Here is a 72,089-nt window from a genome sequence, read left to right as displayed (position 1 = left end):
ATCTATGCCTCTTTTAATGCATCCCATTATTCTATTTGCCTTTGCAGCAGCTGCCTGACACTGGTCACCAAACATGAGCTTGTCATCCACCAATACACCCAGGTCTTTTTCAGTTACAGTTTTGCCCAGTGTTTTACAATTAAGCATATAATTATGCATTTTATTTCCTCTGCCCAAGTGCATTACCTTACATTTATCCCCATTAAAGCTCATTTGCCATTTATCAGCCCAAGCTTCCAGTTTACATAGATCCTCCTGTAATATAAAATTGTCCTCCTCTGTATTGATTACCCTGCAGAGTTTAGTGTCATCTGCAAATATTGAAATACTACTCTGTATGCCCCCTACAAGGTCATTAATAAATATGTTAAAAAGAAGGGGGCCCAATACTGACCCCTGTGGTACCCCACTGTTAACTGTGACGCAGTCTGAGTGTTTTCCATTAATAACCACTAGTGTTGAGCCACCCCCGTAGTGTTCGAGTTCGGTTCGGTTCGTCGAACACCCGTGTGTTTGCCGAACTGTTCGTCGAACTGTTCGTCGAACACCTTCGAACACCGTTAAAACCAATGGCAGGCAAACAAAAACACATAGAAACACATAGAAAACACCTTCAAAGGTGTCCAAAAGCTGACAAACTGCTCAGAAGACATAACTAACACATGGAAAAGTGACAAGTACATATAGTCATGTGAAAATAAAAGAGGTGGAGGAGTAAAAGGAGGGGGAGACACAGATATAGGCATGTCATGCCCTTCTAAAATCCAAAAAGTGAGAAGCCGACACGGCCAGTCCGCTCCTGCCCGTGCCACCTCCGTATCGCCGGGTTTGTGCCAGAGCCGCGGTGAACCCTGATGGCCAGCCCCCCTCTCCCAATACTGGTGCCTGTCCGCTGGTGGGTCAAGCGAGCCCCCCTGTGGTGGAGGCAGCTCTAAGCTTTTTAATTTAAATTGTCTCTCTAATTTGAATGAATACACTTTAAATCCATTTACAAGGATCTATTGGAGGGCAAGTCTCATGCCAGCAGCCGCGTAATTCCAGCTCCAGTAGCGTCCACTAAAGCTGCTGCAGTTAAAAAGCTTTTATAAGGATCGAGCTCGGCTGTCCACCGCAAGGCATCCTACTGCCAGTCCCAGCCCCTATGCCTTGGGGTGCCTCCTGATGCTCTTCACTGAGTATCCCGTGGTCCCGAAGCATTTCCTTTGAAAAAATGAAGTGTCTAAACTACAGGTGGTGTAGCTTGCTTAACAGCCGGGATAATCCGCTGACTAGCAGACCCTGCTACTAGGCACAAAGTATTTCCTGGGCTAGATGCAGTTAAAAATTTGTAATTAGATACTCTCGTTGGATGCTGAGAAAGTATTCCATAGAGTCTTCTGGCACGCCATATATGATTCTCTTAAAAAGCTTGGGGTAGGGGTCTAGGGGACCCTTTTATAGCCAAAATCACGGCCCTGTATCGCAATACGTCACCTAGGCTGAAGATAAATGGAACTGTAGCACCCTGAGGGCTCGGTTGCTACAGAGGTATTGCACCTCACCCAGAGGTGTGATATCTCACTCTCAGGTAAGGATGTAGTGTGGATCAGGACCCGACACCTGCATGCATTACACCACATTGCCGTGGGGCAGGGCGACCAATATGCCCCTGAGATGGGCACGACAGTCCCTGTCCCTGGCTGGAGTGGGGGGAGGGAACACTGAGGAAGGGGAACCGTGTAGTGCAGGAGCAGAGAGGAAGCAGTTCCTGGGTGCATTGAGAAGTGAGTATAAAAGGTGGGCACCATCTTAGTTCAGTGCAGAGAAGTCTGAGCAGAAGTGGCAGGGAGCAGGGGCTCTGCATGAGCTCTGCTCCGGAGGCGGGCCTAGTAACAGAGGCCCAGGCCTGGAAGAGGGAGAAGGAAGGAAGAGGAGCGGAGAACGCTCCAGGAACGAGGAACGAAGGGATCTCAGGGGTGCGGACGGGCGAGTCGCCACCGCACGCCAGAATCCACCTGCGTGGAGGGGTCAGGCCAAAGGGGGAGACCGGTCCCCGAAACTAGTGGAGGCAGGAAACGACCCTCAGCTAGAAACAGGAGGCTGTGACATTTTATGTGGCGCAGCCCCTCGCTACACCCGCTAGGAAGGCACCACATAGGGTCAGGGAAACTGGCGCCAAGTTTACCAAGAGGAGGCCCGAGGCAGCCGGACAGAAGGGTTGGTAAGAAAGGCCAGACAAAGGACACACAAAGGGGGTCCTGTGAAGCACTCCAAAGTTATCTGGGAGTTGTCTGAGCCCCTCACCTGGTGAGCACAGTACGACGTGGGCAGCCGTTACCTGCAGGCGTGGTCTGGATAATAAGAACTGTGAGTAAAGGCCCTGGACTGCATCACTGACTCCGTGTCATTACTGCTGCTGCCCTGCACCATCACCCCCATCCTCCGCATACACTGCCCTGAGGCTATACTCCTCCCGTGGGGAGTTATGCTACGCTCTGCTGCACCCACAACACCAGCCTCAGCGGTCTGCCCTGGAGCGGCGGTTCACTCTGACCGCAATCCACGGGTGGCGTAGTCAGACATTTAAACATCAAAACCACATAAATAGTTCCGCCACTGGTTTGACCGCCCTGAGCCACGGAACCGGGTTGCCGCCACGGAGACTACAACCACCAGCATCCACCAAAAAGGGTCCGGCTCCGGGTGTCCCAAGGCCCAGGGGGCGCGTCAGAACATTTTCATCACCTTTCACAATCACCAATGGGACAAGGCAGGGATGTTCTCTGTCCCCTCTCTTATACATCCTAGTGACGGAGCACCTGCTCTCATCAATTCGCCATAACCCCAATATTAGGTGGATTGAGGTGGGAGGCACCGAGTACAAGTGCTCTCTATTTGCTGATGATGTCCTAGTATATATCACTCAATCACATATATCCATCCATGCTGTTATGGCTGAAATAGATCACTTTGTTACATGGTCAAATTTTAAAATCAATGCAGCGAAGTCTGAGGCCCTCGATGTCTCCCTCCCCAAATCCATATAGGATTCCATCCAGTCCAACTTTCCCTTTGCCTGGCCCTCACAGGGTATCAAATACTTAGGAATTCCTATTCATAGAGACCTCTCCCATCTATGTTATCTTAATTTTGGGCCCTTTATTGAACAACTCCATACAGACCACGGTTGGCAAGTTAGAACTGTAAGATTCACTACGTGAACCACTGGTGTTTTGTGGAAAAGCACATGTACACCGCGTTCCAAATTATTATGCAAAAAGTGTTTAGGAGTGATAAGGGAAGAATTTGTTTGTTTGTCAGTTAAACTCATTGATGGTGATGTGTGTCAGGGCTCTTTATATCACTGTAAGCAATTGCAGACACCAGTGCTAATTAGTTTGGCAGGTGTGTCCAATGAAAGGCAAGACTACTTAAGAAGGCTCTCTCACATTATTCAGCAGCCTACATTTTCTGCCAAAATGGGAAAGAAAAAGGATGTGTCGGCTGCTGAGAAGCAACAAATTGTGGAGTGTTTAGGTCAAGGCATGACTACAATCAACATTGTGCGATGATCAGGATGAAGTGTCTTGGCAATCAAGAAGTATGTAGCTGATTCACAGTACACACGTGTGCGTGCTGATAAGGGCAAATTGAGGACTCTTTCCTACAGGCAATTACGTCAGGTTGAAAGAGCAGCGGCAAAAAAGCCTTGTCATAGCAGCAGACAAGTTTTTGAAGCTGCTTTTGCCTCCAACGTCCCCCGAACAACAAGATGCAGGGTCCTTCAGAGGTTTGCAGCTGTGCATACGCCATCCTGTCGACCTCCTCTATCCACTTCACACAAGCAGAAACGACTCCAGTGGGTCAAACATTACATGAAGACTGATTTCAAAACTGTTTTATTCACGGATGAGTGCCGTGCAGCGCTCGATGGTCCAGATGGATGGAGTGGAGGATGGCTGGTTGATGGACACCCCACGCAAACACGGCTACAGCGCCAACAAGGAGGAGGTGGAGTAATGTTTTGGGCTGGAATCATGGGGAGAGAGATTGTCGGCCCCTTTAGGATCCCTGAAGGCGCTAAAGATGAACTCCATAATGTATGTGGATTTTCTCAAACAGCACTTCCTGCCATGGTTCAAGAAGAAGAACCGTGTATTTCACAGCAAGATCATTTTTCTGCATGATAATGCACCATCTCATGCTGCACATAAAACATCTGCATCTCTGGCTGATATGGGCATAAAAGGGGACAAACTTATGGTGTGACCCCCATGCTCCCCTGACCTCTACCCCATTCAGAACCTTTGGAGCATCATTAAAAGGAGTGTCTATGATGGCGGGAGGCAGTTCACATCTAAGCAACAGCTCTGGGAGGGTATTCTGTCCTCATGCAAAACAATTGAAGCAGAAACCATCCAAAACCTGACAAATTCAATGGACGAGAGAGTTCAGAAGCTCCTTTCGAGCAAGGGGTCCTATGTGAAAATGTAACATCACCTAGAATAAAGTTTTGAGTTGAAAACTGTTTGATTTCAGTTTCTAACAACCTGCTAATGCTTATAATTTCAAAAATGACCATTTTTTTGGTCTTTATTAAAATGAAAAGGTTGATCGAAAAGTTTGGGGGATCTAAGAGTGTGGCAACCCAGTAGTCATGATTACTTCGAATTCTGACAATATGAGGGTCATGCTGCAGGTAGTGCAGCAAGAAGGCACTTATGTGTCTTGCGCATCTCGGAGCCCCAAAATTATTTTCCGGGCTAGATGCAGCTAAAAATTATTTTAAATTTTAAATCTGGTGGAGCTTAGTATAGATGGCCTAATAGGATCAGTGCTGCACACTGCTACAAAGCTCAAATTATTTTCCAGTCAAGATACAGATAAACATGATTAGTAATTTGAAAGCTTAAAACGGTTGGTAGGGTGATTTTAAACAATCATCAAGCTTTTACTCTCCCCAGGATGACACAGGGGTAGAAAAGTCGTTTCGGATCCATGATTTGTTCATCTTTATGAACGTGAGTCTGTCTACATTATCAGTGGAGAGCAGCGTGCGCTTATCTGTCAGCACACCACCAGCAGCGCTGAACACACGTTCAGACAGAACGCTGGCTGCGGGGCATGACAAGATCTCCAAGGCGTAAGTGGCTAGCTCCGGCCATTTATCCAGATTGGAAGCCCAAAAAGAGCAAGGGTCCAGTGACACAGTCGTGGCTTCAATGTTTACTTGGAGATACTCCTGTACCATCGTCTCTAGGCGTTGACTATGTGTCAGACTTCTTGTCTCCTGTGGCCTTGCAAAGGATGGGCTAAAAAAGTGGTGAAATGATTCCGCAAAATTGATGTTACCAGCAGATACTGTGGTTCTGTTACGGTTTGAGTGCTGAACACTTGACGGTCCCACGGTTGGCAAGTTGGAACTGTGAGATTCACTACGTGCACCACTGGTATTTTGTGGAAAAGCACATGTAAGATTCTGCAACAGTCTCTGCTGATACTCCTGCATGCGTGCATCCCTTTCTATGGCAGGAATAATTTCTGCAAATTTACTTTTGTACCGGGGATCTAACAGTGTGGCAACCCAGTAGTCAGGATTATTTCTAATTCTCACAATTCGAGGGTCATGTTGCAGGTAGTGCAGCAAGAAGGCCCTCATGTGTGTTGCGCATCCAGGAGCACCAAGTCCCTGTTGTGTTGGTGGCGAGGTAACAATCATGCTTCCTTCCTCTGTCCTCTCCCCCCAACCTCGCACAACAGAAATGTGATCAAGGTCTCCCTCATCTGATGAGTCTTCCATCAGTTCGTCCTCCACTTCTTCCTGGGCTCCTGCACCTTCCTCACTAGTTTGGCTGCTACCATGCGCCCTGGTAAAACCATCTCCCCCACCCTCACATGCCTGCCGCCTTGGTGCTGCCGACCGTCTGGACCTTGCAGATGTTAGCCCTTCCGCATACAACTCCTCCTCCTCTACTTCCTCCACCTCCTCTTGTGCCACCACCTGACTCCGAATTCTGTTTAACATGTGCTCCAGCATGTAAATCACCGGAATAGTCATGCTGATAATGGCATCGTCAGCACTAAACATCTTCGTCGCCATTTCAAAACTGTGCAGAAGGGTGCATAGGTCCCTGATCTGAGACCACTCCTCCAGCGTGATTTGCCCCACCTCTGAATCTCGTTGGCCCAGGCTATACGTCAGAACGTATTGCACCAGGGCTTGTCGGTGCTGCCACAGTCGCTGCAACATGTGCAGAGTTGAATTCCACCGGGTAGGCACATCGCATTTTAGCCGGTGAAGTGGCAGGCCCAACAACTTCTGTAGAGATGTAAGTCGCTGAGCTGCGGGATGCGAACGGCGGAAGTGAGCACACAGCGACCGTGCCCTCTGCAGAAGGCCATCTAGTCTGGGATAGTGGGCTAAAAATTGCTGGACAACCAGGTTCAACACGTGAGCCATACAAGGCACGTGTGTGACATTGCCCCGGCGAAGGGCCGCACCCAGGTTTGCAGCATTGTCGCACACGGCCTTCCCTGGTTTCAGGTCCAGTGGAGACAACCATTCATGAAATTGGTTCTCCAGAGCTGACCACAACTCCTCAGCTGTGTGACTCACATTTCCCAGACATTTCAATGTAAAAACCGCCTGATGACGTTGAGCCCTACTGCCAGCATAGTAAGGAGGTGTGCAGGATCCCTTCTGCGCAGTTAGAAAGCTTGTGGCATGACCAGACAGGCTTTGGGTGCAGGTGGAAGACCGAGAGGAGGTTGAGGAGGCAGAAGCAGTGGAGGAACTTTGACATAAAGAGGATTGACGCACAACTCGTGGGGACGGCAAGACTTGGACAGCAGCCCCTTGTCCTGCTGTCACCATAGTTACCCAGTGCCCAGTCAGCGACATGTAACGCCCCTGTCCATGCCTACTCGTCCAAGTGTCTGTGGTGAAATGCACCCTGTCACACACAGAGTTTCTCAAAGAAGCGGTGATGTTGTGTGCGACATGCTGGTGGAGCGCAGGCACACCTTTCTTTGAGAAGTAGTGCCGACTGGCCATCTGGTACTGGGGCACTGCGACGGACATAAGGTCTCGAAAATCCTCTGTGTCCACCAGGCGGAAAGGCAGCATTTCTGTAGCCAAGAGCTTGCAGATGGTGAAATTCAACCTCTTAGCTTTCTCATGGCTAGGAGGAAATGGTCTTTTACTTGTCCACATCTGAGGGACCGAGGGCTGGCTATTGTGCTTAGACGGGGTTGATAAGGGTGTCCCCGGCAAACTGCCGGTCTGTGAGGAAGATGCAGGTGGACATGTTAGGTTGCCTTGATCCAAAGGTGGTGCTATCGATGTCGGACAGCGCTCAACACCAGCTGCTGTTACCACCTCCAAAGAAAATGATGACCTGCCAATCACGCTGGCTGTTGCGGGTAAAGAGGTGGCAGGTCTGCGCCCCAAAACAGGTGTGACTGCTGTCCCCCCAGTCACAGAGGATGAAGAGGCCGCGGATGCACAAGATATGGCAGACGGTGGTTGGCCCGGCCGGCTAGGCCGCATTGTAGCACACTGAGCTTCCCACTGCAACTTATGCTTCATGTCCATGTGCCGGTTCATGCATGAAGTACTCAAACTATGTATTTTTTGGCCTCTACTTAGCTTTTGCTGACAAATGTTACAGATAACACGAGTTGGGTCATCTTTATCGATCTGAAAAAATGCCCAGGCTATGCAAGGCTTAGCACCCATGCGACCTGAAGAGCCACCACGACTTGTGGTGAGAGGCAGAGTTGTGTTTGAGGATGCAGTTGTTGACGTGCTTCCAGTACTACGTCTCTGTCCAGGAAGGCGCAACCTGACCTCGTCGTCACTAGCATCTTCCTCCACCTCCTCTGCTGACCTCATCTCTTGGCTGACTGTGGGTTGACAGTAAGTGGGATCTCCAACCTCATCATCATCACCCTGTGTGTTATCACACCCGTCGTCCTCAGAGCCAACCTGTTCCTGCCCTGACAAAAAACTAAAGTTGTCGCTCCAATCAGGTATTTGAGTCTTATCATCGTCTTCCTCATTGTCTCCACCAACAGGAGTTACAGTTTGGGAATGAGGGTCTACATTATGGTCAGAACCTTCTGCGTCTGGTCCTGGATCCGACTCATAAAGATTCTGGGCATCAGTGCAGATCATTTCCTCGTCTGGATTCACAGAAGCGCTGGAGTCGACCTCTGATTCCCAGGCTATAGTATGAGTAAACAGCTCTGCAGACTCAACCATCTGTTCTACCTCATACTCAGACGGGCAGCTGGAGATTTGGGAGCTGTGAGGAAGCAAGTGCGATTTGGGTGACACCTTTGAGGACTGGAGTATTTGTGATGTTGAAGTTGATGTGGAGGAGAGCCCACTTAAAGGAGCACTTGATATCCGTTGAAGCACCTGCTGTTTTTGTGCCTCATCTGGAATTTGTAGCGATTGGCGTGGCCGTAAGAAAGGGATCTTATCACATTGTCCGCTAAAAGAAGTAGACATTTTAGTTTGGCTGGAAGATGGTCTTTCTTCTGCAGATGTTACTGTTGCTTTAACACCTACCCCACGGACACAACCTTTTTTCCCCTTCCCAACACGCCTATTCCCCTTTCCACCAGCAGCAGGCCTTTTTCCACTCATTTTGGTGGTTAACTAATTCACAACTCTGGAGTTGTTTGCACAAAAAAACAATGGATGGTAACCGAGCAGAGCTGAGTGGCCAAACTGTGGTATTAGGCCAAAACTATTGGCTGGGTTAGATGCAGAAAAAAATATATTCAGTTTGCAACCTGATGGAGGTCAGTATAGATGGACTAATACAACAAGTCCCACACACAGCTAGAAGCCCAAATATTTTTTTCAGAGGTACTGTAGATGCAGATAAAAATTAGTTTTAATTTGCAACCTGGTGGAGGTCAGTATAGATGGACTAATAGAATGATGCTATGCCCAAAAGATTTTACTTCACTAGGTGCAGTAAAAAAATTGGTATTCTATACACAGGTGGTGTATCTTGCAACACAGATAGGCTACTCCACTGACTAACACACTCTGCAATAGGCCAAAAAGGATTAGCTTTGCTAGATTCAGCCAAATGCTGTGAAAAAAACTTGCACAGCACTGGCACAGACCTGCCTGGCAAAAAGTGATAGGAACTGATGTAACCTAGTCCTGAAAAGGACTGCAATTACAATTAGTCTTTACTCCCACAAACTATCTATTTAAGAGCACAGACCTCCCTGATAAAAGTCGTAGGAAATGCTGTAACCTAGTCCTTAAAAGGACTGCAATCACAACTATTCCCTACTCCCAAGCTATCTGTATATTTGTGCGAAAATTGGCTTGAAATTAACAAGGTATAGTGCACACAGCAACAGCGGTGCCGTCTAACACGCAGCTGCAGCAGTGAGAAAATGGTGGCGACGGGGAAAATGGCTTGGTCTTATAGGGCAAGGACATGTGACATACACTGCCAATCACACATGCCCTTGCTTGTGTGAAAAAAAGCACTTCGCTCCGTGTGTGCGCTGCTGATAGGCTGACAGATTGCACCTCCCCACTGCAAATGCGGGAAAGAGAAAAAAAAATGGAGATCTTCATTGTTCCTGCAGAGATCCATCCCCTGCCCCTCCCCCCGCCCCGCTGTACACTCAAACTGCGCATTAACATTAATTTTCATCATTACTGAGAAAAAATCCAGTTATGATTTTGGTGCACGAACAGTTATCGAACATAACATCGAACAGCCGAATTTTTCTCAAATTGTTCGTGTTCGCCGAACGGCTCGAACACCGCCCAAAACAGCTCGAATTTGAGATTGGCGAACAGTTCGAGTAGAACAACGCTCATCTCTAATAACCACCCTTTGTTTCCTATCACTGAGCCAGTTCTTAACCCACATATATATATTTTCCCCTATCCCCATTGTTCTCATTTTATGTATCAACCTTTTGTGTGTAACCGTATCAAAAGCTTTTGGAAAGTCCATATACACAACATCCATTGCATTTCCTTGGTCCAGTCCAGAACTTAACTCTTCATAAAAGCTGATCAGATTAGTTTGACAGGAACGGTCCCTCGTAAACCCATGTTGATATTGGGTCATGAGGTTATTCTTCTTCAGATACTCTAGTATAGCATCTCTTAGGAAACCCTCCAGGATTTTACCCACAGTAGAGGTTAAGCTTACGGGCCTATAATTTCCGAGTTCAGTTTTTGTCCCCTTTATGAATATTGGCACCACATTTGCTATACGCCAGTCCTGTGGTACAGACCCTGTTATTATGGAATCTTTAAAGATTAAAAATAATGGTCTATCTATGACGTTACTTAATTCCTGCAGTACTCGCGGGTGTATCCCATCCGGGCCTGGGGATTTGTCAACTTTAGTGATTTTTAGGTGCTGCCGTACTTCCTGCTGGGTTAAGCAAGTGACATTTAATGAATAATTTGTAATCAGTCTCTCTGTCTCAATCTTTGCTGCCTTGATTTGGTTTTTACAGAATTTATTTAATTTTCTGTATTTGTTTAATGCCTCATCACTACCTACTAACTCTAGTTCTCTAAATGCTTTCTTTTTGTCACTTATTGCGCCCCTTACAGCTCTATTTAGCCATAGTGGTTTCCTCCTATTTCTAGCATGTTTATTCCAATAGGGTATATATTGTGCACAGGTCCTATTCAGGATGCTAATAAATGTCTCCCATTTGCTTTGTGTAGTTTTATGTCTCAGGATATCATCCCAGTTTCTTGCACTAAGATTATCTCTCAACCATTGGGAATTTGCCTTTCTGAAGTTTAGTGTCCTTGTAACCCCTCTACTACACATCTTATTAAAGGATACACTATCTTCACCACCTATAAAATGAATACCCCCCTCCAATCCCTAGTTTAAACACTCCTCCAACCTTCTAGCCATTTTCTCCCCCAGCACAGCTGCACCCTCCCCATTGAGGTGCAGCCCATCCCTAGCGTAGAACCTGTAGCTAACTGAGAAGTCGGCCCAGTTCTCCAGGAACCCAAACCCCTCCTTCCTACACCAATTCCTGAGCCACTTATTTATCTCCCTAATCGCCCGTTGCCTCTCTGGCTTGGCACGTGGTACAGGCATTATTTCAGAGAATACCACCTTGGAGGTCCTTGCTTTAAGCTTGCAGCCTAATTCCCTGAAATCATCTTTAAGGACCTTTCACCTACCTCTAACTTTGTCATTTGTGCCAATGTGCACCATGACCGCTGGGTCCTCCCCAGCCCCTCCCAGTAATCTGTCAACCCGATCAGCGATGTGCCGGACTCGAGCGCCAGGTAGGCAGCACACTTTAGGGACACATGCTTGTGTAATGCGGGGATGGCACACTGGGAGAAATAGTGGCGGCTTGGGACAACTGAACGCTGCGCTGGGACAAGGACATGGACGTGCTTCCTGATAGTGCTAGTTGAGAGTGTGCAATGACAGGTGCAGGGCAGGAGGCATCATCGCAGGCACCATGGACAGGGGATTGGCTTGCATGCACAACAGCAGAAGAAGCAGTGGTGTCACCCGCAGACACTGTTCCTGGACCCTGGAGTTCGCCCACAAAGTCAAGTGCTTTGCTGCCATGTGCCTTATCATGTTGGTGGTGGTCAGGCTGGTAGTTTTGCCACCCCTGCTGATGCAGGCCTGGCAGGTGGTGCAAATGGCCTTTTTGGGGTTATCAGCAGAGTCTTTAAGAAACAACCAGACTCGGGAAGACCTAACAGTTGTACTGGCAACTTCCTTCGTGTTGGTGTTATGGGAACGGTTGCCTGCCTTCTGTCTGCGGCCACCACACTGCTTCTTCCTGCCTTTTGGAGTGCTCTGCCTCCCTCCCCCTGTGTGCTGCTGTCCTCACTCTGCATGTCCTCCTGAAAGGTTGGTTCAGTTACTATATCATCCACCACCTCGTCTTCCACTTCCGCACCCTGGTCCTCCTCCTGACTTTCTGGCAATTGTGTCTCATCATCGTCCTCCTCTTGTGACACTTTCCCACCGTCGCCTTCGTGTGAACGTGGCTGCTCAAATATTTGGGCATCACTACATGCGATCTCCTCTTGCCCCGCTTCAAGTGGACAGGGCAAGAGGCCCGAATCTATAAATGGAAAAGTGAACAGCTCTTCAGAGTGTCCAAGTGTGGGATCAGTTGTCTCCGGGCACTCGGCATGGTGAGAGGAAAGAGGTTCAGGGTGAGGGATATGCGGTCCAGACTCACGGCTACTGAGACTTGACTGTGTGGAAGACAAGGTGGTGGTGGCTAAGTGACTGGAAGCATTATCTGCTATCCAACCAATAACCATTTCACACTGCTTTGTGTTCAATAGTGGTGTTCTGCGGTCCCCTAGGAATTGGGACAGCAAGGTCGAGCGAGAAGATGTGGGTGTTTGTTGTGGCACAATTTCAGCTTGCCCACAGCCTCGGCCTCTGCATGCACCATCACCATCACGTCCAGTTCCCCGTCCCTTGCCACGTGTCTTGCCCATTTTAAATGGAGGACAACATTTTGCACGCTCACTACAAATGGTTGAATTTGGAGACAACTTATATGTGATCCATGTGACGGAGAAAACACAGTTTTAAATACCTGGCCTGTAGGTAACTATTTTTAATAGCAAACTGGTGTGAATTGCTTCACTGACACACTGAAACAAATTTTTAATGGAGGCCAGAAATGGCAGTATTTTCAGCGCAATCATATGTGATCCGTGTGGCGGACAAACCACAGTTTTAAATAACTAGATTTTTAGCACTGTAATATGGAAAGGACCTGGCTGTATTCTGCAGTGCCAACAAGCAAATGGCGCAGAAAAATGGTGTTCTCTGGACTGCTTTTTAAGCAAATAATGAGGATTAAGATCCAAAAAAAAGTATTCCTGGCCCCTGAGACCTGGGCCTATGTCTAGAAATATCTAACAGCAGCAGAAGGCAGAACTGGAATGGAGCCTCTTGTGCTATATGCACTGCAGTCTGCTATATACCCTGCCTACCTATATACACCCTGCCAGCCTGATATCCATCTCAACAAATAGTCCTTCTGAGGACTAATGCATCTGCAGAGATATGTGTCTCTAATATAGTGTGGTACACCTACACTAACTAGAAACAAGCATATCTCTCCCTAGCTCAGCAGCACCTCTCCCTACAGGTCCGATATAGACCTGATGACGCTGTGCAGCCCGCCTATCACTGTAATGCAACAACCAACATGGCTACGGCATTACAGTGAGTGGCAGACAATCCCAGCATGTTCATTGGCTCTCTAAAAAGAGCCAAGCAACCCCGGAAATACTCGGCGAGTAGCGAGCATGCTCACTCATCACTAATGTTTATAGATCTCATAAGAGATTGCTGTCCCTCTGAACTGTAAGGGTAAATTGTATGTCTTGCTCCAATGCCTCAATTTTACATGTAGAAATATCATTCCACGACAAGATGGAAACAAACCACTCAATGCTAACACGTTAATGTTTCGTAAACTTCACACTTGTTTCAGAGAAAAATAAATATTAATTACTTCTTTACAATGTGTATATGAAATGTTGATGTTGATTACTCCAGTCTGAGATGGTTTTAGATTAGCGGCATCAAGAAGAGCTACAAGGTGCACCAGATCAATGTATTGCTAAAGTAATTGGGTTACTGGCACATTGAAGATTCCTATGTCTACAGGTTGAAATCAATATTCTCTGTACTCCAAGCATGGTTTTCTCCGGTATTAAGTGTCTCCTCTGATGGCATATGAACTGGCATTCGGAAAGGAAGTGACAAGTACCCTGAGCATATTTCTGGTCAATGGCTTCAGCTTTTGCCAGTCAAAATACAATAAATAACAATACTGCCCTCTAATGGACAGGATTTGAAGAAGCTATTGTTTCAAATTGACCTAGATGGTGTCTGGTAAGTCACAAGGTCATCAAACCCAAATTTTGCTGCAAAAATGACTTAAATAATCGATGTTATTTATGATGCTTGAGTGAAGGACATGCTAACGATGTTCTCCAAAACTTCTTGTGGTGGATGAATGACATCACACGCATAAGCTATGCTCATATCCAAACCATCAACAAACCCAACATCTAACCCATGAAAAATGTCCCGGAGGAGCAGATACTGGACATATCCATGGAAGTCACTGAACCGCTCCATGTCGATGTCCATGTCCCGGGCATTCTCCTCCTTGATGATCACTTTGGTCTTTGGGCTACGGATGAGGAGCCGCTCTACAGCCTTGCGGACATTGATGGCCGACCTGATGAAGACTCGTAACGGGAAAGGTCTAAAATGTTGACCTAAAGTGAGAACAATGATGGTGTTTTCTCCTCCACCGACCTGGTCGATCTGTCGCGCCATGTATGCATCCTCTTTGATGGAATAGAAGGTTTTGCTGACAAATGGAAAAGTATGTTTCTTCCATTGGATGTAGATAAACTTTTCCAGGTTTATTGCTAGAAGAGTCTTTTGCCAAGATTGCATCTCATCTTCTGTGTGGTTAAAATAGTCCACAACTGGAAACAAAAGAAACGAAAAACATAAGAAAAAATGAGATGAGATACATAGAGGAGTATAAAAAAATCCAAAAAGACGGAACTCGGATCAAAACAACCAGAGATGGGTGGTAAGACAGATAGATGAGACAGAAGAAATACTCACACTTAAGGTTCTCCGCGAAATGTCTTATATACTGTCGGACTGTGGAATCCCCCATAAGGAACAACTTTTTCCCCTTAAGGAATGCTTTCAGTTTGTCATTTTCGGTGAATTGCGTCATGCGGCAGTTTAGGGGATTCCATATATTGTGATGGAAATATCCACTTGGGATCCGATGATAAGAGCCCAGGCCACACTTCTCTGTCGGCTCCTTTATTTTTTCTATAAGAAACAGAAAAAAAAATTATTGAAAAAAAAGCCCTGTACCTGTTAGTTATGCCCCGACTTAAAGAACACCCCTGACGACAGTATATTCCCAGTTATGCATATGGACAAAAGGGCTAGAAAATAGTCTTAAAATGAGAAGGTGAAGCCCTTTAAAGGGGGAAACTACTGGGTGACTCAACATAACTCGAGCTGCATTACACCCCTAAAGTCTAACAGCGGTCTATTCCTATAAGAAGTACTTACGGCCACAGTTTTTTACAGTGACTGGCTTCAAATCCTTAGAAATTTCCAAGCCGATGTTTGACCTAAAGGCAGAAAGAACTTAATCAATATCTTACAGGTTAAAAATATTGTCTGTCTATACTTTTTGCAACTGCCTCATGACCGGGTGATTTTCCATTTTTTTTTTTTTTTTTTTGTAATTTTGCTTTTTCCTCCCCTTCTTCCCTTTCTTATTTTTCCACTTCCAGTCGAGGGATTGTTTTTGTGAGACAAGTTGTAGTTTTGAACAACACCATTCACTTTATCCTATAAAGTTCTGAGAAACGGGGGAAAAATTTCCGGTATTTGGCAGAATGGTGAAAAACGCAACTCCGCCATTGGTCATTTTGCGTTTGTTTTTACGATATTTATGGTGCAAAAAAAAAAATGACCCGGGAACAAGAGTCTGCATGTCAGTACGATTACGGCGATACCAGAATTTATGAGTTTTTATTTTTAGATTTTAATGGTTAAAAAATAATTCTCAACTTTGTAAAAATAAGAATTTTATTTATGTCCCCATTTTTGAAACCAGTTATTTTTTTGATTTTTCCACCGATGGAGCTTGCTTCTTTTGCATGGTGAGTTGTTGTTTTCCTTAACACCTTTTCGGGTACTAGTGACACTTTGATTGCTTTTTGTTGAATTTTGGCTGGAAAGTGTGCCGACTGAAAAATGACAATTATGGTGTTTAGATTTATTATTCTTTTTGATGTTTTATCAATTTTATAATTTCATAGATCGCACTTTTACAGACCTGGCGATACTGAATATGTGTATTTTTTTTTTTACTATTTTTTTTTTTACTATTTTTTCCCCATTTTTGAATTGGGAAAAGGGGAATGATTTAGACTTTGTTATTTTTTAACATTATTTTAAATTCTTTTTAATTCTTACGTAATTTCGTAGTCCATAAGCGACTTCATCTTTTGTTTCATAAACTGCAATTCCACAGAATTGTAGTATATAGGAATATTACTGTTCTCTTATGAAGCTGAGCCACAGGCTCGGCTTCATGGAAGGATCAACATTGTAGCCATGAAGGGGACCTTCAGCAGGCCTGCGCCTCCGATGGCAACCCATCTGTCCCTGGAAAGATTGTGCCATGCAAATGGGTCACTAAAATGAAGCTGTTATAGATTGACAACGGCATCTAACGGTTGCACACCAGTGATCGGAGCACCAGGTATGGTGTGGGTTCAGCTCCTGAGTGCGCTCCTTACCCACCACCCGACATAGGACGCACTGTCTGATTGCCCTAATAGAGTTCCACTAAACCTTTTCATTGTGCCCTAAATCTAAACCAGTAACACCCCCAACAACTATATGCTCTTTGTAAGAGGGGCATTTTAGCCTTCTCAAGAACCAGGGCCAAGGTGCAACTGCTTCCTCTGCACCCCATATACCTTACCTTGGTCTACCGAGTGTGAGATGAATCTCAGACATAATGAATCTCAGACGAAACTCCAATGGAGTCTTATCTAGAGTTCTCCTTTAATTTTGGCCCAAAAAATACCATCTTTGTTCTCTTTCAGAAGGGGTTTGTACATTTTTTGGAATCTATTACCAATTCATTGAGAACATTAGTTACCTGTTAATAAGTAGTTGCTCCACTTTGGTCAGGTAGGAGTGGTCCCGATTGACGGAATTCATGTGGGTCAAGGCCTCGCACGGGTAGTGTCTCGGTTTGATGCAGTAGAAGGCCTCTTGATCTCTCTTGTCCACGTAGCGGCAGAGTTCCTCATTCGTGTCCAACTCAAAGCCACATTCAGTGTTCACATACTCCGAGGCACTTGTGAAATTTCCTGTGTACTTGATATTGGAAAACCCCTCGTTCCTCCCCCGCCATAAGGCTGAGACAGCCTCGCTGGGGTGCATTAGTAATATAGATATGTGTACGGACCCCTCCCAGAATAGGGTGAATGTCACCAGGTAGGTCCCATCCTTCTTGTCCATGATGCTCCCGCTGGCACTACTGTTTGTAGTGGGGGAATATATTCTTGCCCTCAGGTAGTCTCCGCCGTAGGATTTCCTAGTTCCGGTAGAGTCGTAGGCAGTCACTTTAACATGGAGCTGATCCCCAGCACAATACTCAGACTTGGGGTTGATGATGATGGCCGTACTCTCTTCCGCACTCGTTGCCTCTTCGATATCATCGATTATCACCTGAGGCATTCGCTTGTCGATCTTGTTGAATAGGTCCTCGATTTCGTCATCCGTCTCCATCGGGCCGGGCCAATCAGGGGCAGTGTTGTGAGATTCACAGTTACACAACTGAAGCATGTTAATTTTGGGGATCTGAAATGGGAATGCAATAATTAACCAGCTTAAAGGGGAGCTGTGACCAGGTCAAAATTTGTCCAGTATTTGGACTTATCTTACTCCAGCTACTCCCCTGATTTGTTTGTTGTTTGTTTTTTTTAAATGAGCCATACAGTTCCCGAGAAATGAACCTTTTTATTTAGTGTAAGCCACGCCCCTTTGTAAAGGCCATAGAAATTGGCACTAAATAAAAAGGCTCATATCTCAGTATCCATACAGTGGATTTTGATAAAGAAAAAAACTGAATACTCAGGGGAACAGGGGGAATATAAGAAGAGCAAAATCTGGGAAATTTTGACCTGGGGACATGTCCCTTTAAAATTCCCAAATTTTCACTTTAGGGTAAATTTATATCAACTATGCTTTTTTCAAGTTAATTTTGCTAGAGATTCACCATAGAAAATGAGAAGTATTTTTATTAGTAGAAAAGTGGAGTTGTACCTTTAAAGAAATGACACAAACCACAATCAACATTTTTTTTTAAAGGGAACCTGTTAGCAGGACAATTCCTTTAAATGCATTTAATCTTCAAGAAGCCTTAATTAGATCAATATAAGGGGTTACATTATTATCTCTAAACTGTTGGCTCCTGAAGAGCCAATCAGGAGGCAAGAAAATAGATTGTCTTGAAAAAAAACCTCCTTTAATTAAGCCTTTCAGCCATTCAGTGAAGCTAACAGGGGTCACACGACCCTGATACTCTAAAACAGGAAGTACCCTGATCTTTGAGACACAGGGGCTCACTTCCGCCAGTCCCATGAGACTTTTAAAGTGATTATCCCCCCTTTCTCTAATATTGTGGCTTTTGACTTAGATAGGTCCAATATTCTATGTTTATTATAAAATCTCTTATTTAGAGCTCCATATATTAGATCTTTGTTTTACCTGCAGTCACCACCAGAGGGAGCTTAGTGAATGCTGTTCAATATTGAGTTCAATCAATAAACAGGGATCAATAGGCTCCCTCTAGTGGTGAATGCAAGTATCACAGCTTTATCATGTAATTCTAATTCTTAAGCTCTGCATCAAGGAAAAAAAAATGGAACTGATCCTTTTAAAAATCTATCAATCAGCACAGAATTTTGAAATTAAAAATTGGACATTCCCTTTAAGAGCCATTTAGATGATCTTATAATATGGAGCAAAAATGCCCTAATCTAAATAGAATTTTCAATGGTGACCCATTTTGATTTGGTCAGGTCTTTACCACGTGATGCCTTCATATCCAATTACAATACATTATTAATAAATTAGGAATAGTTTGTATTGGGTTCTGGCGGTACCTGCACTTTTTTCTGGTGAAAGAGAAGAAAAAGAACAAACGTTACGACCATCACCGCCATCACCGTTCTCGAGGAAATCTTCATTTTCCACCGTCCGAAAACCTCCTGGAGAACAAAAAGTTGATCCTCTCAGAGAAGTACAAGTTTCCGACTGGCGCCCACGGGTCCCTTATCCACCTGATTTCCAAACAAAGCCAAGTTGGGATGTGTTGGTGATTGTTATTACCTGCTCAATCGTTTGGGGCTTCACAGAAGAAGGGGTCATCATTAGTCCACGACGGCTACGGTCACATTTGAGATGGACTTCAAGAAAGAAGAAAAGTCAATAACGCACAGCTGCACAATCCTCTTTGATGATTTTTTCTGTTCCATTGTGTTTTGTTATGCCGTCTTGGCTGTTATGATACATTGTGAGAAGAGGCCCTTTATCATAAAGTGGCACCGGCCCTTTAAAGCCCTTCCTGCCATTGTTATAATTGGCACCCCTTTTAGGGTACATAGAATGTTTTAATTGCTTTTTATTGTATTTCTTGGGAGAATTGCAGAGACCTAAAAACAACAATTCTGATGTTAGTCTTTTGTTTTTTTGCTTTTTGGAGTTTACCATGAATTAATTCTATGCTTTGATAGATCAGTCCTTGAGATACCAAACAAGGTTTAAATATTTACATTTTTTTGTAATATTTGGAAATGATTTTCTTTTATTTTCTTTTACTTTTTACTTGTTTTTTATCGCCCTATTTTGACTTCAACCTGTGGTTTCTTGTACTATATTCTGCAATACTCTATTGTTTTCATCTTTCAGCAACTTTTTTCCCACTTTTCCTGACTTCATTCTCTTTCCTTTTTTCGCATTGACTTTTTATTCATCGTCAATGTATCTAGTAAAGTAGACGTGGTGGCGCATTTGCCACTTCGACCAAGACGTTTTATTCCAAAATATTAAAGGGGGAGGAGGGGTCCGGCTATTTTCTGGATCTTTACAGATATAAAATGGAGCCCCTGTTGAAATGACGCCACTTCCTGATGAAGACATAGCGAAACGCGCATCGGGGTTGACGTCATCCCACAAAGAAAACATCTGTTCATTTGGATAATTATACTAGACTTAGACTAGACATTTTATTCCAAAATATTAAAGTGGGGAGCCGGTTATTTTCTGAATCTTTACAAGTATACAATAGGGCTTCTGTAAAAATGATGCCACCTCCTGATGAAAGTGGAGATGAAACCTCATTGCCAGTAGTGAAAATTCAGTAGAAAAACCTTGAAAGTATAAATGCGGTTTATCCTGATGAAGAAGCAGATGTGCTTCGAAACGCATTGATAAATAAAAACCGCATTTATACTTTCAAGGTTTTTCTACTGCATTTTCACTACTGGCAGCGTAGTTTCATCTCCACTTTCTCCAGTTACACATGAAATCTCCTTTTGTGGATCTGCAGCAGCCAGTCTCTTCAGCATTCACATGGGTTGTGCCTTCACAACCTTTGAAGATGAGCATATTATTTGGCTTCATTTTTCCTTTTTAAACAGGATAAGACCCTATTGCGCTAATTATGTTTCCAGTTTTCATCAAAATTGCCACCTCCTGATGAAGACATAGCAAAACGTGCGTCGGGGTTGGCGCCATCCCAAAGAGAAAACAGCTGTTCATTTGCGTAAATTAAACTATACTTTGACTAGGCGTTTTATTTCAAAATATCAAAGTGGGAATCTGGCTATTTTCTGGATCTTTACAGATATACAATGGGGAAGACACTCCTGATGAAGACATAGCGAAACACTGTTCATTTGGGTGATTATACTATACTTGGACTATATATTTATATACTGTAGGTAGGTGCACAACATTTTACTGACAGTTGTACTATTACATTGATGTGCTATTCAATATTTTGGGTGATCGCCTAATATATATATATATATATATATATATATATATATATACACACACACATACATACACATGCACACATATGCATCAAGTTGCTGCTATAGCACATTACACCTTTGATGGTTTGCTGCTCTCCTGCGTCATGCCGAGATCCAGGCTACATATACAGTACAGACCAAAAGTTTGGACACACCTTCTCATTTTAAGATTTTTCTGTATTTTCATGACTATGAAAATTGTACATTCACACTGAAGGCATCAAAACTATGAATTAACACATGTGGAATTATATACTTAACAAAAAAGTGTGAATCAACTGAAAATATGTCTTATATTCTAGGTTCTTCAAAGTAGCCACCTTTTGCTTTGATGACTGCTTTGCACACTCTCGGCATTCTCTTGATGAGCTTCAAGAGGTAGTCACCGGAAATGGTCTTTCAACAATCTTGAAGGAGTTCCCAGAGATGCTTAGCACTTGTTGGCCCTTTTGCCTTCACTCTGCGGTCCAGCTCACCCTAAACCATCTCGATTGGGTTCAGGTCTGGTGACTGGAGGCCAGGTCATCTGGCGTAGCACCCCATCACTCTCCTTCTTGGTCAAATAGCCCTTGCACAGCCTGGAGGTGTGTTTGGGGTCATTGTACTGTTGAAAAATAAATGATGGTCCAACTAAACGCAAACCGAATGGAATAGCATGCCGCTGCAAGATGCTGTGGTAGCCATGCTGGTTCAGTATGCATTCAATTTTGAATAAATCCCCAACAGTGTCACCAGCAAAGCCCCCCCACACCATCACACCTCCTCCTCCATGCTTCATGGTGGGAACCAGGCATGTAGAGTCCATCCGTTCACCTTTTCTGCGTCGCACAAAGACACGGTGGTTGGAACCAAAGATCTCAAATTTGGACTCATCAGACCAAAGCACAGATTTCCACTGGTCTAATGTCCATTCCTTGTGTTCTTTAGCCCAAACAAGTCTCTTCTGCTTGTTGTCTGTCCTTAGCAGTGGTTTCCTAGCAGCTATTTTACCGTGAAGGCCTGCTGCACAAAGTCTCCTCTTAACAGTTGTTGTAGAGATGTGTCTGCTGCTAGAACTCTGTGTGGCATTGACCTGGTCTCTAATCTGAGCTGCTGTTAACCTGCGATTTCTGAGGCTGGTGACTCGGATAGACTTATCCTCAGAAGCAGAGGTGACTCTTGGTCTTCCTTTCCTGGGGCGGTCCTCATGTCAGCCAGTTTGTTTGTAGCGCTTGATGGTTTTTGCAACTGCACTTGGGGACACTTTCAAAGTTTTCCCAATTTTTCACACTGACTGACCTTCATTTCTTAAAGTAATGATGGCCACTCATTTTTCTTTACTTAGCTGCTTTTTTCTTGCCATAATACAAATTCTAACAGTCTATTCAGTGGGACTATCAGCTGTGTATCCACCTGACTTCTGCACAACACAACTGATGGTCCCAACCCCATTTATAAGGCAAGAAATCCCACTTATTAAACCTGGCAGGGCACACCTGTGAAGTGAAAACCATTTCTGGTGACTACCTCTTGAAGCTCATCAAGAGAATGCCAAGAGTGTGCAAAGCAGTCATCAAAGCAAAAGGTGGCTACTTTGAAGAACCTAGAATATAAGACATATTTTCAGTTGTTTCACACTTTTTTGTTAAGTATATAATTCCACATGTGTTAATTCATAGTTTTGATGCCTTCAGTGTGAATGTACAATTTTCATAGTCATGAAAATACAGAAAAATCTTTAAATGAGAAGGTGTGTCCAAACTTTTGGTCTGTACTGTATATACAATAATGTTACTTGCTTATATGTAAGGTTCCGTGTATTGCTCATTTGTACAGATATATATATATATCTGTACAAATCAGAGATGCATATACGGCATACATATACTGTATATATGACCTGGCATCATGTTTTATGTAGGTTCAAAATTCACTGCATTGACATGCAATCAGCTCCCATATACTTGGATAAAACATAACGATAATTTATTACTATTTCTCAGCTTTCTTTATGACTTTTATGTTGTAGCCACTTTTGGTATATTGCAGTATGTAGTAAAATTACCGATCTCCTGTCGCTTGGCTTCATATGAATTTCTCATGAGTGGTGAGTGGGCCTTCAGCAGGCACTCAACTGCCTTAGTCCCCCCGCCCCCCTTCAGTACCCCATGATCACGTAATGGACAATTGAAAAATGAGAAAAGCTAAATATTATTAGAATTGGGCCAGAGAAGGGATGGGGAGGTCTTTGAGTGAATTCCCGTTTGCTAAGTATTTCCACCCTCACTATAATGTATTCTAAACCAGAAATTACCACTGCGCCTATTGTAATGTGTAAGTGGAGACCGGTATCAGTTATAACTGCCGCGGAATCACTGCACAAGTTTGTATTCCAATTAAAAAACTGCGGATACAGTTTCATCACTTCCGCTGAGGCCCCGCGCAGGGCGGCTCCAGGCTCTTCCAGGCTTTTCTCCCAGTCGGCTCCCTTTCACTTTCCATTTTTCCTCCTCCAAAAGTTATACCTTTTTTTAACTTTTCGGTGAATAGAGCTGTATCAGGGCTTGTGTTCTGCAGCACAAGCTGTAGCTTTTATCACTACTGTCAGGACAACACGGGCGAGATCATACAATATTCCCACAGCTGCCACCAATTTGTCAGGGATTTGGCACACGCACTATCCCGATTACTCACTATGTAGTTATCGGCAAACGAGCCGTGAGCGTATGGCGTACACACCTCCAAATTCCAGCGCATGGAATATGTGTATATGCCCCCGTACGATCACTGCCAGCTTCACGATAACCTAATTAAGATTATTCGCTGTCACCACCAATCAGTTTTGAATATTCAATGCAGGCCTGATTGGACGCCGGCTTTCTGATCGATTGCAGAGCAAAGGGAGCAACGATTGCAGAGCAAAAGAAACAAGACTATTAAATTATATATTTAATCCAAAATGGAGGCAGTGTTCATGAAAAAATATACAAAAGATTTTACAAAGGGGGACAAGACAATACAGCGCATACAGTTACACAAAATATAAGGGATTAATAGAAGAACTTACTAGACCGATCGCAGAGACGATTCAGTTTAGCTGGAGGGAGGCGCTCCAATGGACCGTTATGAAACGGGACCCCTGCTTGCACAAACATGTATCCCCCGGCATGAGTATAGATCAATATTCAGCTGGATCTTTTATGCCGAAGGGGGGCCCTGCCCACACACTCCCCTGTGATGACCTCACGTGGTCTGGTCTCCGCCCTCCATGGTTTTATTAAATCTCTAATTTCTGCGATAACTTCTCACTGGTTGATCACAGAAGTTAGCAAGTGATGCCATATTTTTTATTGCTATTTTACCGTTCTTTCGAGACCACATGACATAACTGCTGTTGGTTATGTTTGCCCTCTTGTGTTACATCTCACCGGCAGGGCGTACAGATATGGAAAATCATGCATATTGTTCCTTAGCTAACCCCGCCGCTAAAAATGTGTCCCATCGCAATCGGAATTATAGAAACTGCGATATTCCATATTTCATATCGGTGCCTACGAGACTGCAGATTCCACACATGTGCAAATGGCAATGTCATGGCTATTGTGCGGGGTGATTTAGATTTCCTTTGAGTCTTAATGAGCAGTTTCCTATTTAGCCAGGTGTCTACTCATCACAGGTCTCTTTTACTAGGGGCTACATTCGTATGGTAATTAGCCTGGATAATTGAGTTTGCCACCTCTTGTGTGTATTGCTATTTGCATAGAGCCAGCTGTCTAGATTGCAAGCTCTTGCTCCTTTGATAAATGGTAGACAGAGGAGGGGGGGGGAGTGAGAGGGATTTCAGAGGGGGGGGGGAGATTCTTAATATTTTTTATGACATCTACCATTTTGGGTTCCATACGACATTCTGATCTCTTCTTCCATTAATTTTTTTTTTTGTGAGGCAGTTTTGACCCAATGGCAATTCTGTCATTTCAGAACTCTGCAGAACTCTAGTGTCACCTTTGGAGAAACATTACCCCTTAGACCCCCACTCCAGAGCCTCTCACTTAGCCAAATCAGATCTTATACTTTGCACTGATGAGGGGCAACACCCAGAGACACCTTGTCTGCAAATTGAGATTCTGATTTGGCTTTTATCCTAAGTCATATTGCAAGGCTCGTTAAAGAGTCGATATTGACTTTTAGGATCGTTGTTTCCAATAGGTGGCGCTAGAGTTTTAGTCCTCTTCCTTTCTGAAGAGGCAATTTGCATACTTCATTAATGGGTAAAGCTTCAAAGAGTTTGTAATAAAACAATCCCCTGAGACACCATGTCTGAAAATTGAGATTCTGGTTTGGCTTTTATCCTAAGTTATATTGCAAGGCTCGTTAAAGAGTCCACATTGACTTTTAGGATCGCTGCTTCCAATGACGTGTTGCCCATCATCAGTGCAAAGTATGAGATTTGATTTGGCTGGGTGAGAGGCTCTGGACTGAGGTCTAAGGGGTAACGTTTCTCCAAAGGTGGCGCTAGAGTTCTAGTCCTCTTTCTCTCTGAAGAGACCATTTGCATGTTTATTTTCGCAGAGGAGAATGCATGGCCTATAAGTCTCCTCACTCTGACATGCCAGGCTTGGCTTGTCACTCTCCACAAGGAGAAACTTTGCACCTTAGACCTCATTAATTAAGGTGAGACAAAACTTTAAGGTCCAGAATAAATCTAGGGGGAAGGGTTAAAACAACCAGCAGGGAAGGCAAACTACAGTTCTGCTTCCTCAGACTTCTTTTACTATTGTGCCAGCAGTGGAACATGACTTGGTGACTAAAGTGTGAAAGAAGAAGAATGAAGCCCAGTGATCCATATCAGCTACAAACAAAAAAGCTCAATACAATGCAGAAGAATTAAACGGATCACTAGGTAGCAATCTTGGTCATTCACACTTTATTCAGTACGGCAGGGTCCGCTGTGTTACCTAAGGCTAGATATCAGCTGGTGGCACGGGGTATAAGGGTATGTGCACACGATGCAGAAATGAAGCAGAAAATTTCGGCATCATTTCTGCATCTCCCTGGCAGAAAAAACGCATGCAGATAGTACATGCATTTTTCCTGCAGAATACATGCGGATCCACATGCGGGTTCACATGCGTTTCCGCATGCAGATTGACAAGCGCTTTCCAGGCGATTTGAGCATCACTTGGAAAGTGCTTGACAACTAGGTCACACTATATAAATCCATGCAACCGGCATATATAGTGTGACCCGAGAGAGTGTATATACTTACCTCCGATGGCCCGCGCTGTCCTGCTCACTCCGTTCTCCCGGCTGCCGGCAACTTTGAATTGAAAGACCTGCCGACGTCAGCGTCACGTGACCCGTCACATGACTCTGACGTCAGCGCAGGTCCTTCAACTCACAGCAAAGTGCCGGGAACCAAGCAGGAGCGGTGCGCGGGCCGACAGAAGGTAAGTATATATTTATTTTTTATTTTATTCTTTTTTTACAGCTTTTTATGGTACCTGGGTGTGGATGAGACTCTCCTCTCCTCCACACCCGGGTACCATCCGCACATTAGAACGTGCCAATAACGCAAGTACAGATGCAGTCTTGCGGAATTGGCGCGTTCTAATGCAAGTCAATGGCGGCGAAAACGCCGCGTTTACGCAAAATTAATTGACATGCTGCGGATTTTTGAGCGCAGCGTTTACGCTGCGGAAAAATCCGCATCATGGGCACAGCACATGCGGCTTTCAATTGGGGAACATTGCTTCCCTTCTACCATGCGTTTTTCATGCGTTTCTGCGGCATTTACGCAACTGCAAAAACGCCACGGAAATGCATTAAATACGCATCGTGTGAACTCAGCCTAAGGCTGTGTGCCCACAATGCGTTTTTGATGCGGATTTGCAGTGCGGAAACGCTCCAGAAACGCATTGCATACCTTATCCCATGACTTCCTATGACATTCTGCAAGTTCTGTGCACATGGTCAGGATTTTTTCTGTGCAGATTTTACTAGCAAAAAAATTAGGACATGACCAATTGTTGTGTGTTTCTGCATGCGTATCAAATGCGCATGTAAAAACCGCATGCGTTTTTCTGCCAAGTAGATGCAGAAATGCTCAGGAAAATTTCTGCTTCATTTCTGCATCGTGGGCACATAGCCTAAAGGTAAAAGATTGGTTAGATTCCACATATTTTCCAAATTGTTCCACAATCAAAGAAACAATGGAAATTTTGCCACAATTTTTTATAGGAACATACGTCTTTTTTTAGGCTAAAAAGTTGCAAAAAAGGTTAAAAGACATAAATAAAGATCCCAATTCATCATTTGTGGCTTTTTATAAGTTACTTTTTCTTTGCCTTGTGATATTCATTGACATTTTTTGCTCCAAATTCTTCAAATTGTAACCAATTTTGTAAGAAATTTTGCGCAAAATCAACAGCGCTCTTTAGCGATGCAGAGCTAAAGTGTCCCTAAAATTTACACCCTAAAATTTCAGACGGATATTAAATCATTCCTAAAAAGGGGAAGCTGGAGTACATTTGCTAAAAAAAAAAAAGTGCAACTTTTTAAAAAGTTTGGAAAACCCCAAAACTCACCTAAAATGACGAACAAAAAAAGAAGACAAACAGGAAAAAAATCTAAAAATGATTTTAAAAAAGGAGCAAATTAAAAGAAGGATAAGGCGCAAAGAACATTTTTTATTTTGTGCAAAATTCATGAATCGCCTGCAGCATTTTTGAAAAAAATTACGCAAAAAGCGTCAATGAAAAAAGAGGTTTAAAGAAAAATGCAAAAGATGAATCCGGGTCCAATATATCTGCAGCTTCACGTCAGGATTAAATATTTAGCAGAATATTATGTATGCACCATTGGGGACATTTTTATTTTTTACCTAAATGCATGTATTTGAGGCTAAAAATCATTTTTGTAATTCAATTTCATTAAAAATGTTGCAATTTTTGGCTCTTAAAGGCACATTCAACTATAATGTGGTCTGTAGTCATAAATCAGCTGATAAAAATACAGATGAAAGAGTTAAAAAAACCTCTCCCATTGGACCGACAGAACGAGCTCAATGGCGGCTTCTCAGTTAACTCATTCTGCAGCCAGTAGTAGACAGCACAGCACAGTGGTTATAGAAGGCAAATGGGGCAAAACATTTAATGAAACATTTGAATATTTTAGCCCAAAATACATGCACTTAAGTCAGGAAAAAAGGATGAGTATTGTATGGAATTATGGTTAACCAATAGGAGTAAAACATAACCGCATCATCATGTGAACTTTTCAGGATGCAATATTAGCAGATTTTTTTTTTCCCTTTTTTTTTTTACTTTATACCCCCGACAAAAATGAAATCAGGTACCGGGCATATAATACATTTTATTTTTAATTAATCCTCAAAAATAATAAAAATTCTAGATAAAATTGTGATCCAACTAAAAGGGCAGCAATTTATGGAAATGTCATGATAATTATACACAATTAATACCTAAAAAAAGAAAGAAAAAGAAACACCCTTATTCATAGCAACACCACGAGCGGCATTCACATTACTTTATTTATCCGTCCCCCTTTTGGAATAGATTGATGTTATTTTTGAACTTTGCCATGTGTCACTGTTTATTATTGCACTTTATTCTTTGTACTTGCATTATACTATTTCGATAACTCTGGCAAGCATTGAATTAAATTATTATCTACTTATCTTGTATCCCTTGGACTCTGACTCTTGTAAGAGAATTTTATGCAGCGATTAATGGTGACTAATTGATTGTAAGAGCAAGTTGACATTTCTTGCTGGTAGAAGTTCTCAACTAATCGTTCTCATTGTAAAAGTTTTATAGAAAAAAAAATAAATCTTGCAAGCTATTTATTGAGTACAACTAACATGATTTGGATTTAAAGGGGATCTGTCATCAGGTGAAAAGGGTTCAGTTTTTGTTCTGATTTTATTCCCATTGCTCTCCTGGTTATTTTGCTTTTTTTTTTTTTTTTTTTTAGAATATTCCATACGGTTCCGGAGATACGGACCCTTTTTCATTTGGTGCTAATTTTTAAGGTCCTATCAAGGGGGGACGGGGACGTGGCTCATAGGATTCGCTCAGTGGGTGTGTCTTTGCATAATTACCTGAGAGCCACGCCCCCTTATAAAGACCATCAAAATCAGCACAAAATAAAAACGCTCATATCTCTAGATCAGGGGGACTAATAAAAAAATATAAAGAAAATCTAAAACAAAGAGATGATCCTATTTGGTACCGACCGTCCAAAGTAATAAAATATCCTATTATTTATCCTGTACGTAGCGGATAATAACCAGTGCAACCGGTTATTCCACTGGGCCTAAATGGTTCTGTGGCACCCCAGAGGGTCTGGTTGCCACTGTGGCATTGCTTCCCTTAAAAGAGCTAATGCCATGTCTGGAGGCAAGCAGGGGTTTCCTGGTCAGGAACACAATACATGCAACACTTTCCTGTCTCCAGGCCAACAAGGGGAGGCACCTCTGTGTGACCCACTACTCAGGTAGCGTCAGCCCTCCCTGGGAAAGGTGTACTCGGACGGCGGGCCGGTGGAAAAAGGAATGGGATGCAGTCGCGGCCTTGGCCCGGTCCGTGCCCAGGGCGCACACACCAAAAATATGGGCTTCGGGATGGATGAGTGGTTATTAACGACTATGCCACCTGTGGTTTCTGGTGATCCTCCACCAGCGCTGCGTTCAGTCCTCTGAGGCAGGATGTAGTGGCAGCAGAAGATGGTACTACTCCCCACAGGCGGAGCAGGGCCTCAGGGCAGAGGAAACAGGAGGAGGATGGGAGATGAGGTGCGGTGTAGTGCAGTGCCGCGCTTCAATAAAGGACCGGAGGCCATAGGGGTAGTCTTCCAAGCTTTACTCACGGTAGTATGCACAGCTGCAAGGCTTCTCCCTGCTCCTCACGGTGCGCTGCGGCCACCAGGAAAGGGGGTCAGCACGCTCCAGGTAATTCAGGTGCACTAATCAGGACCCCAAGCACCCAGGTGTTCCTAGAATGTCCGACTAGGTCCTCACCTGTTCGTGCGTGATGCGTGTACTAAGGCCGGGTCTCGCTCTGGACTATGCACAGAACAAGGGTACGGGTGGCGACTCCGCTTCGTCCGTTACCCGTTGGGATCCACTGAGCCTCCGAGCTTCTCCGACTAAGACTTGAAATGACAGAGTCAGATATCGGGGGCCGGTACCCCTTTTGCAGCAGGAGTCCCTCTGGGTAGGCCAGAATAGTGAGGACAGGTGGCGTATGCCGATCCGTCTGTATTCTCCTGGAATCCTTTTGCCTGTGGAGCTTTTCTCCTCTACTCCCCTCCAGGCCTTCTTAGGTAGGGACCTTGACCGGGTAGAGACAACCGTTAACTCCCGCCCGCTCCTCGCCTCAAGGCCAGAGCACGAGGACCGTGTCCTCATCAACTGCAGGTTCACACAGAAAGCCACGTTCAGTGATGAAGATCACAATCAAAGACCATAAGCCCAAGATGGCCGTTTATTAAATATGAATTAGTAAGTGTAACCTCTAAGTGTGTCCTCCACCCTCACCCACTACTAGGTTCCCCCTGTCTTTGGTTCCCCCATCTCCTCTTATTTCGTCTGGGGCAGCACCCTGGTGCCTTTAAGCCCCCCTCAGGTGGGAGAGATGTAGTGTTGAATGCAGAGGTGGGGTCCTGAAAGGCATTCCATCCTTATGACTCGCCCCCTGGGCCGTAGGGCACGCGGATCCGGGCGATAGGGGAACGATGGGGGTAGTAGTGGCGGCCCGGTCCCGCGGCTCAGGGTGGTCAGACCAATGGTAGTCTGCTACGTGCTTCAGATAATGTCCGACTACGCCACCCGTGGATTGCGGTTATTAGGAACCGCCGCTGCAAGGCAGTCCGCTGGGGCTGATGGTGAATGCAGCTGGGATGGTGTGACTCCCCACGGGAAGAGTGCAGCCCCAGGGCAGTGTAGTGGATGATGGGAGTGATGGTGGTGAAGGTCCCAGTACCGGTAGTGCCGGAGGAGCGAAGAAGCACACGGACAACAAGTTACAGTCCAGGGTCTTTACTCACAGTTCGTTTGTCCCGGGTCACTTCCGTCGGCAGTGACAGCCCAAGCCGTGCTGCGTCCACCAGGTGTGGGGCTCGGTCAACTCCCAAGCAGTCAAGAGCATGGCACAGGACCCCCTTTAATCCTTTCTCTGGCCTGCCTCACCAGTGACCCACTTTTGTCCGGCTGCCGCGGACTTGTGCGGTTAAACGTGGGCCCCGTCCTCCGCTGTCCTATATGGTGCCTTCCTAGCAGGTTTGATGAGGTGTCGCACCAATAGATGATCACGACGACCGGTCTTTGGCTGAGGGTTGTTTCTCCTCCACCAACTTGGGATCCGGTACCCTTAATCTGCCTGACCCTGCACCCTGGATTCTCGTGGGTTCTTAGGGTCCCTTCCACCTTCTTGTTCCTGAGCCCTTCTGTTTCTCTGTCTCTCCTTCTCTTTCTCTGTTCCTTTCTGTTCCTTTCTCTTGGAGCTGAGATGAGCCAGAATCTCAGCTCCCCTTCACCTCCTCCTCGGCCTCTCACTAGGCCCTCTTGGAGTAGAGCTCCTACAGAGCCTCTACTCCCTGTCTTCTCCTCTGGCTGAACTGACCGAACGAACCTAGATCTAAGATGGTGCCCACCTTTTATACCTCCCTCTGACCATGAGCCCAGGTGACCAGCAACCAATGGGCTCCTACCTACGCTCAAGAACCAACCCCTATCTGCCCCTACAGCACTGGGTGTTCCACCCCCCTCCCCACTCCAGGCAGGGACATAGTCGGTCGTGCCTGCACTTATGTCTAGTGGGAGCACCGTTGAGCTGTCCCTCGGAAATGGGGTGTGTGTGCTGTATGCAGCTAACTGAGCCCTGGTCCATACTCCATCCTTACCCGGGAGTGGAATATCACACCTCTGGTTTGAGGTGCAATACCCCTGTAGCGGCCGAACCCTCGGGGCGCTACACTTACCTCTGAGAGGAGATACCACACCTCATTGAAGAGATGCAGTACCCCTCTGGGGCGCCACACCTCCCCTTGGCAACTGGTATCTGAGGGCAGGGTTAGTCAGTCTCAGTGTCAGGGAGTTGAGTTTAGGACATCGAGGAGTGAGGAGCTAGGGACTGGAGCTGGAGATAGCTCATCCTAGCTGGACTACACAGAGAACCGGACACCGGAGTCCGAGGCTGTGGGGCATTCCAGACCCAGCAGCAGATACCGCAGGGCACGAGATTGCAGGTCTCCTGGCCCCATCAGACGCCCGGAGGCTCAGCAGCACAGAAGGACCAGTACCGCCAAGGAGGAGCGAGGCATCCACAAGTCCCGAGCTGCCAGCCATACGGGTGAGCACAGCACGTTACACTCAGGGACGTGGGCTACAACACAGCTACAAGCAGAATAGCCAAAGAGTATAGTAAGAACGGCAGGCCTACAACTCCACCTGTCCAGGAGGACTCTATGCTTGCTCCCAGACTGACCAGGCTCTTATCACTAGTCAGTACTCCAGTCCAGGCCTGTCTAATTGCTACCAGTAAAGACCCTGGGACTGCACTATACGGACTCTGTGGTTATTTCTGCACCGCGATACCCTGCACAACCACCATCATCCACACACACTGCCCTGAAGCTAACTCTTCCTTTGGGGAGTTATACTACCCTTGCTGCCAAACCATCAGCTTCAGAGGACTGTTCCGCAGCGGCGGTCCCTATTAACCGCACTCCACAGGTGGCGTAGTCTGACATTAAATAACCTACACATAAATACGCCTTGGATTGACCACCTGGGTCACGTACCGGGACACCGTCACGGTGACTACAACCCCCAGCATCTACAGGCCCGGCTCTGGGTATCCCATGGCCCTGGGGGCGCGTCAACTTCGGCGTAGTCGGCAGGATTACGTGCCCGTTACCACCGGGTACCGTGCGCCTTTAAGAACTGTGTCACATACTGTGGAGAAGTTTTCCTGCCATTGCCGCTGTTTTCCCGCCATTGTCTGCCATTTTCGGGTAGCCGCGCGGGAAGAAGAGGGGCGGAACCACTGGAAGCGCGCGAAGCCCAAGCCCCGCCTCACGCAGTGACGCAGCGCCAGGTCCTGGAAGGAGCCCCAGCGAGCGCTGACGTCACACGAGTGCGACGCCAGGTCCTGAAAGGAGACCATCGCCTGCGGAACTGCGGCCTACGGAGACAAAGTGAAAGAAGGTAGGCCACGGTTCACTAGAGGGGGAAGAAGACGCCCGATATGGAGGGAACTTTAGCCGCAGGCGCGGCCGCTGCCGAGGTAATGCCATTCTCCATGCCATATATACCGGGAGCGGCGTGGTTGCCCCAGTACTAAGGAGAGTCGCACACCCTGAGTGACTTTAAAGAAAGACTGAGCAGCTTGTTTAAAGTATACCCCCTGTCCGAGGAGCAGAAAGTGATTGGTGCAGCCCAGAGAGAAGTGAAGTCCTGGTCAGCCAGAGACAAAGGGACTGTGAAAGAGATACTGGCCCGCCTAAAGGACACTTTTGACACCCGTACTACAGCAGAAATAAAGATGAAGTTTTATGGGTGCAAACAACGGGCGCAGGACAGCGTACGGGACTATGCTTTAAACCTGCAGGAGGCGCTGAGGGCCATCAAACAGGTAGACCCTGACAGTGTGCGAGATGAGAACAGACTGTTAACTGAGCAGTTTATTGAGGGTCTACTGTCCAGCGCTCACCGGACACAGCTGCGCATAATGGCTCTGCAAAACCCTGATCTGGACTTTGCACAATTTAAAGACAGAGCCATCCGGGTGCTGCGAGAATGAACACCAGGTGGCGCCACATCCCATCGGCGCCCAGCCATCACCTATCACCAGGAGGTGGCCCCCTTTACCCCAGAACCTGTAGGAGCTGATGCACAGACTCTGGACAATGCCCCGTCTACAGACCTGCACCTTCAGGTCCAAGAGCTGACTAAAAGTGTAGCTGCACTAGCCAAAACGGTGCAGTCCATGCAAGTGTCCCCCAAGGAAAAGATCCAGCTGGCTTCCAGTCCGGAGGACGTCCCATGGCGACGACAGAGGAGGATTCCACCAACCAGAGGGAGGAACTGCGACCGCTACGACCAGGACGGACAACCCATCTGCCGCCGCTGCCACAAGCCAGGACATTATGCAAGGTACTGTAATTTAAACGAGCAAAACCTGGGGCAGAGGGCCAACCCCCTGGCGTAAGACCACCAGGCCCACAAAGCTGGTGGGATAAATACGTGGGAGGACGGCCGGTCCTACCTGTCGTGCTTGATGGCATCCCAATGAGCGCGTTGCTGGACACTGGATCCCAGGTAACCACCATCCCCTACATCCTTTACAAGCGATACTGGACTGATTCGGACATCACCCGCCGTCCAGATGAACATTTAAGCATCTATGCCAGCAATAGTCAGCCCGTACCTCAGGTGGGGTTTAAAGAAGTGACCATAAAGGTTGGCAAAGTAGAGTTGCCATCCCAAGGACTGATAATTGTTGACATTGATCGCCAAGAAAATCATCCCATGATAACCTTAGGCACTAATGTCATTGAAAATTGTCTTTCAGAAATTATTGTCTTGTTACAGCAGGTTGCGGAGACCGCCAGTTCCAGCAAACAGCGGGTTCTGCAGAGAGAGATCAGAGCCCTGATGAGAAGACAACAGGTAGAACTGTCTGGTGGTGAAATTGGCAGTGTCAGGATGAGTGACCCATTCCCCATTGCCATGCCCACAAGAAGTGAAATGATGGTATGGTGTCAGGCGGCAATCGGTCTCAGGGGTAGAGATTACTAGGCCCTGGTAGAGCCCGTATACTCCGACAGTAGGCCCACCATCTTGACGGCCAGGGGGCTGGTTGATGTCCGCCATGGCAGAGTGCCAGTCCGCATCCTGAATATTGGGGAGAAAGAAGTCCATTTGCCCCGGTATGCTACCCTTGCCAAATTATACACCGTCAGCAACAATTCTATAAAAACAGTGGAACCCTTGCCTCCATCCAAACCGGCGGAGGATAATGGCTCCAAGGGACATATGGAGGACTGGTGTCAGAAGCTACATGTGGGCAGTGACTCCACTCCTCAACAACAAAAACATGGAGTATACCGGGTGGTCCAGGAGTATGAGCGGGTCTTCAGCAAACACCCACTCGACTTCGGGCAGGTGAAAGGGGTACAACACCATATCCCCATGGGAGACCATCCACCCATTAAAGAAAGGTACCGGCCTGTACCACCAGCACACTACCAAAATGCCAAAGGGATGTTACGAGAGATGAAGGAGGCTGGGGTGATAAGAGATAGTTGTAGCCCCTGGGCAGCTCCATTAGTTCTCGTAAGGAAAAAGGATGGTACAATGAGAATGTGTGTGGACTACAGGCAAATTAACCGCATTACACATAAGGATGCATACCCGCTACCCAGAATTGAGGAGTCTCTAGCTGCATTAAGATCTGCTAATTATTTCTCTACTTTGGATCTCACCAGTGGGTACTGGCAGGTTCCTGTAGCAGAGGCGGATAAAGAAAAGACCGCATTCACAACCCCGATCGGCCTCAGCGAGTTCAACTGCATGCCATTCTGGCTCTGCAACGCCCCAGGAACCTTCCAGCGGTTGATGGAGTGCTGTCTAGGACATAAGAACTTCGAGACAGTCCTGCTGTACCTGGATGACGTCATAGTATTCTCCAAGTCCTATGAAGATCACCTGAAGCACCTGGCAGAGGTGTTTGAAGCCCTAGCTGGTTTTGGCCTAACGGTGAAGCTGTCAAAATGCCACCTGTTGAAGCCCAAGGTACAGTTCCTAGGTCATGTGGTAAGCGCTGAAGGTGTAGCACCAGACCCTGACAAGGTCACAGTAATCAAGGACTGGCCAAGACCTTCCACTATCAAGGAAGTGCGGCAGTTCCTCGGGTTGGTGGGCTACTACCGAAGATTTATCCAAGGCTTCACCAAGATGGCGGCACCCATGCAGGACCTCCTAGTAGGCCAGTCCAGGAAGGCCAAAAACCCGAAGCCCCCATTCAAATGGGATAAGCTAGAAGACGAATCCTTCAGCAGGCTGAAGATGGCTCTCACGGGAGACGAGATCCTGGCCTACCCTGACTATGGCCAACCATTCATACTCCATACAGACGCGAGTAACGTGGGATTGGGAGCGGTGCTGTCCCAGATACAGCAGGGCAGAGAAAGAGTGATTGCCTAAGCCAGCAGGAAGCTCCGGCCCACAGAAAGGAACCCTGATAACTACAGCTCCTTCAAGTTGGAGTTCCTCGCCGTAGTCTGGGCCGTGACAGAGCGCTTCAAGCACTATCTCGCCTCCTCCAAATTCACCGTCTTCACCGACAACAACCCGCTGACGCACCTGGACACTGCGAAACTTGGTGCCCTGGAACAAAGATGGATGGCCCGACTGTCTAATTGTGAGTTCACCATCAAGTACTGGGCTGGGCGCAAGAATGCAAACGCTGATGCGCTGTCCAGGATGCCTAACTTGCCAGATGGAGGAGAAGACCCGGAGGAACTGGAGGAGATAGAGATCCCCGCTTTCCACCGTCATGGGGTAACCCAGTGCTCCCACTGTGTGAAGAACAGGTGCTCTGCCACCAGAGAGGCCACGTTCAATCCACTGCCCCACCATAGATGGGCAGAAATGCAAGATAGTGACCCGGCTGTCCGCCTAGTCAAGGAGTTGCTGACACAAGCTGACTCACACCCTGATCCAGATGCTCCGGAGGAGACCAAACAGTTGTGGAAGGAGAAGGGCAAGTTATTCATCTACGAAGGGAAGCTGTGTCGAAGAGCCATCAACTCCCGGACAGATTAACTGGTCTGGCAGGTGGTAGTCCCGAGGCGTGATGCGTCAATGGTCTTAGAAACGTACCACGATGGAGCGGAACACTTCGGCTGGAAGAAGTTGGAAGTCCTGCTGCGTGAGCGATTCTACTGGGCTGGCATGAGAAAAGCAATAGAGAGATGGTGTCGAGAATGCGGACCATGCAACCTGAGAAGAAAAGACCGTGACAGCCAGAGGGCTCCCCTGCAGCCCATCATCACCAAACAGCCACTCGAACTGGTAGCCTTAGGGTCAGGCTATGTCTACGCTCTTACCATCGTAGACCACTACTCCCGGTTTCTGGTAGTAGTGCCAGTAAAAGACCAGACAGCTCAGACACTTCTGTCGTCCGCACGGTTACCCAGAACGTGTGCTTACTGACCAGGGTCCAGCCTTCGAAGCGGAAGTGTTCCAGGAATTCTGCAACCTCTACAGCTGCAAGAAAATCAGGACGACGCCTTATCACCCTCAAACCAGCGGGTTGTGTGAGAAGTAGAACCAGGTGGTGATAGACCTGTTGAAGAAGTTGCCCCTGGAAGAACGCAGTCTGTGGCCAGAGAAGTTGCCAGATCTGGTGGACCTCTACAACCACATCCCAGTGAACTCTACCAACTGCACACCTGCTTACCTGATGAGAGCAAGACCTGGTAAGCTGCCCATCGACCTGGACATGGGAGTCCTAACACCAGATGCAGATTGGGACACTGAGCAGCAGCAACAATACCGGAAAGTGCAAGAGTGTGTTGAAAGGAGTTTATCTCAAGCAAGACAAAAGCAAGAGAAAACCTACAATCAACATGCACCTGCTGTTCCCCTGTCACCTGGAGAGCAAGTCCTAAAGAGGAAGAGGCGACTCCACAAATTGGATGACCAGTGGGAGGAAGAGCCGTACACCATCCTACCCTCGAGTCATGATAACACCAAAGTGTGCCTCATTAGTAAGGATGGAGGAGAAACATCAGCAACAGTTTCCAGAGACCACTTGAAGAAATGTCCCGAGCAACTGCAACACCCTAAAGAAGACCAAGATAGCCCTCAACCTGGAGAGGAAGTGGAAGAAATGGTCAAAACAATACTCGGAGAATTTCCCTGGTCATGGACACAGGTGAACAATGCATTTGTTGTGCCAGTCCTTACCTTTCTCCAACCTGCCCCTCAAGAAACTGTAGACGTCCCAGAAGAATTGGAAGAACAGTTGGCCCCGGAGGCAGAAGTTCCATCAACAGCAGATCAGGAGAATCTACCTTCTGCTAACAGTGAACCTGTCATACCCACGGTAAGCCAAAGAGTCCGTAGGCGATTCCCCAGCCTACCAGTGTCACCTCAAAATACCTCTAATGTGTAGCATCGGCGTCTCTGCCCCGTACTAGGCAGAGACGCCGTCCCTCTCACCTCCCCGCTCCTGGCTCGGCGTCCTCCAGCGCTTCTCTCCCCGCTGCTTCCGGCATGCGCTCCTTCCCCGGCAGTGTGCTTAGGGCGCGCGCTCCCCCTCTCTTAAAGGGACCGCGCGCGTCGTCCTAAGGAGTCCCCGGCCAATTGCCGGAGGACCTCCCATATTTAAGGCACCTCCTCCAAAATGGAGGTGCCCGAGCAATGTTGTTGCAAAGCCTTCACTCTGCTTTAGCCCTCAGGTCCCGTTACCAGTTACCTGCCAGTCACCTGCATGTTACCTGCCAGTCACCTGCCGGTTTCCTGCCTGTTACCTGCCAGTTACCTGCCAGATTCCTGCTTGATACCTGCCTGATATCCGTTTACCTGCTTGCAAGCCTGCGGTCCGACGGGCTGCTTTCCGACACCTGTCAGTCTGTCTATGGACCAGCCTGCCCGCTCACCTGGGAGCGCTCATCTGCTACCTGTCTGCTAGCCTACCTGGAGGCTCTGCCGTCACTTGCCGTGACCACCTGCCCGTCCAGAGACTCTCTCCCGCTCACCTGGGAGCGCTCACCTGCTACCTGTCTGCTAGCCTACCTGGAGGCTCTGCCGTCACTTGCCGTGACCACCTGCCCGTCCAGAGACTCTCGCCCGCTCACCTGGGAGCGCTCACCAGCCACCTGCCTGCTGTCCTTCTACCCAGAGACTGTCCCTGTCACTTGCCGTGAGTACCCGTCCTTTTACCCAGAGACTGTCCCTGTCACTTGCCGTGACTACCTGCCCCTCTACCCAGAGACTGTACCTGTCACTTGCCGTGGCTACCTGCCCCTCTACCCAGAGACTGCCCCTGTCACTTGCCGTGGCTACCTGCCCCTCTACCCAGAGACTGTCCCTGTCACTTGCCGTGACTACCTGCCCGTCTTCCCTGGGAGCCACCCGCTTCCTTACAAGGACTGCCCCCTTGTATAGTTGCACAGAGGTTCCACCTCCCAGACCCGTTACATAGTGCAGTTCACACCAAACCCACCACACCAGGGGTAGACACAAGCGACCAGGAAAGAGCAGTCACAGATAGTGTACTACATAGATCTACCAGAAGTACAAAAGGTCAGCTCCCTGCCTGTTGGAGAATTTAAAATGCAAAATATGCTGTATATAGTTACCTGTAATGTGTAACGGGTCTGGGAGGCGGAACCTCTGAGCTACTATACAAGGGGGCGGTCCTTGTAAGGGAGCGGGTGGCGACCAGGCAGGCAGTCACAGCAGGTGACCGGGACAGTCTCTAGAAGAACGGGCAGGAGGTCACGGCAAGTGACCGGGGCAGTCTCTGGGTGAACGGGCAGATGGTCACGGCAAGTGACCGGGGCAGTCTCTGGGTGAACGGGCAGATGGTCACGGCAAGTGACCGGGGCAGTTTCTGGGTGAACGGGCAGATGGTCACGGCAAGTGACCGGGGCAGTCTCTGGGTGAACGGGCAGATGGTCACGGCAAGTGACCGGGGCAGTCTCTGGGTGAACGGGCAGATGGTCACGGCAAGTGACCGGGGCAGTCTCTGGGTAAAGGGTTGGTACGACCTGTGGCGGCTGATGGTAGACGTGAGCTCCCAGGTGAGCAGGCGAGAGTCTCTGGATAAACGGGTGGTCACAGCATGTGACGTCGGAGCTCCCAGGAAGACCAACAGACAGGCGGTAGATGAGCGCTCCCAGGTGAGCGGGCAGAAGTCTCTGGACAGGCGGGTGGTCACAGCACGTGACGGCAGAGCCTCCAGGTAGGCTAGCAGACTGGCAACAGATGAGCGCTCCCAGGTGAGCGGGCAGGAGTCACTGGACAGGCGGGTGGTCACAGCACGTGACGGCAGAGCCTCCAGGTAGGCTAGCAGACTGGCAACAGATGAGCGCTCCCAGGTGAGCGGGCAGGAGTCACTGGACAGGCAGGTGGACACAGCACGTGACGACAGAGCCTCCAGGTAGGCTAGCAGGCAGGTAGCAGATGTGCGCTCCCAGGTGAGCGGGCAAGCTGGTCCATAGACAGACTGACAAGAGTTGGAAGGCAGACCGTCGGATCTCAGGCAAGCAGGCAGGTAGTTGATGTGCGCTCCCAGGTGAGCGGGCAAGCTGGTCCTTAGACAGACTGACAGGAGTAGTAAGGCAGACCGTCGGACCTCAGGCTAGCAGGCAGGTAGTTGAATATCAGGCTGGCAGGAATCTGGCAGGAATCTGGCAAGTATCTGGCAAGTATCTGGCAGGTAACTGGCAACGGGACCTGAGGGCTGAAGCAGAGTAGTGAACAGTGCAACAACATTGCTCGGGCACCTCCATTTTGGAGGAGGTGCCTTATATATGGTAAAGTCCTCCGGCCATTGGCCGGGGACTCCTTAGGACGGCGCGCGCGGCCCCTTTAAGAGGGAGGAAGCGCGCGCGTGCCCCAAGCACAGTGGCCGGGAAGGAGCGCGCGCTGCCAGCAGAGCGGGAGGAGGACGCCAGGCTCGGAGCAGAGAGGTGAGGGGAACAGCGTCCCTGCCTAGCAGAGGGCAGGGACGCCGACGCTACAGTACCCCCCCCCCTTAGGCCCCCCTTTTTTAGGCCAGACAGAAATTTAGCTAGGATGAGAGGGGCATGGATGTTCTCCCGGGGCTCCCACGTTCTCTCCTCAGGACCAAACCCCTTCCAATCTACTAGAAAAAAGGTCTTTCCTCTTACCCTTTTGGTGGCAAGAATGTTCTCTACCTCAAACTCGTCCTCAGCAGAAACCGGAGCAGGAGGCGTACCTGTAGACTTGGAAAAAGAGTTAAGTACCACAGGTTTGAGGAGAGATACATGGAAGGTGTTAGGGATCCGTAAGTTGGCCGGGAGTTTCAATTTATAGGCCACCGGGTTGATCCGACTGATGACCTCCAGAGGACCGATGAACCGAGGCCCTAACTTATAGGAAGGAATCTTGAGCCGGACATACTTGGACGAGAGCCAGACCTTATCCCCTGGACGGAATTGAGGAGGATCCAGACGTTTTTTGTCGGCATGTCTTTTCATACGCTCGGATGACAGAAGGAGTGCGGACCGGGTACTTTCCCATGTGGAGGAAAATTTGTTAACAAGAGATTCCGCAGCCGGATTGTCCACCGAGGTGGAGACGGGAAACGGGATCCGAGGATGCTGACCGAAGACTACAAAAAACGGGGATTTGGAGGAAGATTCGCTCTCGTGATTGTTGTACGAGAATTCGGCCCATGGCAGGAGATCCACCCAGTCAGAATGGTGGGCATTAACGAAGTGCCGGAGGTAACTGGTCAGGATCTGATTGATCCGCTCCACTTGACCATTAGATTGTGGGTGGTAAGCGGAGGAGAAGTCCAGGGTGACGTCTAGCAATTTACAAGTGGCTCTCCAGAAACGAGAAGTGAACTGTACCCCACGATCCGACACGATGTGACGGGGCAGGCCATGAAGACGGAAGATGTGGCGGATAAAGTCTTTAGCCAGCTCGGGTGCAGACGGGAGGCCTGGCAGGGGAATGAAGTGAGCCATCTTGGAAAAGCGGTCAGCGACCACCCAAATGACCGTACAACCGGCAGAGACGGGAAGATCAGTTATGAAGTCCATCGCTATATGCTGCCAGGGGGCAGCAGGTACTGGCAGAGGAAGAAGGCGACCGGCTGGCAGGTGTCTCGGAACTTTGTTGCGGGCACAGGACACACAGGCAGAAACAAAGTCTATTACATCCTTGCGCAGGTTAGGCCACCAGTAGTGCCGGGAAATAAGCTGGAGGGTCTTTTTCTGACCGGCGTGGCCAGCTAGTTTAGACGAATGACCCCAGTGTAGGATCTTCTCCCGATCAGGTACCGATACGAACATCTTACCGGGAGGGAGACGATTTAGACTCACGGGAGCCACCTTCATTACTCTGGCGGGATCGATGATATGTTTAGGTTCTTCTTCGAGATCAGATACCAGAAAGGATCGGGACAAGGCATCTGCTTTGATGTTCTTGTCAGCCGGGCGAAAATGTAGAACAAAATCAAAGCGAGCAAAAAACAAGGACCACCGGGCTTGGCGTGGATTAAGTCTCTGGGCATGCTGGAGATAAGCCAAGTTCTTGTGGTCAGTGTAAATTATTACCGGATGAAGAGCCCCCTCGAGTAGGTAACGCCACTCCTCCAATGCCAGCTTGATGGCCAATAACTCTCGGTCTCCTATGGAATAATTGCGCTCTGAGGAGGAGAAGAGTTTAGAGAAGAAGCCGCAAGTTACCATCCTCCCGGAAGAAGATTTTTGAGTAAGTACAGCTCCGGCTCCAGAGGAGGAGGCGTCAACCTCCAGAAAGAACTGCTTGTTGCCGTCCGGACGATGCAGCACCGGGGCGGAAGAGAAGGCCTGTTTTAAGGAAAGAAAGGCCTCCTCTGCTTCGGGCGGCCACTCTTTGGGATTAGTACCCTCACGGGTGAGCGCGGAAATTGGGGCAGTCCGGGAAGAGAAGTGCGGTATGAAGAGGCGGTAGTAGTTGGCGAAGCCCAGGAACCGCTGAATGGCCTTCAACCCCTCCGGTCGGGGCCATTTCTCGATGGCAGACAGTTTCTCTGGATCCATTCGTAGGCCGGTCTGAGAAATAATGTAGCCCAAAAACGGAAGCGAGGTCTGCTCAAAGAGGCACTTCTCATATTTAGCGAAGAGGTGGTTCTGCCTGAGCCTGAGCAGGACCTGACGAACGTCCCTCCGGTGAGTCTGGAGATCCGGAGAGAAGACCAAGATGTCGTCCAGGTACACCACAACGCAGGAGTAGAGAAGGTCCCGGAAGATGTCATTGACCAACTCTTGAAAGACGGCAGGAGCGTTACAGAGACCAAAGGGCATTACCAGATATTCATAGTGGCCGTCCCGGGTGTTGAATGCAGTCTTCCATTCATCCCCTTGACGGATACGGACCAGGTTGTACGCCCCACGGAGGTCCAGTTTGGTGAAGACTCTAGCCCCCCTCAGGCGATCAAATAATTCTGGAATGAGCGGAAGGGGGTACTTATTCTTCACCGTGATCTGGTTAAGGCCTCTATAGTCTATACAGGGACGGAGAGAGCCGTCCTTCTTTTTTACGAAGAAGAAGCCTGCTCCCGCCGGGGAGGTAGATTTCCGGATGAATCCCCTGGCTAAATTCTCCTCAATATATTCGGACATCGACCGGGTCTCAGCAGTGGACAATGGGTAAATACGCCCACGGGGAGGAGTAGTACCGGGTAACAGGTCGATAGGACAGTCGTATGGTCTATGAGGGGGTAATGTCTCTGCCTCCTTTTTATTAAAGACATCAGCAAATGACCAATAGGGAATCGGAAGTCCAGGTAGATTAGTTGGGGTAGGAGAAGGACGGACGGGATGAACAGGAACCAAACAAGTCTTATGACAGTCCTGTCCCCAGCGAAGGACTTCCAGCGAAGGTCTGCCAGTCAAGCACGGGTGCATGTCTCTGGAGCCAAGGTAGACCTAGTAAGAGGGCGTGAGAGAGTCCAGGCAGAACATGAAAAGAGATGCTCTCAGAATGCAGCATTCCCACCTGCAGAGTTACGGATTCGGTGATGAGTTGGATGGGACGTGGTAAGAGGCCCCCATCCACAGCAGCGACAGATATTGGTACAGCCAAAGGTTTGGTGGGAATGCGGTATTTTTCTACCAGGGACTGTGAGATAAGATTCCCGGCCGCTCCAGAGTCAAGTTGGGCTAGTTCGAAATAACGATTCTCCCCGCAGATAATAGAGACTGAGAGTAGCAGAGATGGAGAGGATTTATTCTTGTCTAGGTTGACCTCTCTGAGCGAACCTAGACACAGGCGTTTCCCGACCTCTCCGGACAGGTACGGATCCGGTGCTCCTTACTGCCACAGTAGAAGCAGCTCCCTTCGGCACGGCGTAAGTCCTGACGGGTTTTGACCATCTTGGTCTGGTCGACCTGCATAGGCTCAGGAGAGTGTACCTGGGGAGAGACGGATTTCTGAAAAGTAGGAGCTAGACGTGGAAACCTCCTCTCACGGGTGACCTCTTTGGCACGCTCCTGGAACCGTAGGTCAATCCGGGTGGCAAGAGTTATTAGGTCATCGAGAGTGGTAGGAATGTCCCGACCGGCAAGTTCATCTTTAATACGGCCGGACAGACCCTCCCAGAAGACGGATACCAGAGCGTCGTTATCCCAGGCCAGCTCCGAGGCAAGGGTACGGAACCGTATGGCATATTGGCCCACGGTGAGACTTCCCTGACGGAGACGTAGCAGAGATGATGCGGATGAGGTTTTCCGTCCGGGTTCGTCGAAGACTTTCCGGAAAGCCATGAGAAAGGCAGGCAAGTCGGACACCAGGGGGTCTCCTCTCTCCCATAGAGGATTTAGCCAGGCCAGGGCCTCCCCGGTGAGATGGGACATGATGAAGGCAATTTTGGCCCGGTCGGAGTTAAACTGGTGGGACAGGAGTTCAAAGTGCAGGGTGCACTGATTTATGAAGCCCCGAGCCTGGGTGGAGTCGCCTCCGAAGCGAGGAGGTGCAGAAAGCCGGGGTCCGGGGTAGGATACCATGGTATTGGTGGACAGCGGAGCTGCCGGGTTGCGAGTCATGGCACTGGCGGTGGTTGCTGGTGGAGCAGTCAGAGTGTCCAGACGAGAATTGACATTCCGCAGGTGACCCAGGATGGACTCCTGTTGGGACCTCTGACGGGACAGTTCATGACAGAGGTCCGAGAGTGAGGGAGCTTGGGTGCCACCGGGTTCCATGGCCCGAGCAAACTGTAACGGGTCTGGGAGGCGGAACCTCTGAGCTACTATACAAGGGGGCGGTCCTTGTAAGGGAGCGGGTGGCGACCAGGCAGGCAGTCACAGCAGGTGACCGGGACAGTCTCTAGAAGAACGGGCAGGAGGTCACGGCAAGTGACCGGGGCAGTCTCTGGGTGAACGGGCAGATGGTCACGGCAAGTGACCGGGGCAGTCTCTGGGTGAACGGGCAGATGGTCACGGCAAGTGACTGGGGCAGTCTCTGGGTGAACGGGCAGATGGTCACGGCAAGTGACCGGGGCAGTCTCTGGGTGAACGGGCAGATGGTCACGGCAAGTGACCGGGGCAGTCTCTGGGTAAAGGGTTGGTACGACCTGTGGCGGCTGATGGTAGACGTGAGCTCCCAGGTGAGCAGGCGAGAGTCTCTGGATAAACGGGTGGTCACAGCATGTGACGGCGGAGCTCCCAGGAAGACCAACAGACAGGCGGCAGATGAGCGCTCCCAGGTGAGCGGGCAGAAGTCTCTGGACAGGCAGGTGGTCACAGCACGTGACGGCAGAGCCTCCAGGTAGGCTAGCAGACTGGCAACAGATGAGCGCTCCCAGGTGAGCGGGCAGGAGTCACTGGACAGGCGGGTGGTCACAGCACGTGACGGCAGAGCCTCCAGGTAGGCTAGCAGACTGGCAACAGATGAGCGCTCCCAGGTGAGCGGGCAGGAGTCACTGGACAGGCAGGTGGTCACAGCACGTGACGGCAGAGCCTCCAGGTAAGCTAGCAGGCAGGTAGCAGATGTGCGCTCCCAGGTGAGCGGGCAAGCTGGTCCATAGACAGACTGACAAGAGTTGGAAGGCAGACCGTCGGACCTCAGGCAAGCAGGCAGGTAGTTGATGTGCGCTCCCAGGTGAGCGGGCAAGCTGGTCCTTAGACAGACTGACAGGAGTAGTAAGGCAGACCGTCGGACCTCAGGCTAGCAGGCAGGTAGTTGAATATCAGGCTGGCAGGAATCTGGCAGGAATCTGGCAAGTATCTGGCAAGTATCTGGCAGGTAACTGGCAACGGGACCTGAGGGCTGAAGCAGAGTAGTGAACAGTGCAACAACATTGCTCGGGCACCTCCATTTTGGAGGAGGTGCCTTATATATGGTAAAGTCCTCCGGCCATTGGCCGGGGACTCCTTAGGACGGCGCGCGCGGCCCCTTTAAGAGGGAGGAAGCGCGCGCGCCCTAAGCACAGTGGTCGGGAAGGAGCGCGCGCTGCCAGCAGAGCGGGAGGAGGACGCCAGGCTCGGAGCAGAGAGGTGAGGGGAACAGCGTCCCTGCCTAGCAGAGGGCAGGGACGCCGACGCTACATAATGATATAACAGAGATATTGCCAATTTTGAAATGTTTTATATGTGTGCACTTAACCTGTTTATCCAGTTACCCGAAAAGGGTCCAAAGACTTTTAGGATATGGACAGGGAATAATCAAAGAACTCTCCGTTGTAAATAGTTGCACTTGTTAAAGTGCCCCTTTGTGACAGACCACTGAACAAAAACCCGTTGGAGGTGGCCGAAGACGTGGTCCAACAACTGGATCAACTATGCCCTGCAGCCACCCCAGGGCCTACGTTGAGGGTTTGGGACGGGTCCCTCAAATTTGCATCTTGCGCAGAGGAATGGACACCTGGTTGCAGATTATGCTGTAACCTGTAAAAGACTATAATGCTTGTAAATATTCTAATGTACCTTGTTGTTGTTACCTGTTATTTTGCAAAATATTTTGCAAAATATTCTCGGTCCCGGAGTACTGAAATTAACTGGGGGGGAATGTGGCACCCCAGAGGGTCTGGTTGCCACAGTGGCATTGCTTCCCTTAAAAGAGGTAATGCCATGCCTGGAGGCAAGCAGGGGTTTCCTGGTCAGGAACACAATACATGCAACACTTTCCTGTCTCCAGGCCAACAAGGAGTCACCTCCCCTTGGCAACTGGTATCTGGGGGCAGGGTTAGTCAGTCTCAGTGTCAGAGAGTTGAGTTTAGGACATCGAGGAGTGAGGAGCTAGGGACTGGAACTGGAGCTAGCTCATCCTAGCTGGACTACACAGAGAACCGGACACCGGAGTCCGAGGCTGTGGGGCATTCCAGACCCAGCAGCAGATACCGCAGGGCAGGAGATTGCAGGTCCCCTGGCCCCATCAGAAGCCCGGAGGCTCAGCAGCACAGAAGGACCAGTACCGCCAAGGAGGAGCGAGGTATCCACAAGGCCCGAGCTGCCAGCCATACGGGTGTGCACAGCACGTTACACTCAGGGACGTGGGCTACAACACAGCTACAAGTAGAATAGCCAAAAGAGTATAGTAAGAGCAGGCCTACAACTCCACCTGTCCAGGAGGACTCTATGCTTGCTCCCAGACTGACCAGACTCTTATCTCTAGTCAGTACTCCAGTCCAGGCCTGTCTAATCGCTACAAGTAAAGACCCTGGGACTGCACTATACGGACTCTGTGGTTATTTCTGCACCGCGATACCCTGCACAACCACCATCATCCACACACACTGCCCTGAAGCTAACTCTTCCTTTGGGGAGTTATACTACCCTTGCTGCCAAACCATCAGCTTCAGAGGACTGTTCCGCAGCGGCGGTCCCTATTAACCGCACTCCACAGGTGGCGTAGTCTGACATTAAATAACCTATACATAAATACGCCTTGGATTGACCACCTGGGTCACGGACCGGGTCACCATCACTGTGACTACAACCCCCAGCATCTACAGGCCCGGCTCCGGGTACCCCACGGCCCAGGGGGCGCTTCAGTTCAAGTATATGATTTTCTGTATGGGGGTCCTGCTCTTACAGAATAAAGCGCATTACCCCCATGTCGGTCCCAATAATATAGAGCAATATGCCATATATACACCATATATCAGCCATAGCAGGAGGGCAGGAGAAGGTCGGATGCTGCCTAGATTGACAATTGTAATAACCGAGGTGTCGCTGACATATAAATTCCAGGTTTGGGACGTGTTAATAATCACTTGTTATCTAATTTTACATCATTTATGGACGAGGTTTTGTGGTGAAGGTATTTATAACATCTCAGGACTTTCAGGTGTATCATTATACCATAATATAATAATAGCTTGTGGCCTGTAATAAAATACAACGCGCAGTTATATCGCGCCGGTCACATTCCACACCGCACTATTAATCAGATTTTTGAAGGTTGGTTTCACACACACACAAAACTATCTTTATTGTCCATAGCAACCAATCACAGAGCAGCTTTAAATCTGCCAGAGCTGTTTGAAAGAATGAAAGCTGAGCTCTGATTGGTTGCTATGGGCAACAAAAGGGTGGCTATCTTAAGTGACATGCACTGGCGATGTATTCACACAAAGCGGTTTGTTCGGTTGAAGACGGAACAAGCCATTAGACAACTGGAGCTTATGAGAAAAGCTCAAAGTCTGCGTGAAGAGGTCATCCGGGTGCCTCATGTTCTGGTGAGAAAGCTCATTGGGAGAAATGGCCGAACCATGCAAATGATGGTAAAGAAGTCTGGTGTGATGAAAGTAAGGAGTCCACGTGATCGACAGGACTGGATACCAGATGAAAACGGCATGGTGTCATTCTCCGCTGTAGGAACGGAACAAAGTCTTGCATATATACGCATGCTGATGGAGTACCGAGTAACCTACCTGCGAGAGGTAGAACAGTTGAATCTCGCCAGACTACAAATGGAAAGGCAGCATCGCCTGAGCAGCAGAAGGTGGCAGCCGTCTAGAAATTGTGAGACCAGACAGAGAAAGGGCCCCCTAAATAACAGAACAGCTATAGCTGAAGTTAGGGACCTTTCAAGATGTCCTGAGAGTAGTGGGCATGGGTTTAGAGGTAGTGAGACCTCCAATGACTCAGGTCTGAGAGGCCCATACAAACGACCCAATAGCGTACGGGACAGTACGGAGTCGAACCGGACCTTAGATACAAGGGCATGTGAGTCACACTGCTGTATTGACTGCTGGGAGTGGGGGCGGTCTGACAAGGTTACGACTGACCGCTGGGAGCGGGGGAGGTCTGACAAGGTTACGACCCGAAAATGTGACTTGACGAAGTCAGTGACAATGACGGATGGTAGGTCCCTAAGGAATGGGCTAATGTCGATGACTAATGTTCCAGGGGCTGAGCAGCGCAATTGTCAAGTACATGGTCTCGGTGTGAACTGTGGGTTATAATGTGATTGTGTATATTATGTGTTCAACCCCACAAGTTTGAACAGAGGGGGGGGGATATGTAATGCAGCGGCTTGCAGCATTACTGTAATGGTCCAGGGTGTGTTCTGGCTGACCATGTACCTCCCCCTCAGGTGACTGATCACATGACTGTGACATCAGCACAGGTCCTGTGTGTGCACTGGAGGATATATAAACCCTGGTGCTTTTGAGACACTGTGTGAAAGGCATGAGGCCTGTTCCCCGTGTGTGGGACATCGTTAGAGAGTGAGGCCTGGTGAAGCCGGGTGAAGCCTGAAAGGCAGAGGCTGGATCCTTGTGTGGGGGATCCCAGTAGCCTTGGAAGGCAAGAGTCCTGTTAGGCAAAGGCTGGATGTTATGTGTGAAAACATACCAGTAGCCTTTGAAGGTACGAGGCCCGGAGGCCCCATCTGAGAAGCCGTAAAGCCACAGCGGTGGCAGAACTGAGCTGAGAAGCAGCTAAAACCCGGCAAAGGTAAAACCGCTGCTTGATGTGGACATTTATATTGTTACCTTGCTGAAGGCTGTATCTGGAGCCAAGTGGGCATATCTGTCACTGGAAAGGCTCTTGGACATTAAATGTGTAATATGTCGGCGAGCCACTGAGATGGACTCTGTTATGAGCGGTTTATGATAAATAATAAACTGCTGGATTTCATGTTACCGGAAAGACGTTGCATGTGTTCTTTAGTTGACCCGGTGAAGCGAGTGCCCCTCACACATATACACACACACATATACACACACACACATACAGTACACACCAAAAGTTTGGACGCACCTTCTCATTTAAAGATTTTTCTGTATTTTCATGACTATGAAAATTATACATTCACACTGAAGGCATCAAAACTATGAATTAACACATGTGGAATTATATACTTAACAAAAAAGTGTGAAAACTGAAAATATGTCTTATATTCTAGGTTCTTCAAAGTAGCCACCTTTTGCTTTGATGACTGCTTTGCACATTCTTGGCATTCTCTTGATGAGCTTCAAGAGGTAGTCACCGGAAATGGTCTTCCAACAATCTTGAAGGAGTTCCCAGAGATGCTTAGCACTTGTTGGCCCTTTTGCCTTCACTCTGCGGTCCAGCTCACCCCAAACCATCTCGATTGGGTTCAGGCCTGGTGACTGTGGAGGCCAGGTCATCTGGTGTTGCACCCCATCACTCTACTTCTTGGTCAAATAGCCCTTACACAGCCTGGAGGTGTGTTTGGGGTCATTGTCCTGTTGAAAAAAAAAAATGATGGTCCAACTAAACGCAAACTGGATGGAATAGCATGCCGCTGCAAGATGCTGTGGTAGCCATGCTGGTTCAGTGTGCCTTCAATTTTGAATAAATCCCCAACAGTGTCACCAGCAAAGCACCCCCACACCATCACACCTCCTCCTCCATGGTTCACGGTGGGAACCAGGCATGTAGAGTCCATCCGTTCACTTTTTCTGCGTCGCACAAAGACACAGTGGTTGGAACCAAAGATCTCAAATTTGGACTCATCAGACCAAAGCACAGATTTCCACTGGTCTAATGTCCATTCCTTGTGTTCTTTAGCCCAAACAAGTCTCTTCTGCTTGTTGCCTGACCTTAGCAGTGGTTTCCTAGCAGCTATTTTACCATGAAGGCCTGCTGCACAAAGTCTCCTCTTAACAGTTGTTGTAGAGATGTGTCTGCTGCAGAACTCTGTGTGGCATTGACATGGTCTCTAATCTGAGCTGCTGTTAACCTGCGATTTCTGAGGCTGGTGACTCGCATAAACTTATCCTCAGAAGCAGAGGTGACTCTTGGTCTTCCTTTCCTGGGGCAGTCGTCATGTGAGCCAGTTTCTTTGTAGCGCTTGATGGTTTTTGCAACTGCACTTGGGGACACTTTCAAAGTTTGCCCAATTTTTTGGACTGACTGACCTTCATTTCTTTAAGTAATGATGGCCACTCGTTTTTCTTTACTTAGAATTTGTATTATGGCAAGAAAAAAGCAGCTAACAGTCTATTCAGTAGGACTATCAGCTGTGTATCCACCTGACTTCTGCACAACACAACTGATGGTCCCAACCCCATTTATAAGGCAAGAAATCCCACTTATTAAACCTGACAGGGCACACCTGTGAAGTGAAAACCATTTCCGGTGACTACCTCTTGAAGCTCATCAAGAGAATGCCAAGAGTGTGCAGAGCAGTCATCAAAGCAAAAGGTGGCTACTTTGAAGACCCTAGAATATAAGACATATTTTCAGTTGTTTCACACTTTTTTGTTAAGTATATAATTCCACATGTGGTAATTCATAGTTTTGATGCCTTCAGTGTGAATGTACAATTTTCTTAGTCATGAAAATACAGAAAAATCTTTAACTGAGAAGGTGTGTCCAAACGTTTGGTCTGTACTGTAATATATGTAAAAATTAAATGAAAGCATTAAAAAACAAAAATCGCCTTTTTCCCTTTACCAAAAAGAATACATTAATTAAAAATAAATAAATAAAACACATATTTGAATTGCTACTCCTGTTACGTCCCATCATTTTTAACGCGTACAATGAATGGTATGAAAAAAAAAAGAATGAAAGAATTGCTATTTTTTTGTTTATTCACCTCCCAAAAAAATAATAAAAAGCTATTAAAAAAATCATATGTACCTTTCAATGGTACCAATAGAAAAGGCAAAGTAATCGCACAAAAAGAAAAGACAGAATGGAAAAAAAAATACGGCACAATACGGCAACGCAAAAACACTTTTTTTATTGTGCAAAATTAGCAAAATATATATTTAAATGAATAAAAACAATGCAAATTTGGTGTCAACTAAATTGTACTGAGCAGAAAAAAAATTGAAAAAGTCACTGATAGCTCACGGGGAATGCTTGAAAAAGAAAAAAAAAAAAAAAAAGATGCAGAATTTAATTTTTTTTTTAATTTTCCAACAAAAAAATACAATAAAAAAGTCCAAAGTACAATAAAAAAATACAACTTCCCAAAAGAAAAAAAGGCTTCCCCCCCCTTAAAAAAAATGCAATAAAAATGTTATTTGTACCCCAATTCGGTGCAGAAAAAAGAAGTCCTCTGTTAAAAAAAAAAAAATTTAAGTTACAGGTCTCAGAAAATGGCGCCAAAAAACTATATATTTTTTTTCAAATTTCGGATTTATTTTTAACCACTATAAAAAATAAATCTATACAAATTTGGTATAGCCATAATCATATTACCGGGTCATTTTTACTACACAATAATGGTCATAAAAAAATAAATAAAAAACTGCATTTTTTTTCATTTTTTCACCATTTCTCCCACTTGAGGTTTTTTTTTTGTCCCGCTTTATAAAATTATTGGTGTCAATGAAAACCACAACTCATCGCTGCCCTCAAGTGGACGGGGGAAAAATAAAAAGGCTCTTGGAAGAAGGAAAAGAATTTTTTAAAAAATAAGCAAAAATGAAAAATTGGTCTACCGTGAAAGGGTTAAATGGATTTTGAATTTATTTTTATTAATTTATTTTTTTTAAAGGTGAAAATCCCCTTTCAGGCTGTTTTTATGAGCTAGGGGAAGATAGGGGATATTTTTACCCATCAGTGCTGAGTCCTGTACGATGCTTGCCATTAACAACCATATAATAGGAAGCCACGGACAAAGGTTGCGTACAAAACACGTGAGACTTTGCTTTCTGTTATCAGCTCTCACAGACACGCAGTAATCTTCTGCCTATCATATGTATTCTGCGTCACTGGTGACATTTATATATGAGTAAAGAAGAAGTAAAGGGCAATTCATTCCATAAAAGTATTATATAGTCATTCTTCAAGGTGAGGTCCTTGGGCAGGGACAAATGTCAGAGTCTGTGCACCTGTCAGTAATAGGTGCGGCTCGATTCCATGACACACAGCTCCATATCCCCTGCACAGACATAGAATAAAAGTTAAAAATCTGAACTTCTTGCAGCCACCACTAGAGGGAGCTCACTTTATATATTAAGTTGAACCCTTTCAAGACCTGGCAAATTTTTCAGGTTTGTCCTTTATGTCTTTTTTTTTCCTGATCGTGTCACGTGGGGATTAATGTGAGCAGAGGGCATCTAGATAGTTAAACAGCAGCAATAATCAAATGTTCGTCACCCCCATCATTGTACTCCCATCATTCCACCCCCATCATTCTACTCCCATCACTCTACCCCCATCATTCTACCCCTATCATTCTACCCCCATCATTCCATCTCCATCATTCTACCCCCATCAATCCACCCCCATCATTCTACCCCCATCATTCTACCTCATCATTCCACCCCCATCATTCTACCCCCATCATTCTATCTCCATCAATCCACCCCCATCATTCCATCTCCATCATTCTACCCCCATCAATCCACCCCCATCATTCCATCTCCATCATTCTACCCTCATCAATCCACCCCCATCATTCTACCCCCATCATTCTACCCCCATCATTCTACCCCCATCATTCTACCCATATCATTCCACCCCCATCATTCTACCCCCATCATTCCATCTCCATCATTCTACCCTCATCAATCCACCCCCATCATTCTACCGGAATCATTCTACCGGAATCATTCTACCCCCATCATTCTACCCCCATCATTCCATCTCCATCATCAATCCACCCCCATCATTCTACCCCCATCATTCTACCGGAATCATTCTACCCCTATCATTCCACCCCCATCATTCTACCCTCATCAATCCATCCCCATCATTCTACCCTCATCAATCCATCCCCATCATTCCACCCCCATCAGTCCACCCCCATCAGTCCACCCCCATCAGTCCACCCCCATCATTCTACCCTCATCAATCCACCCCCATCATTCCACCCCCATCATTCTACCCTCATCAATCCACCCCCATCATTCCACCCCCATCATTCTACCCCCATCATTCCACCTCCATCATTCTACCCCCATCATTCTACCCTCATCATTCCACCCCCATCATTCTACCCTCATCAATCCACCCCCATCATTCTACCCCCATCATTCTACCCCCATCATTCTACCCCCATCATTCTACCGGAATCATTCTACCCATATCATTCCACCCCCATCATTCTACCCCCATCATTCCATCTCCATCATTCTACCCTCATCAATCCACCCCCATCATTCTACCGGAATCATTCTACCCCCATCATTCTACCCCCATCATTCTACCCCCATCATTCCATCTCCATCATCAATCCACCCCCATCATTCTACCCCCATCATTCTACCGGAATCATTCTACCCCTATCATTCCACCCCCATCATTCTACCCTCATCAATCCATCCCCATCATTCTACCCTCATCAATCCATCCCCATCATTCCACCCCCATCAGTCCACCCCCATCAGTCCACCCCCATCATTCTACCCTCATCAATCCACCCCCATCATTCCACCCCCATCATTCCACCCCCATCATTCTACCCTCATCAATCCACCCCCATCATTCCACCCCCATCATTCTACCCCCATCATTCCACCTCCATCATTCTACCCCCATCATTCTACCCTCATCATTCCACCCCCATCATTCTACCCCCATCAATCCACCCCCATCATTCTACCTCCATCATTCTACCTCCATGATTCCATCTCCATCATTCTACCCCCATCATTCTACCTCCATCATTCTACCCCCATCATTCTACCTCCATCATTCCATCTCCATCATTCTACCCCCATCATTCCACCCCCATCATTCCATCTCCATCATTCTACCCCCATCATTCTACCCCCATCATTCTACCTCCATCATTCTACCCCCATCATTCCACCCCCATCATTTCATCTCCATCATTCTACCCCCATCATTCTACCCCCATCATTCCACCCCCATCATTCCACCTCCATCATTCTACCTCCATCATTCTACCCCCATCATTCCACCCCCATCATTCCATCTCCATCATTCTACCCCCATCATTCTACCCACATCATTCCACCCCCATCATTCCACCTCCATCATTCTACCTCCATCATTCCACCCCCATCATTCTTCACAATGACTTCAATATACCCAATTGTTGCTGGTTTAACGCTTTGAAATCAGCTCCTGTAAATGCACCATAAATGTTCCTGTGCAACAGGTTAGCATTCGGGGCCCCACTTTTCATTAGTGCTCGGGGCCCCACTTTTTGTACAATTGTCTCTGCCTAAAGTGAACACTTCCTTCTGATTAACATAGGAGCGAGGTAATAAACTTCACCCCCAGGGTTTACATAGTCAATGCATTCTGTATAGTCGCTTCCTAAAGAGGAACAGGCACATTCTAGTTAACTATTTGTATCCCAAAGATCATTAAATGGGCGTCTATTATTATTATTATTATTAATAATTATTATCGCATATATGTATAAGCTAAAATGCGGTGCCAGCCTTTATTCCAACCCCCATCATCCTTGGACCTTGATCAGCCCCTTACTGTCACTGCACATCTACAGCTATAGCAATACATTACAGTAAAATATAAACTCTCAAAAGTTACAATATCCTAACAAAATTAAAAAAAAAAAAAAAAAATTATATAAAAATAAAATCACAGCTATAAAAAAAAAAAAAGAAGAAAAATAATCTAAATATTACTTGCTAACTTGACAAAGGGAGAAGAAGTCAATAGACGCCGCACTGTATATGGAATCCTTGTAACCAACACAACAACCGGAGCGATAGGGCAACGTTCAGACATGATGAGTGTTTCAAGCAGAATCCTCTTTTTTTTTTACAGGAGTTTTTCCTTTCCTGCAGAATCTTTTTTTTCCTTTCCAGCAGCCCTTTGACTTGACAGTGTGTAGTTTTGAGAGAAGGGATCGAGCTCTTTCTTCTTTTATTTTTTCCACCAGACATTTTTCAAAACCTCTTCCGGAAAATCAATAAATCATTTTCATTCGAACAATAAGGCTCTGTGCACACTGAAGAGAGTAAAACTTTCCAAATCCTCCTCAAAAACTCAAAACTCATTAAAAACTTTTTTTGCTGGAGAAAAAAAAAACAACTTTGCAATTACTCTCCAACTTATTAAAAACTTGGAAAAAAAACAACTCAATGCGCATGCCCTAAAGTGAATTTACTATAGCAATGAATAGTACGAGCTTTACAAACGTCCCTGAATCATTTTTCTAGACTATTTTAAAGAGGATCTACCCCCCCCCCCAAAAAAATTTTTTTTAGAAATCTTCATGTGAGCAAAGCCTAGTTGAAAAAAAAAAAAAAGTTATGTGTAATAATTTGTAGAAATTAAATGCGAATGGTACAATAATTTTGTTTTTTTAAAACAGGTCCTTCGAGGAAAAAGGAACGTACGCAGAAAGGAAATGATTGGAAAAATATATATAAAAAAATTAATATTTTGCTTTTTCAAGCTTTGGCCTGAAGGGGTTAATATTAGTTACTAAGCAAACAAATAAGATGCATAGTAAACTAAAATTAAAACTAAATTAAACTAGATACATAGTAAACAACTAGTAACTGTTCCCTCCTTCCATGTATCATCTCTATTTACAGAGACGTGGAGACCAATGCTAAATCCTGATCTCAAATAATAATAATAATAATAATAATAATAATAATATTTATAATCTTGGTCATTTCTGGACTTCTCCAGGTTGGTTACCTTCGCCCGGCTCCTTAGCTCCTGGGTGACATGTCCTCCTTCTTCTCTGTCCTATCTCTTTTACTAGGGTTGTACTTTGTATGTAACTATTTCTGCCTGGTTGGACCTGCTCAGACGGCAGGTGTCAGTGTGATTACATGTTCTGCAGGTTGCTGGACTCCTCCATCATTGATGCTACTTATTGTAATAATAGCCCCAACATTAAAGGAGAAGCACGCCCGAGGAGTCAGCATGTAGTCATAGCACCACTTATAACTTTCTGCCATTGTCACTACTCCTGATAATGTTTGAAAGTGCTTGGGGTCCAAAATCCCATCAGGGCTAGAGAAGACAAGGTAACTCTACCACCAGAAAAATGCCTGGAGCTTAAGCTGCCATTATATAGACCTTCCCAACCCACAATTCCACCAAGGAAGTCATTATTGGTTGCCCGCCAGACAATGGAGAACTTTTACTTGTTCCCAAATATTAAACTTTTATATACAACATCTAAATAAGATTACTATTGGCCCGATAATACCATACCTAGACATTAACGGTATTAAAGGTAAAGTTCCTGGTGGTCTAGGGCAGCAGTGAAGGGGGCAAAAAGTAAATTCCTTGGTGGTTTAGGGCAGAAAGAAAAAAGTTCTGGTGGTCTAGGACAGTGAATGAGCTAAAGATAAAATACTTTTTGACCTAGGGCAAAAAAAGAAAATGCTGGCGGTCTAGGATAGGGAAGAGGGCAATGGCAAAGTTCATTTAGGTCTAGGGCAGAGAAGAGATTAATAGTAAAGTTCTTGGTGGTCTAGGGTAGTAAATGAGCTAAGGGTAAAATACTTGGTGGTCTAGGGTAGTAAATGAGCTAAGGGTATAATACTAGGGTATAATGGCCTAGGGTAGTTATGGCTTTAACCCCAAACTGGTGGTCTAGGTTATGGAAAAGGTCAATGGCAAAGATCCTTTCTTTTACATTTACACAGGGATGAGATTAATGGCAAATTCCTTGGTGGTCTAGGGCAGTGAATGGGCTAAAGGTACAATACTTAGTGGCCAAAACCAGAAATGGGTTTAATTTAAAAAAAACTACATAAAAGTCCTGGTGGTCTAGGATAGGGAAAAAGTCAATGGAAAAGTTCCTTTAGGTTTAGAGCAGGGAAGAGATTAATAGTAAAGTCCATGGTGGCATAGGGCAGAGATGGGATTAATGGTAAAAGCCTGGTTGGTCTAGGGCAGTGAATGGACTAAAAATCCTTGATCCTTGGTGGTCTAAGGCAGGAAACAAAAATAAACAAACAAAAAGTCCCTGGTGGTCTAGGATAGGTAAGAGACCAATTATAATGGTCTATTAGGTCTAGGGCAGGGAATGGGTTAATGATAAAGTCCCTGGTGGTCTAGGGTAGGGTAGAAAAGAGGTAAAAAATACAGTCCCTGGTGGTCTAGGGTAGGGTAGAAAAGAGGTAAAAAATACAGTCCCTGGTGGTCTAGGGCAAAGAAAGAGCTAAAAATACAGTCATTGGTAGTCTTGGGCTGAAAAGAGGCTAAAATACAGTCCCTGGTGGTCTAGGTTATACAAGTGGCTAAAAATATAGTCATTTCCAGTCTAGGGCAAATAAAGTTCTAAAAATACAGTCATTGGTGGTCTTGGTCTAAAAAGAGGCTAAAAATACAGTCCCTCGTGGTCTAGGATAGAAAAAAGGCTAAAAATACAGTCCCTGATGGTCTAGGGCAAAGAAAGAGCTAACAATATAGTCCTTGATGGTCTAGGGCAGAAAAAAGGCTAAAAATACTGTCCCTGATGGTCTAGGGCAGGGGTCTCTTCATGCGGCCCGCAGGCAGCATAGACCCCGATCGCGGCCCGGTCCAGGAGCTGCCGGCAGCTGCGCTTCAGTTCAGTGTGTGACGCCTCTACTCGAAAGCCCCTTTTTACCCTGGGAGATGGGGGACTCGGAGTTGGGTCCTAAGTTGGAGAGATGGGGTGCAGCCATGGCCCGGACCCGCTCCGTGCCCAGGGCCGTCACAATTAAAAGGATGGTGTGGGCTTATCCGGGTTGAGTGGCTGATTACGACTACGCCACCTGTGGCACCTGGTGAAGGCCACCAGCGCCGCTGCAGTCCGCTGAGGCATGGTGGTATGGTGGCCATCGTTGTTACTACTCCCCACAGGCGGAGCAAGGCCTCAGGGCAGAGGGACAGGATGACGGGGGTAGTAGTCTAGAAAGTCTGCATAGTGCGGTGTGACGCAGAATAAAGAGTCCGGAGGCCATAGGGGTGAACTTCCAAGGCTTTACTCACATAAGAGATGGCAGAAGGAAGGCGACTCCCTGCTCCCCGCGGAGTTGTGCGGTCACCAGAGACGAGGGTCCGTCAACCTCCGAGCAAGTCCAGCGCTCAATCAGGACCCCGCACCAGAGTGTTCGCAAAACTACAGACCGAGTTCTGTCCTGTCTGTGTGTGCATAGGCCGGGTCTCCCTCTGAACTTCTCTCAGAAAAAGGGTATGGGTGGCAGCTCTGCTCTTTCTGTTACCCGGTGGGATCCTCAGGGCCTACCGGGCTTCCCCGACCAGGACATGGAGTAGCAAGTAGAATCCCTCTGAATATATCAGGTTAGCGAGGACAGGTGGCGTACTCCGCTCCGTCTGCATCCTCCCTTGGATCCATTTGCTGTGGAGCTACACTCCTGAGCTCCGGGCCTTCTTGGTCAGGGTCCTTGACCGGGTTGAGACATACATCGTCTGCACCCTGCCCCTCGACCCAAGGCCAAGGTACGAGGGCCGTGCCTCCATTCTCTGCAGGCCCACACAGGATCCACGCTCAGGGAGGAAGGTCACGATAGTAAGACAGTCAAAAGACCCCTAACCAAAAATGGCTTTTTATTAAATATGAAATTTAAAGTGTAACTAAATTGTGATTCCTCCACCCTCACCCACTAAATGGTTCCCCTAACTCTTGGTTCCCCAGTCTCCCTGTAACCAGGAGGGCAGCAGCTAATGCATTCAAGCCCCCTCTGGTGGAGAAATGTGGTGTTGGATGTGAAGGAAGGGTCCTGACCATCACACTGTTCTTACCTCAGAGGAGGAACACCACACTCCATTAAAGAAGTGCAGCATCCCTGTGGCGGTCGAACCCTCAGGGGCGCCACAAGTGTATTGCAGAGACCGGCTCTCTGCACAGCAATACCAGTGCCAGCCGCCGGTCTGTCAGACCCCAGCAGCTGACATCTACGTCCCAGCGCAGCGGCGTATGATGTCACTGACGCGCAGATGTCAGCTGCTGGCCTCTGATAGGCCAGCGGCTGGCACTGGTATTGCTGTTCAGAGAGCCGGTCTCTGTGCAGCAATACACTGAACTGAAGCGCAGCTGCCGGGAGGCCCTAGACCGGGCCGCGATCGGGGTCGATGGTGCCTGAGAGCCACAGGTGCAGAAAGGACACCGAGGGAACGGAGGACAGGTGAGAAGAGTCTTTTTTTTTTCTCTTGTATGTGTAGAACGGCACAAGGGACAGTCCTAAAAGATGGGGACCAGGCTGGGGACAGTCCTAAAAGATGGGGACAGTCCTAAAAGATGGGGACCAGGCTGGGGACAGTCCTAAAAGATGGGGACCAGGCTGGGGACAGTCCTAAAAGATGGGGACCAGGCTGGTGACAGTCCTAAAAGATGGGGACCAGGCTGGGGACAGTCCTAAAAGATGGAGACCAGGCTGGGGACAGTCCTAAAAGATGGGGACCAGGCTGGGGACAATCCTAAAACATGGGGACCAGGTTGGGGACAGTCCTAAAAGATGGGGACCAGGGTGGGGACAATCCTAAAACATGGGGACCAGACTGGGGACAGTCCTAAAAAATGGGGACCAGGCTGGGGACAGTCCTAAAACAGAGCCCTGAGGAAGTGGCAGTGTAGCCACGAAACGCGTACGCCAAGTAATAAAGAAAGTTTGGTTTATCATTAACCCTTGTGTGTCTCTGGACCAGCGCGGAGGATCAGTCCGGCTTCTTATCTCCTCTCATTGTCTACTGATCAGCGGGGTCTCCTGCAGCGGCCATCTGACAGGTGCTTCACAGTTGGTTGTGACTCACACAATCTCAGAAGGTTAGTCAGACTCATTGTGGGACCTGATATTTACTTTTATACAGATAAAGCCCTATGTGCGCTGTCTTTCTATCTTTTGCTCCAGAATTCCTCTGGGAGACGCTGCCACATAGATCCGATGATTTTATACACAAAGTGATGTTCATTTGCCAAAAAAAGTAACAAAAAGTGAAGCGGGGTCATCTGGGACATTATAGGATTTCTTCATAGGGCTCCAATACAATTAGCTCTCACTCACAGCAAAAGAAATCTACTGCCACCTAGTGGAGAGTCAGAGCCTTGCAACATGACTCCTCAACATACGCCTGTTTCAGTAGCTATCTCCACTAGGTGGCACCATCGAGTTTCCCATAATTGCGGAAGAGACGTAATTTGCATAGCTTTTCCCATGAAGCATTGTAAGAAAGACCCCATCAGATGTGCAGTCAGGGGTCACATTGTGGCTCCTTTCTTCTCTGCGGTATTAAAAGGTCTCAGTTTTGCCCCCCATGAGCTCTGCTTTTTGGATACCGGATTAATAGTGAGTTCTATGAATATACAAAATGCAGTGAGCGTCCTCTGGTGGTGGCTGGCGGTAGTTACATTGTTATCTCTGTGTCAGTGCAGGGGATTTGGATCTTTGTATCAGAAATATGCTGTTTTAAATAAAGCAATTGTGGCGCCCGTGAGGGTTCAGTCGCCACAGAGGTACTGCACCTCACCCAGAGGTGTGGTGTCTCCTTATCTCAGGTAAGGAGGGAGTGCTGCCCGTAACCCCAACACCTGCATCCAACACTACACTGCTCCAGGCCGGCTGGAGGGGCAACATGCAGAGCGCAGCTGCTGAGCCCTGTCCCTGGCTGGAGTGGGGGGAACCCAAAGATAGGGGGAACCAGTAGTGGGTGTGGGTGGAGGAAGTAGTTAGAGGGAGCACTTTGGTAGGAGTATAAATAGGGAAGCCATCTTAGGGTGGCAGTTCAGTTAAGTGGTAGTTCAGTTAGGGAGAGGTCGAGTAGATGAGAGCAGTTCAGAAGAACAGTCCGGGAGCAGAGTCTCATTAGGAGATCTGCTCCACAAGTAGGGCCAAGTCAGGAGGCCCCGGAGGGGAGCAGGGAGTAGGCTCCATTCCAGAAAGGATCCCAGGGGGTACGGCACATGCAGGACGGCACCCGTACGCCCCGCATCTGTCAGAAGACAGAGGGATCGCTGCCGCATTCTAGTCCCCAGAGGGTCAAGCAAGTCTGTGCAACTCCGACGGACAGGAGGGACTTCAGAGCACCTGAGCGGGATTGAGAGTGGGCAGCGCAGAGCAGGAGGGAGAAAGACCCAGTGTGAAGACGGTCAAAATAGGAACACAAGAAAGTGGGGTTCTGCCAGGTATTTCCAAGTTGCCTGAGGATTGAACCCCTCTCCGGTGAATGCAGCGCGACGCGGGAGGCCCTGAGGCCTGCTCCACCTGTGGGGAGCCGTCCCATCACAAGCTGCCCTAACATCTGCCTCAGAGGACTGCTCTGCAGCGCTGGTGATCCTCACCAGACACCACAGGTGGCGTCACGAACTTTCTAAAGCTAAACCCCTTTTGCACTGACCGCCCTGGGTCACAGACCGGGCCAGCCACCGTGATATCCCCTGCAAGCAGCCAGAGGCCCGGCTGCCGAGTACCCCACAGCCCTGGGGGCACGTCACAATCAATCAGACTTTTATTTTTTGTTCCTTATTATACTTCTTTTCCTTGAATGTTTGCGATGTCCTTACAGCAGTTTTCCTTTTACTCTCGAGTCTGCAGCCTATAGATTCCTCTTCAAGGCTGACCGCGCTCGTGCAGAGGAATGTTTTGTGCGAATAACTCTGAAGGATTAAGGAGCAGAATGGAGACAGAATACTTCATTTTTTTCACCCTTTTTTTTCACACCTCAACAGGAAGGAGTCTAGACAAAGAAGGGCACCAAAACAAGTACAAAAATACATTTTTTTTTTTGCATTTGCTATGAGTAAAGCATCTTGCTATCGGGCATTCCACAGTGTGACTGCTCTAACTGTAAAGAACCCTTTCCTATTTATCTGCCGGAATCACCTTTCTTCCACACGTTATGAATGTCCCCTGGTCCATGAAAGAAATAAATCATGTTCCAGTCCTTTGTACTGACCTCTAAGCTAAACAAGACCAACATCTCCACCCTCACATCATAGAAGAGAACTTCCATCCCATGTAGCGATTAAGCCACCACCTCTGAATCGACTCAATATCCTTTTTAGAATGTGGAACCCAAAAATTAGATCCCACTAATAATAATACACTGGGATCATGGGAATTTATCTCTCTTTTTATAGACCCTAATATCTTGCTTTTCTTTTGCGCCGAGGGCGCCGCTCCTTCTCCAGCTACCGGAGCTCCCGCCTGCAGAACTCCTTCCTCTGCAGGGCTTCGGCTTGGGTCTCCCGCAGGAACCCCATCGGGTACCCCCCGCAGTTGTCCCAGCACAAATCCACTCCTCCGGAGTAGGCAACCGGGGGCACTGGTGTCGGGAGTAGCAGGTACGGCTGCTGGTCCTCGAACCAGGCGGACCAGTCGAAGGCCGGAGCGCTGTACACCCACTCGGGTGCCGGAGGTGGAGGCGTCGGGAAGGAAACAAGTAGAAGGCTCCCAGTTTTCGTGCCCGGGAGTGAAGGTTCCGGGAGGGCACTAGGAGGTGGAGGCTCATCAGGGTCAGCGCCCGGGGGTGGAGGTTCCGGGCTGAGCAGCTGCTCCAGGGAGGGCATGGCGGCATACGGGGAGTGCTGGTGAAAGAGGCCCAGGAGCAGGTGGGTGCTTCCAGCGCCCGGGACAGGGGATTTCTTCCTACCTGCTCCTGTGCTGTATCTGGCCTCCTGGTACTCAGTGGGCTCCTCAGGGGCTGGGGTGCCGCTGCTGGCTTCCGGTGCTGCTTTCCGCCGTACTGCCATTTTTTCCAGCAGCTCGCTCCTCCATCTGGTGACCGCTGCCTGCTGAGCCTGTTCCACTTGCCGGCTCAGCTCCAGGACTTCACTTTGGAGGAACTCCGCGTCCTCCTGGGATAGTTTTCCGACTTCTCCCTCCTGGGTGAGTGGATTTGCTTGACACTGCAGCAGGCCCGAGGCGGAGGCTTCGTCTTCGCGTCCGTCCATTCTGGCTGCCGGGTGCAGTCTGTCTAGACTGGTTAAGACCACACCCTGTCTCCATTCCTTTTCTCCTCCTCCTCTCTTCTTTCGGGGGCAGTCCCATGGCAATCTGCTGTCAGTCACTCCCTGTGACGGCCTCCTTGCCTTAACGGACACATCTATGCGGACAGTCACTTTTGCAAGGGGCAGGGTTGGCTTTTGGCGCCATTTCGGAACCTGGCCCACGATGGGAGGTTCCATACTGTTGTCTTTGATCACGCACATAATGGCGCCCGTTCTTCTGGGGCGGGCAACACATTCAGTAAAATAACACAGTTCCTTAGGCACACTTCACCCGCCGATAACTGGCTGGTCACGTATCCTGTTCGTCACGCCAAACTTGACGCGCCCCCAGGGCCGTGGGGTACTCGGCAGCCGGGCCCCTGTGTATGCCGGTAGGGGAGCATCACGGTGGCTGGCCCGGTCCGTGACCCAGGGCGGTCAGTGCAAAAGGGGGGTACTTTTTATGGGTTTTTTGGGATTGTTCATGATGCCACCTGTGGATTGCGGCTAGAGGGAGCCGCCGCTGCAGAGCAGTCCTTTGGAGCTGGTGTTACGGCAACAGGGGTGGTGTGGCTCTCCACAGGTAGAGCAAGCTTCAGGGCAGTGTAGGAAAAGGGTGGTTGCGCTGGGCGTTGTAGTGCAGAGAGGGAACGATGGCGCAGATTAAAGAATGGACGGAGGCAGTGCGGTGCAGTCATCCGAGTTTTTACTCACAGTTCTTGTGACAGTTCCACGGGTGCACCGTACGGGTGCTAGCCTCCCACGTCGCACTGCGTTCACCAGGCAGGGGTTCAGTTCTTCCTCAGGTGATTTAGGAATGCCTGACAGAAGCCCACTTTCTTGTGTTCCTAGCTAGACCGACTTCACGCTGGGTCTTTCTCCCTCCTGCCCTGCGCTTCCCCACTCTGAATCCTGTTCGGGTGCTCTGAAGTCCCTCCTGTCCGTCGGAGTTCACAGACCTGCTTGACCCTCACGGGGATTAGAACGAGGCTTCAGCAACTGACTATATAAGCCAGGAGCCTCCGTTTTTTCCAGCCGGGACTTGAAGTACACGACTGGGCCAGGGGCCGGTCCCCTTCTTGCGGCTTACGATCCCTCTGTCTTCTGACAGATGCGGGGCGTACGGGTGCCATCCTGCACTCACCGTACCCCCTAGGATCCCTTCAACAGAATGGAGCCTACTCCCTGCTCCCCTCCTGGGCCTTTGACACTAGGCCCTAGTTGTGGAGCAGAGCTCCTACTGATACTCTGCTCCTGGACTGTTCTTCTGAACTGTCCTCTCACTACTCAACTGAACTGCCACCCTAAGATGGCTTCCCTATTATATCCTCCTACCAAAGTGCTCTCCCTAACTACTTACTCCACCCACTACTGGTTCCCCCTACCTTTGGTTCCCCCCACTCCAGCCAGGGTCAGGGCTCAGCAGGAACATACATTGCGTCTTGCCCTTCCAGCCGGCCTGGAGCAGTGTAGTGTTGGATGCAGGTGTTGGGGTTCCGGGCAGCACTCCCTCCTTACCTGAGAGAAGCGAGACAACACACCTCTGGGTGAGGTGCAGTACCTCTGTGGCAACTGAACCCTCAGGGGCGCCACACTAGCTCTCCATCCGGACTGCTCGATGCACTTGCTCCCCGGTGTGTGCCAGCCCTCCACCATCTTCATCTTCTTCCCAATGAAGGGTCCAAAGCCACTGCTCCAGATTACAGCTTGCCAGCCATGATGGAGATGGAACTTCCACCTTTTTGTTCGTGTGTGTTTTACATGTTGCAACTGTGTACTTTCCGTATGTCTGTTTAATACACCCGTGTGCTTTCCGTATGAATACGTACTTTAAGATTACATTTTGTCTGGAAAAAAAGGGTTATTCCTTTAATGACATGGTTTTACCTTGAAAGGGTGCAACAATTTACTACTTAGCCTTTTGAAGACTTAAAAACACAATCATCTCACACATTTGACGCGCCCCCAGAGCCATGGGGTACTCGGCAGCCGGGCCTATGGATGCCGGTGGGGGGGATATCACGGTGGCTGGCCCGGTCCGTGGCCCAGGGCGGTTAACAAAAAGGGGAATTATTTATAGGGGATTTGTAAAGTGTTCGTGACGCCACCTGTGGAATGCGGCTAAAGGGAGCCTCCGCTGCGGAGCAGTCCTCTGAAGCTGATGTTACTGCAGCAGGGATGGTGTGGCTCTCCACAGGAAGAGCTAGCTCCAGGGCAGTGTAGGGGTTGTTGGTTGCGCTGGGCGTTGTAGTGCAGGGGGAGGGAAGATGACGCAGGTGAAATAATGGACGGAGGCAGTGCGGTGCAGTCATCCGAGTCTTTACTCACAGTTGTTAAGTTCCTCAGGTTGCACTGTCCAGCTTACAGCCTCTCACGTCGCGCTGCGTTCACCAGAACGAGGGTTCAGTTCTTCCTCAAGGAGTTTAGGAGCACCTGACAGAACCACGTTTTCTTGTGTTCCTCTCTAGACTGTCTTCACACCGGGTCTTCTCCCTCCTGCCCTGCGCTTCCCCACTCTCCGCTCGGGTGCTCTGAAGTCCCTCCTGTCTTACTGGTGTTCCCGGACCTGCTTGACCCTCACTGGGATTAGAATGAGGCTTTGGCAACTGAACTATATAAGCCAGAAGCCTCCGGTTTTTCCAGCCGAGACTTGGAGTAACACGACTGGTCCAGGGGCCGGTCTCCTTCTTGCGGCCTACGATCCCTCTGTCTTCTGACAGATTTGGGGCGTACAGGTGCCGTCCTGCACTCGCCGTACCCCCTGGGATCCCTTTTACTAGAATGGAGCCTACTCCTCTGCTCCCCTCCTGGGCCTCTATGACTGGGCCCTACTTGTGGAGCAGAGCTCCTAAGGAGACTCTGCTCCCAGACTGACCTCTCTCACTCAACTCCACTGACTGACCTACCACCCTAAGATGGCTTCCCTTTTTATACCTACTGTCAAAGTGCTCTCCTAACTGCTTCCTCCACCCACACCCACTACTGGTTCCCCCTACCTTTGGGTTCCCCCCACTCCAGCCAGGGTCAGGGCTCAGCAGCAGAGCACATGCATCTTGCCGTTCCAGCCGGCCTGGAGCAGTGTAATGTTGAATGCGGGTGTTGGGGTTCCGGGTAGCACTCCCTCCTTACCTGAGAAAAGGAGACACCACACCTCTGGGTGAGGTGCAGTACCTCTGTGGCGACTGAACCCTCAGGGGCGCCACACTCCCCCCTGGTAAAACACAGCACGTCCGCGGGCTGGAACAGAGCAAAGACAGGGTATATTGACAAGCAAAATTTTAAGAATGCATTCGCATATAAGATTGTAAAACTATCTTCCCTTTTTGGGAGGCACATCACTTTAACGTTACAGGGTATCATAACCTTATAAGAGCACTTTTAATAACATTCCTTTTCACATAAACCGTCTTTCGGAAGGTTACAGCACGAGCTGCAACCCGGTGCCCTTTTTCTTTATTAAACAAGTGCAAAGGTAGCAGCATGAGGGACCCGTTCGCAAACCCTCAACGTAGGCCCTGGGCGTGGCTGCAGGGCATAGGTGATCCTGGTGCTGGACCACGTCTTCCGCCACGCCAAACGGGTTTTTCTTCTGAGGTCATTTAATTGTACTTCTAAAACCAATAGGGAACAATTTAAGAAGTGCAGAACTATGTACAAAATAAGTTTCTGGTTGTTCACAGTCCCCAGCCTGGAGACTGTATACCCTGATGGGTAATTATGCAAACACTATAAGACAAACATTATTTTAACCTTGAAATTACTGTACCCTTACGGGTGACTATATACATAGTGTTCAGTCCCACTTGCTGGACTAGTAGTGGGGTCCCTGCCTGGGGTATTTTTGATTTTTGCTGGACCCAGCCGGGTCATCAGCTATGTCCTGCGGGGGGGGGGGTTTCCTCGATCACACGGTACACTTGGAGGGCGCACCACCCGCGTTCCCTGTAGTGCCGAGTGTAAGTGACACGGTCACTGAGGTACAGGTTCCGGTCGGGATGGCCCTGTTCCAGCTCTGGCTCAACATCCTGCCGGTTCACAAAAATGTCCCTGGCGAAGTTGGGATCTCGAATGAAGCCCCACCCAGCCTTCAGGTCGAACTTCACCACGAGTCCTTCTTCACGGGGGCTGGGGTGGGCAGACTCCGCCTGACGGGCTTGAGCCTTTGTGGCCTTGTTCCGGGCCTCCAGTCGCTCATAACGCGCCCGCTGAGCGCGCTGCTCCTTTTCCAGCTGCTGGAGCTCCCGCGTGCAGAACTCCTTCCTCTGCAAGGCTTCGGCCTGGGTCTCCTGCGGGAACCCCATCAGGTCCCCCCCCGGTTGTCCCAACTAATTTCTTCTCTGCTGGGTCAGGCAACCGGGGGCGCTGGTGTCCGGAGTAGTGGGCACGGCGGCTGGTCCTCGAACCGGGCGGACCAAACGAAGGCCTGTGCGCCGTACACCCACTCGGGTACCGGAGGTGGAGGCTCCGGGAGGGAACCGAGCAGGAGGTTCCCGGTTTCAGCGCCCGGGAGTGGAGGTTCCGGGAGGGCACCAAGTAGAAGGTCCTCAGGATCAACGCCCGGGGGTGGTGGCTCCGGGCTGAGCAGCTGCTCCAGGGAGGGCATGGCGGGGTACGGGGAATGCTGGTGTAGGAGGCCCAGGAGCAGGTCGGCGCTTGCAGTGCCCGGGACAGGGGATTTCTTCCTACCTGCTCCTGTGCTGCACACGGCCTCCTGGTATTCAGCGGGCTCCGCCAGGGCTGGGGTGCCGCTGCTGGCATCCTGTGCTGTTCTTCGCCGTGCTGCTAATTTCTCTAACAGCTCGCTCCTCCACTTGGTGACCGCTGCTCACTGGGCCCGTTCTACTTGCTGGCTCAGCTTCAGAATCTCACTCTGGAGGAATTCCGCATCCTCCGGGGACAATTTACTGGCTTCCCCCTCCAGGGTGAGGGGGGTCGCTTGCCACTGCAGGCCAGAGGCGGAGGCTGGATCCTTGCTTCCGTCCATGCTGGCTGCCGGGTGTGGTCTGTCTAGACTGGTTAAGACCACACCCTGTCTCCATTCCTTCTCTCTTCCTCCCCTCCCCTTTCGGGGGCGGTCCCATGGCGGCTTGCTGTTGGTCACTCCTTGTGACGTCCTCCCTGCCTTGACGGACACATCTACATGGACAGTCACTGTTGCAAGGGGCAGGGTGTGCTTTTGGCGCCATTCTGGGACCCGGCCCACAATGGGAGGTTCCATATTGTTGTCTTTGATCAAGCACATAATGACGCTACATTCAATATAGGAAAACAGTTCCTTAGGCACACAATACCCGCCGATAACGGGTTGATTCGAATCCTGTTCGTGACGCCAGAAGCTGACGCGCCCCCAGAGCCATGGGGTACTCGGCAGCCGGGCCTATGGATGCCGGTGGGGGGGATATCACGGTGGCTGGCCCGGTCCGTGGCCCAGGGTGGTCAACAAAAAGGGGAATTATTTATAGGGGATTTGTAAAGTGTTCGTGACGCCGCCTGTGGAATGCGGCTAAAAGGAGCCGCCGCTGTGAAGCAGTCCTCTGAAGCTGATGTTACTGCAGCAGGGATGGTATGGCTCTCCACAGGAAGAGCTAGTGATGCGCCCCCTGGGCCGTGTGTGTGTGGGGATACCCGGAACCGGACCTTTTGTGGATGCTGGGGGTTGTAGTCCTTGCGTGGCGGGGACCCGGTCCCGTCGCTCAGGGTGGTCAACCCAAATGGCAGTCTATTTATAGGGTTTTGTGATTAAATGTCCGACTACGCCACCCGTGGATTGCGGTCAGAGTGAACGGCCGCTGCAGGGCAGACCGCTGAGGCTGGTGTTATGGGTGCAGCTGAGGGTAGTATAACTCCCCACGGGAGGAGTATAGCCTCAGGGCAGTAAATAGGGATGTTGGTGGTGATGGTGCGCGGGAGCAGCAGTAACCACACGGAGTCTGTCATGCAATTCAGGGTCTTTACTGTTGGTGGTATTAAGGGACCCGTCCGGAATACAGATTAACAATGGAGGCCTGGTCAGTCTGAGAGCAACTGGGAAATCCTGCTGGTGAGGGGGAGTTTGTAGGCCTACCGTGCTGACTTCACTCTTTCTTGGCTATCCCGCCATAGTGTAGTGGTAGCCCACGTCTCTGAGTGTACCGTGTTGTTCTCACCCGTATGACTGGCGGCTCAGGCCTTCCGTACTTCTCACCCCTCCAGGACAGTAGTGGTCCCTCTCGTGTGGCTGAGCCTCCAGGCTTCCTTGGGCCAGAGGACTTGAAGTCCCCTGTGTGGTGGTTTTCTGCTGCTGGGCTTATAACCCTCACAGCCTCGGACTCCAGTGTCCGGCTTTGTAAGTCTCTAGCCAGGATGAGCTCTGCTAGCTTCCCTCCTGGCCTCGTGTTTCTCCTCTGCCTACAGGGACTCCTCAACCTGCTGCTAACCTGTCCCTATCTGCCACTTCACTGGAACTTGTCTGGCACTTCTCCCTCTAACCCCGCCCCAGATCCAGTTTATAAAGGGCAGGTTTCTCCCCTCCCTGGACTGAGGCAGGAGGTGCTGCATGCTAATTGTCCCCAACCAGGGAACCTCCCACCTGCTCTCAGACATGACATTGCTGCCACTGTGGTGCCACATTCCCCCCTAGTGAAATTTAGTACTCTGGGACTAAACACATTTTGCAAAAACACAACAGGAAATAACAATACAGTAACATATATACAAGAAGTGTAGTCTTTTTAGGTCACGGCGCTCCCGTAACCAGGTGTCCTTGTCACCCATGATGCACTTTGAGGGACCCGTCCCAAACCCTCCACGTAGGCCCTGGGGTGGCTACAGGGCTTTGATAATCGGGAGTTGGACCACATCTTCAGCCACCTCCACGGGTTTTGTGTTCTGTGGTCGTCTTCAAAAGAGGGCACCTTACCAGGTGCAACTATGTACACGGTACAGTTCTGGTTATTCATTGTCCATAACCTGTTAGTCCATGAACCATGTCGGGTAACTAGAAGGACATAATTAGTAACCAGGTAACACAGACATTAAACATTTTCAACTTTTGCAATATACAGGTAGATATATTACATTTTAAATTCTCCAGCGAGCGGGCATTTGACCCCTAGTGCTCCTGGTGGACCTACGTAACCCACTGTCTGGTGGTACTCTGTTCGTGTCCCCTGTTTCCACCCCTCATGTACTGGGTGTACTCGTGTCTGCACTAGAGGTGTTTGCAGATGTTACGAGTAGGTTGGGCAGCTTTCTGCGTACTCTTTGGCTCACCACGGGCATGGCAGGTTCACTACCAGCAGAGGGTTGATTCTCCTGAGCTGCTGGTATGTACTCTTCAGCCTCTGGGGCCACTTGCTCTTCCAACACTACTTGCTCTTCTGCAGGCCCTTGAGGGGCTGGCTGGAGGAAGGTAAGGACTATAGCGTTGTTGATTTGTGTCCAGGACCGGGGAAATTCCCCGAGCACTGTACTGACCATTTCTTCCCTTTCCTCTGCGGGTTGAGGGCTATCTTGGTCTTCATCAGCACTTTGCAGCTGCTCCGGACACTTCTTCAGGTGGTCTCTGGAGACAGTGGCTGTGGTCTCTCCTCCATTATTGATAACACATACCTTTGGGTTTTCATGGCTTGACGGCAGTACGGTGTACGGGTCTTTCTCCCACTGGTCATCCAACTTATGGAGCCGTCTCTTCCTCTTCAAGACCTGCTCTCCAGGTGCAAGGGGAGCAGCAGGAGCATACTGGTTGTAATTCCTCTCTTGCCTCTCTCTTGCCTGAGACAGACTTCGCTCCACACTCTCCTGTACTTTCCGGTACTGCTGCTGTCGTTCTGTGTCCCAATCGGCTTCTGGTGAGGTGTCCTCGGGTGTCAGGACTCCCATCTCCAGGTCAATTGGCAGCTTACCAGGTCTTGCTCTCATTAGGTAAGCCGGGGTGCAGTTGGTAGAACCCACTGGGATATGGTTATACAAGTCCACCAGATCCGGCAGTTTCTCAGGCCACAGGCTGCGTTCCTCCAGGGGCAACGTCTTGAGCAGGTCTAGTACTACCTGGTTCATTGTCTCACACATCCCGTTGGTTTGGGGGTGGTAAGGCGTTGTCCTTATCTTCTTGCAGCCATACAGGTTGCAGAATTCCTGGAAGACTTCAGCCTCGAACGCTGGACCTTGATCAGTCAACACTTGCTCTGGATACCCGTGTGGGCGGCAGAAATGCTGCTGAAAGGCTCTGGCGGCCGTCTGAGCTGTTAAGTATTTGACAGGGATCACCACTAGGAACCGGGAGTAGTGATCTACGATTGTGAGGGCGTAGACGTATCCCGATCTGCTTGGAGCCAGCTTTACGTGGTCAAGGGCCACCAGCTCAAGGGGCTGCCTTGTGATGATGGGCTGCAGGGGAGTCTTCTGGCTGGCACGGTCCTTCCTCCTTAGGTTGCA

General features: G+C 48.4%; 1 protein-coding gene across 2 annotated transcripts; it reads right to left on the bottom strand.

Moving 5' to 3' along the window:
- Positions 1 to 13,469: 13,469 nt before the first annotated feature.
- LOC141162426 (NXPE family member 4-like) lies at positions 13,470 to 56,600 on the bottom strand. 2 transcript variants are annotated; one of them, XM_073648536.1, is made up of 8 exons: positions 56,447 to 56,597; positions 55,420 to 55,809; positions 18,972 to 19,048; positions 18,746 to 18,850; positions 16,732 to 17,438; positions 15,123 to 15,184; positions 14,655 to 14,873; positions 13,470 to 14,509 (listed from the first exon to the last, which is right to left on the bottom strand). In XM_073648536.1, the coding sequence occupies exons 2-8, from the start codon at positions 55,520 to 55,522 to the stop codon at positions 13,965 to 13,967; spliced, it is 1,818 nt and encodes a 605-aa protein (XP_073504637.1). In that variant the 5' UTR covers positions 55,523 to 55,809; positions 56,447 to 56,597; the 3' UTR covers positions 13,470 to 13,964. The 2 variants fall into 2 exon arrangements, with proteins under 2 accessions (XP_073504637.1, XP_073504638.1); XM_073648537.1 differs by lacking the exon at positions 55,420 to 55,809 and having other exon boundaries at positions 56,447 to 56,600.
- Between the last annotated feature and the right edge of the window lie 15,489 nt (positions 56,601 to 72,089).

This window comes from Phyllobates terribilis, unplaced genomic scaffold, assembly GCF_046119375.1.
Source record: "Phyllobates terribilis strain yellow unplaced genomic scaffold, ASM4611937v1 Scaffold_9__5_contigs__length_417890890, whole genome shotgun sequence".
NCBI lineage: Eukaryota > Metazoa > Chordata > Amphibia > Anura > Dendrobatidae > Phyllobates > Phyllobates terribilis.
Note: the sequence above shows the minus strand (reverse complement) of the source record. Positions and strands in the feature narration are given on the sequence as shown.

Bases quoted from the DNA above. Each gene is read 5' to 3' on its own strand.
- LOC141162426 (XM_073648536.1), bottom strand. From the start codon at position 55,522: ATGTCTGAACGTTGCCCTATCGCTCCGGTTGTTGTGTTGGTTACAAGG. The intron at 18,851-18,971 runs GTAATAACAATC...TTTGTTCTCCAG, and splicing joins AGCCCCAAACGATTGAGCAG to GAGGTTTTCGGACGGTGGAA. The intron at 17,439-18,745 runs GTACCGCCAGAA...TTCCCATTTCAG, and splicing joins TTCACCAGAAAAAAGTGCAG to ATCCCCAAAATTAACATGCT.